General features: G+C 43.3%; 1 long non-coding RNA gene and 1 pseudogene across 2 annotated transcripts; both read left to right on the top strand.

Annotated features, from left to right (window-relative positions):
• The first annotated feature begins 33209 nt into the window (after nt 1-33209).
• Nucleotides 33210-70399, top strand: LOC118941202 (uncharacterized). Of its 2 annotated transcripts, XR_016488616.1 has the most exons (6): nt 33210-33347; nt 34097-34185; nt 68985-69059; nt 69225-69307; nt 69483-70175; nt 70268-70399. It is a non-coding gene; the product is annotated as an uncharacterized LOC118941202 (long non-coding RNA). The 2 variants fall into 2 exon arrangements; XR_016488617.1 differs by lacking the exon at nt 70268-70399 and having other exon boundaries at nt 69446-69569.
• LOC110496956 (large ribosomal subunit protein uL23 pseudogene) lies at nt 41940-42454 on the top strand (annotated as a pseudogene).
• Nucleotides 70400-72089: the final 1690 nt, after the last annotated feature.

The following is a 72089-nucleotide window of genomic DNA, read 5'->3' as shown; positions in this document are numbered from 1 at the left end:
AGGTCAGGAAGAGAAAGAGAATGAATCTAAGACCCTTGTAAATTTTAGTCATTTAGCAGTATAACATCTGAGTTGTCTCGATTCAAAATCTGAGATGTTTACAAATAGCATTACTGTTAAGTTATCCTCCAATCAGACATCAGATCTACAGACCTCTACATACAACATAACTAATTCTAAGAGGTGAGACAATGGGGGTTGGCAAGATAATGAGGCATTCCTAAAACAACACACAGGCATCCTCCGAAGAAGAGTCACTTTGGGGGCTGGGCAGCACTACATACTTTTTTAAGTAAAGGCTTTCCTGAGTCTGCACCTTGGATCTCCTAACCTCCCTGTGTGATAAAAGAGAGACAGATCTGTGGTCTGGGAGAGGGTGATAAGATCACCTGTAATCCTCCCACACTGCAGGCCAATCATGTCAAAACTGATCCACCTGAGAAATCACTCATTTATGACACAACTGTTATTATGTTTTTCAATTACAATTTTGCGTTATTTTACCAGATGGGATGAAAGTCAAGTCAAATAACCAATTTTACAAAATCGGATCAGGCATTGATCTTATTCAGTACTATATCATTAACTTATTTATGTTAGATATGAATCATGCTCACTCCATAATTTGGTTATAACGGTGTAGGCTGTCATTGCAAATAAGACTATGTTCTTAACTGACTTGCCTAGTTAAATAAAGGTTAATATATATATATATATATATATGTATATATATATATATATACATATATATATACATATACATATGCATAAGTCCGACAGACACAGATGTGTTCTGTATTCTGGTCTCATCATATTGTGCTGTGACAATAATTTCCTTTACCATCCTCCCCCCTCTTCCACATTCCGCTTCTACCTCCTCCTTCTGTTCTCCAATCTCAGATCTACAATCGTATCAGTTTCGCCTGGACTCTGCCATCATGGTGAATTTCCCAGATGATAGCCCAAGTGTACTCCTTAGCACTCCAATGAACAACCTAATTTCAGCGGGCCCAACAAATCCTCGCCCAGCGTGCCGTGGCTTGCCGTCGACCAAATTAATGAACAAACCATTCACTTGGTTTGCAATTTTAAACTCATCCAAGTGATTTAACAGACTACCATATTGGGCCCTGGAATCCTGCTACTGATTGGGAGGCCCCTCAATCCTACCTTGATCCTCCCTCGATCTTCGCTCCATCCTCCCTCGAATCCCCCTTTATCCTCCCTCGATCCTCCCTCGATCCTCTCTCCATCCTCCCTCCATCCTCCCTCGATCATCTCTCGATCCTCCTTCGATCGTTTCTCGATTCTCCCTCGATCTTCCCTCGATCCTCCTTCAATAATCTCTCCAAACCGCCGACATTGTTCCCTCCATCTGCAGACACTGGGATGGAGGATGAGAGGGAGGTGTGGGCTTTGAGATTGTGCCAATAAAGGTTGCCGACCTGGTTTTTCCTATTTTAGCTTTCATTAGAGCTTTGCCCTCAATTAACACTTCGATTATCTCAGAGTGGCTTTGCATTTTAACAATAGGCTGTGATGTCATCCAGTCGGAATACGAATATAAAATTATTATAAAAGTTACTGTTTTGCAAATGTATTTATTATTTTTTACCCCTTTTGGTGGTCCAATTGTTAGTAGTTACTGTCTTGTCTCATTGCTGCAACTCCCGTACGGACTCGGGAGAGGCAAAGGTCGAGAGCCATGCATCCTCCGAAACACAATCCAACCAAGCCTCATTGCTTCTTAACACAGCGCGCATCCAACCCCGAAGCGACCTGGTCAGCGTGCACTGCATCCGGCCCGCCACAGGAGTCACTAGTGCACGATGAGACAAGGATATCCCTGCCGGAAAAACCCTCCCTAACCCGGACGACGCTAGGGCATTATTGGTAGGAATTCGAACATGTCCACCTCTTTTGTTGAATCGGAGGGTGTATTTATTACAAAACCACACGACATCGCAAACTACTTTAATTAATATTTTCCAGGCAAATTGGACAAGTTGAGGAATGCTATGATTCCAACTGATGGCTCCATGCCATATACTAACTTATACAATATTGTATCATGAAGGAGAGGCAATGCATGTTTGAATTTCACCAAGTAAAAAGGGAAGAGGTAGAAAGGATGCTGTTTGGTGATGTAGCTAAAGTACAGGGCTTTATCGTTGAAGACAAGGTTACTCCTCTGACCTCAGCTCGACACTAGAGGCCCTTGTCTCTGATGCCAGCTCTACCTTTACTGTCCCGTCATCTCTCCTCTGCCAGTCATGCATGTCAAGCAGTTCGTCTGCCATATGAATGATTTATCTCACACCCTTCGGAAGAACTACATCTCTGGCAGTCCAGCGCCAGACCTCCTCTCTCTATCTTTCAAAAAGGCCCTGCATAAAAGATGAAGAGTATGAGAGATGTGTGCTGATTAAAACACATGACAGGAGTGTTACAGCTGGATGTCTCTATATCATGATTGAGTAGCCCCATCTCTACCAGAGGGGCTTTTCTGTCCATTCCCCTGACGTCACATTATGGGATGGTTAGTCACAAGGGTTTAGGTGTTAAGACGTTAGTCACAAGGGTTTAGGTGTTAAGACATTAGTCACAAGGCTTTAGGTGTTAAGACGTTATTCACAAGGGTTTAGGTATTAAGACGTTAGTCACAAGGGTTTAGGTGTTAAGACGTTAGTCACAAGGGTTTAGGTGTTAAGACGTTAGTCACAAGGCTTTAGGTGTTAAGACGTTATTCACAAGGGTTTAGGTGTTAAGACGTTAGTCACAAGGGTTTAGGTGTTAAGACGTTAGTCACAAGGGTTTAGGTGTTAAGACGTTAGTCACAAGGGTTTAGGTGTTAAGACGTTAGTCACAAGGGTTTAGGTGTTAAGACGTTAGTCACAAGACTTCCTGTCAGTGCTTTTACTAGGACTAACCCTGCTAATATTACCCCAGTCTCCTTGATTTCCCCCTCTGAGATGAGGTGACATCCAGGGCATGTTATTGACTACCACGAAAAGCCCTAGGAATCTCTCATAATTATCTATGTGTTCCTGTCAATGGTCTGATTCCTGTCAATGGTCTGATTCCTGTCAGGTTCCTGTCAATGGTCTGATTCCTGTCAGGTTCCTGTCAATGGTCTGATTCCTGTCAGGTTCCTGTTAATGGTCTGATTGAATCTAGGCCCTGGTGTTCCTGTCATGTGGATCACCAAATGGGGCTCTGCTTTCGGCTTCAGGACCGCTAATTCCAAAATGTATTTTATTTGTTATAAAGTGTCTCTTCTAAATGAAGAAGCACATATTAATTATATGTAATGAATAACATCATATTAATTGTTTTGTATTCAGACTGTGAGCTACTCAATCAAGCTGTTTTTCTACAGCAGATATTCCAGACAGCCATACTTCACCTGATTGTCTTCCATTCATTTGCAACCAGCCTCACTCCAGTCAGCCAGTCACACACACACACACACACACACACACACACACACACACACACACACACACACACACACACACACACACACACACACCCAGAGAGACTGATAAAATAGGACTAATGAGTCCCTTTGATTTCAATGGAAAAATATTGAATTCAGTCTCAAATGACATTCCACCCAGACAGATCAATGTCCCTTTAGTTGTGTGTGGTCAATATACAATCAAATGTATTTATTAAGGCCTTTTTACATCAGCCGATGTCACAAAGTGCTGTACAGAAACCCAGCCTAAAACCCCAAACAGCAAGCAATGCAGATGTAGAAGCACGTTGGCTAGGAAAAACACCCGAGAAAGGCCAGAACCTAGGAAGAAACCTAGAGAGGAACCAGGCTCTGAGGGGTGGCCAGTCCTCTTCTGGCTGTGCCGGGTGGAGATTATAACAGAACATGTCCAATATGTTCAAACGTTCATAGATGACCAGCATGGTCAAATAATAATAATCACAGTGGTTGGAGAGGGTGCAACAGGTCAGCACCTCAGGAGTAAATGTCAGTTGGCTTTTCATAGCTGATCATTCAGAATTAGAGACAACAGGTGCATTAGAGAGAGAGTCCAAAACAGCAGGTCCGAGACAAGGTAGCACGTCCGGTGAACAGGTCAGGGTTCCATAGCCGCAGGCAGAACAGCTGAAACTGGAGGAGCAGCACGACCAGGTGGACTGGGGTCAGCAAGGAGTCATCAGTCCAGATAGTCCTGAGGCATGTTCCTAGGGCTCAGATCTTCTGAGAGTAGAGAGAGAGAAAGAGAGAAGGAGAAAGAGAAAGAGAGAAAAATAGAGGGAGAGAATTAGAGGGAGCATACTTAAATTCACACAGGACACCGGATAAGACACGATAAATACTCCAGATATAACAGACTGACCCTAGCCCCCTGACACATAAACTATTGCAGCATAAATACTGGAGGCTGAGACAGGAGGGTTCGGGAGACACTGTGGCTCCGTCCGACAATACCTCTGGACAGGGCCAAACAGGCAGGATATCATCCCGCCCACTTTGCCAAAGCACAGACCCCACACCACTAGAGGGATATCTTCAACCACCAATCTACTACCCTGAGACAAGGCCGAATATAGCCCACGAAGATCTCTCCCACGGCATGAACCCAAGGGGGGGCTTCAACCCGAACAGGAAGATCACATCAGTGACTCAACCCACTCAAGTGACGCACCCCTCCTAGGGACGGCATGGAAGAGCACCAGTAGTAAGCCAGTGACTCAGCCCCCGTAATAGGGTTAGAGGCAGAGAATCCCAGTGGAGAGAGGGGAACCGGCCAGGCAGAGACAGCAAGGGCGGTTCGTTGCTCCAGGGCCTTTACGTTCACCTTCACACTCCTGGGCCAGACTATACTCAATCATAGGACCTACTGAAGAAATGAGTCTTCAATAAAGACTTAAAGGTCGAGACCGAGTCTGCATCTCTCACATGGATAGGCAGACCATTCCATAAAAATGGAAATTTTTTGGGACAGACATTTTCTGATTTTTACAACGTTACGAAGATGGAATAAAGCTGTCCTTGAAATATTCTTGATATGTTCGTCAAAAGAAAGATCAGGATCCCAGAGTAACACCGAGGTCCTTCACAGTTTTATTTGAGAGGACTGTACAACCATCAAGATTACTTGTCAGATTCAACAGAAGATCTCTTTGTTTCTTGGGATGTAGAACTAGCATCTCTGTTTAAAGTAAAACATTTGCCACCATCCACTTCCTTATGTCTGAAACACAGGCTTCCAGGGAGGGCAATATTGGGACATCACCATGTTTCATTGAAATGTACAGCTGTGCATCGTAGCAGTGAAAGCTGTGTATAGCAGTGAAAGTTAACATTATGTTTCCGATTGTAGAGTTTACTGATGGTTTTGATTCAGGGTTTATTTTGATCAAGAGCTGCTTGGTGTTTTTCAAATCACATCAACTGAGCTTCGACCATGGCTACACACAACACAACAACCAAACTCTAGAGCAGGCCTGGGCTACTCCGGTCCTCTGAGGACTGATTGGTGTCACACTTTTGCCCCAGTCCCAGCTAACACACCTGACTCCAATAATCAACTAATCAGAATGCAATTCAGTTTAAATCAGCTGTGTTTGCTAGGGATGGGGGAAAAGTGTGACACCAATCAGTCCCCCGAGGACCGGAGTTGTCCAGGCCTGCTCTAGAGGATACTCCTTCAACTGGGCTCGCAAACACTTTCTGTTTTCCTTTGTTTTAAAGGTTCAGTAGCTCTGTGGACTATTCTGAGAAATACAGCATGAATTTGGAAGGGACATACTCCCCAAAAAAGTTGCTTGCAAAGTTGGTTTCTTGAAGGAGGGGAGTCATGTTGAGAGTGAAACTTTCTTAAACTTGGCATTGCAAGAAAATGTAATTAAGATCACATTCATTTTTCATAGGTTTCGTCTAAATTAATCAAGCCCTTTAAAATCTAGACAAGGAAGAACACGGTTTTAAACCCTCCTTTTTAAGAACATAGTCCTGTGCCAGCTTGTTGGATGGTTATGGGCGCGCTTGTTTTATAAAACATTACGGGGTAGAAGCATTGCCAGCTTGCTGTTCTCAACCACTTCATCAACTCAACGATGGTCCACCCTGACCACTGTCGCTCTGCGTTTGATAAGTGGACTGGCAGGATTGGTCAAATGTCGAGTATGGTGAGTGGGGTAGATAGGATAGGGGAGAGGGGAGGGGATTGGAGAGGAGAGGAGGAGAGGAGAGGGGAGAGGAGAGGAGAGGGGAGGAGAGGAGAGGAGAGGAGAGGAGAGGAGAGGAGAGGAGAGGAGAGGAGAGGAGAGGAGAGGAGAGGAGAGGAGAGGAAAAGAGGGGAGAGGACACTGGAAGGGAGAGGACACTGGAAGGGAGAGTGATGTGCCTGGCAGGGGTACAGGAGAAGAGTGGGTCTGATCAGAAGCACTAGACTGAGTGATGATGAGAAGGATGGGGGGGAAACAGAGTACAGAGGGAGAGAGAGAAGGAGAAATCGGGAGGGAGCGTCATTCAGGCTGGTGTGGCACGGGTGATGGAGGGAGTTATGGAGGGAGAGACAGTGAGAGAAAGACGGAGAGAGCACTTCTCAGACTGGTGTGGCGTGGGTGATGGAGGGAGTGATGGAAAGAGAGGGAGAGGCGGATAGAGAGAGTGTGACAGACAGGGGGATAGATGGACAGAGGGAAACCATCTCTTCTCTCATGCTGGACTCGTGGCAAGGGCCATGCCAACACTGCTGACAGAGTGGTACATGCAAATGGGAGTAGAGAGCCTGTGCCAGGCTGTACTTACAGCATCCTTCCTCTCCCCGGCTAGCAGCAAGGCCAACTGGAGGTGACTTCTGATGGATGGGCCCAGGCACTGACTGAGGAAGAGCAGTGTGCATCAAAAAACAGCCAACAAGTGCCAATTCTTAGCTATAAATAATTTATAATACATTGTCTAACCTTTTCAAATATAAACGTCTTAAAAGTTTATCAAACAATGCTCACTCTATTGTCCAATATAAGGTCAGTTTTGCTTAGGATCTCCATCACTCCTGCTCCCTGGCATCAGCCGCAGTGTGTGTTAGTGTTAGTGTTAGTTTGTTAATGTGTTGATCATTGACAGGAAGTGACGAACAGAAACGCATGGTGTTTTAGTACACACAGAGACAGAAAGCCAGACACACACACACACACACAGACACACACACACACACACACACACACACACAGCTGGCTGCCTTTGAATACCGTTTGGTGGTATCAACTCAGAGACGGGCTGTGTAAAGCGCAGTGTCACAGTGTTTTGCTAATCAATTCATCCACTGATGTGATTAGAAGACTGATTATATCAACACCTGAACAGAGCTCTGGTCTAAATCCTCTTCCTCTTTCAGAATCCACTGACCAATAAGCTGCCTCATCATCACAGATATGCACGGTGTCCATATTAGGACAGCCTCAATCTCAGCAGGACTTTTAATAATATGGACACTGCAGATCTGGAATTGTGGTCTAATTTGAGCTGGACCTGGAGCTATGTTGAATAATGAATGTGTGAGGGAAGTGGAAAGCAGGATTACATATAACCTCTCTGTCTCCCCCTGTCTCTCTGTCTCCCCCTGTCTCTCTGTCTCCCCCTGTCTCTCTGTCTCCCCCTGTCTCTCTGTCTCCCCCTGTCTCTCTGTCTCCCCCTGTCTCTCTGTCTCCCCCTGTCTCTCTGTTTCCCTCTGTCTCTCTATCTCCCCCTGTCTCATTCTCTCTCTCTATCCCCTCATCTCCCCCTGTCTCTCTATCTCACCCCTGTCTCTCTGTCTCCCTCTGTCTCTCTATCTCCCTCTCTATTTCCCCATCTCCCCCTGTCTCCTTCTCCCTCTCTATCCCCTCATCTCCCCCCGTCTCTATGTCTCCCCCTGTCTCCTTCTCCCTCTCTATTTCCCCATCTCCCCCTGTCTCTATGCCTCCCCCTGTCTCCTTCTCCCTCTCTATTTCCCCATCTCCCCCCGTCTCTATGTCTCCCCCTGTCTCTCTATCTCCCCCTGTCTCCTTCTCCCTCTCTATTTCCCCATCTCCCCCCGTCTCTCTGTCTCTCTATCTCCCCCGTCTCTATGTCTCCCCCTGTCTCCTTCTCCCTCTCTATTTCCCCATCTCCCCTTGTCTCTATGTCTCCCCCTGTCTCCTTCTCCCTCTCTATTTCCCCATCTCCCCCCGTCTCTATGTCTCCCCCTGTCTCTCTATCTCCCCCCGTCTCTATGTCTCCCCCTGTCTCTCTATCTCCCCCCGTCTCTATGTCTCCCCCTATCTCCCCCCGTCTCTCTGTCTCCCCCTGTCTCTCTATCTCCCCCCGTCTCTATGTCTCCCCCTGTCTCCTTCTCCCTCAATATTTCCCCGTCTCCCCCTATCTCCCCCGTCTCTGTATCTCGCCCCGTCTCACTGTCTCCCCCTGTCTCTCTATCCCTGTGTCTCCCCTATCTCTGCCTGTGAGAGCCCTACAAACAGCCAATGGCATATGAAACACACACACACATACACACACACACACACACAGTACATGCACCATGTGACCAGCATGGATCTAAAGTGTAGCGCCTCTTTCTTTGGTAATCAATTATCAGTGTTCTATTAACATCCATCTTATTGATATTTTGTGTGACTTCGTGTGTCTCTTTTAGAAGTAACTTTGTCACTAGCCAACATCAGAAGAAATTAGCCAAAAAGCTAAAACAAATGATCCCGTCTTTCACAAAAATACTATTTTACACTGGACACACACAAGCATTCACGCACACAAATACACACTTAGGCATTCAGACACACACACGCACACACACACACACGCATGCACGCACACGCACGCACACACACACACACGCACGCACGCGCACGCACACACACACACACACACACACACACAGGACAAACACACACTGGACACACACACACACACACACACACACACACACACACTGGACAGTTGCACGTGCAGTCAGAAGACAAAGGGCAGAATTCCTTTGGAAATGATATTGCCAGACAATTCATCATCTGAAGTATTCTTAGTTTCCATGGATACGCTGCCTTCCCTCCGAAGAAGCTGTACTGCGACATAAGTGAACATTGTCACGTCTCTATTCCAGTTCTGGGAAGGAACAAAGAGAGAGAGAGAGAGAGAAAAGCAACGATAGAAAAGAAGAAAATAGGATAAAGGGAATCTTGGGAACGTTGTGAATGAGGCCCTTTATCTACTTCCCCAGTGCCAGATGAACCGGTGGATACCATTTGTATGTCTCTGTGTCCAGTATGCTAGTATGCCAGAGACATCCAGGTTGTTAATCTGATCCTGCAGGTTCTCTGGTGGGGAAAGCTGCCTGATGGCTTCCAACTTCTCTGGATCAGGCCTGACTCCTGATTGGTCAATGAGTTGTCCCAGAAAGTGTAGCTGTGTTTTAGTTCGGTTGACTCCACCTTCTGCACGACAGTCTTCAGTCACTGGTTATGCTCCTTCATGGTATTCGCATACTGTATACCAGAATATCATCTATAGAAACGTCAACTTCCTCTAGGGCATGCAATGTCTCTGTCATTTTCTCTGGAGGAATTATTGAGCGCTTGTTATTCCAAATAGCAGGCGACGGGAAACAGCATCGGCCAAAAGGTGTAATGAAGGTTGTCAGAATCCTGCTCTGTGAAGGAGCCAGAACCCGCTTGCCGTATCCAATGACGACAACAACAATAACTGGTGTAGCAGCTCTTTGTTAACCACAGCTGGTGCACAATCTCTAATGTTAAGGAAGTCTCATTTAACCAAGAGAGTTTTCATCTACATTTTTCGTAGCTGTCTATTTACCGCCACAAATCGATCCTGGCACTAAGACTGCACTCAATGAGCTGCATAGCGCCATAAAGCAAACAAGAAAATGCACACCCAGACGCGCCACTTCTCGTGGTCTGTGATTTTAATGCAGTGGAACTGAAATGTGTTCTACCTAATTTTTACCAGCATGTCATGTGTGTATGACTACTGCCCACACAGAACCGCATGCAAGGCTCTCCCTCGCCCTGACCACAACTCTATCCTCCTGATTCCTGCTTACAAGCAAAAACTCAAACAGAAGGTACCAGTGACCTGCTCAATACGGAAGTGATCTGATGAAAATGCTAAGCTACAGGACTGTTTCGTTAGCACAGACTGGATTATGTTCTGGGATTCATCTGATAACAGTGAGCAGATAACACATTAGTCACCGACTTCAGTAATAAGTGCATCGACGTGTCGTCCCCACAGTGACCGTACGTACATATCCCAACCAGAAACCATGGTTTCTCCTGCCCAAAGTGGGGCGGTCCCTCGTGGGGCAGGAGGTCGAAGGGGGGTGAATGTAGCGGACATGAGTCGGGAATGGTTGCTCATGGTCACTTGATGAGGTAGCCCTGCCTGCGAACTTCAAAACCATTCAAAACCAGAACAAAAGAGAATTTCCTCTTGGTCTAAGACGTTGGTTGCTCCCATGGGAGACCAGGGTTCATATCCAGCATGTTAGCCATCAAACAGGCAAAGTGTCAATACAGGACTAAGATCGAATCCTACTACGCCGGCTCTGACGCTCGTTGGATGTGACAGGGCTTGCAAACTATCATCGATTACAAAGGGAAAGGAAAAGGGAATCGACTACAGCTCAGTGTTCAACCCCCTAGTGCCCTCTAAGCTCATCACTAAGATCAGGACCCTGGGACTGAACACCTCCTTCTAAAACTGTATCCTGGACTTCCTGACTGGCCGCCCCTAGGTGGTGATTGTAGGCAACAACACATCCGCCACCCTGACCCTCAACACGGGGTCCCATCAGGGGTGCGTGCTTAGTCCCCTCCTGTACTCCCTGCTCACCCACGACTGTGGGGCCGCGCATGACTCCAGCACCATCATTAAGTTTGCTGATGACACGAAGGTGGTAGGCGGGATCCCTGACGACGATGAGACAGCGTTAGGAGAGGAGGTCAGTGTCCTGGCAATGTGGTAACAGGACAACAACCTCTCCCTCAGCGTCATCAAGACACAGGAGCTCATCGTGGACTACAGGAAATGGAGGGCCGAGCACGCCCCCATCCACATCGACGCGGCTGTTGTGGAGCGGGTCAAGAGCTTCAAGTTCCTCTGTGTCCACATCACTAAGGAATTATCATGGTCAAAACACGCCAACACAGTTGTGAAGAAGACACGATAACACCTCTTCCCCCTCAGGGGGCTGAAAAGATTTGGCATGGGTCCTCAGATCCTTTAAAGGTTCTACAGTTGCACCATTGAGAGCATCTTGACTGGCTGCATCACCGGTTGGTGTGGAAACTGCTTGGTATCCGACAGCAAGGCGATACAGAGGGTAATGCATACGGTCCAGGACATCACTGGGGTCGAACTCCCTGCCATCCAGAAACTCTATACCAGGTGGGATCAGAGGAAGGCCCTAAAATTTCCAGCCACCCAAGTCAAAGACTGTTCTATCTGCTACCACATGGCAAGCGGTACCAATGCACCAAGTCTGGAACCAATAGGACCCTGAACATCTTCTGCCCCCAAGCCATAAGACATTGCAACATTGCAACATTCTGGCCTGATCCAACAGGTCCCAGACGTGATCAATGGGTTTGAGATCCGGACTCTTCGCTGGCCATGGCCGAATACTGACATTCCTGTCTTCCAGGAAATCACGTTTAGAACGAGCAGTATGGCTGGTTGCATTGTCATGCCAGAGGGCAATTTCAGGATGAGCCTGCAGGAAGGGTACCACATGAGGGAGGAGGATGTCTTCCCTCTAACGCACAGCATTGAGATTGCCTGCAATGACAACAAGTTCAGTCCGATGATGCTGTGACACACCGTCCCAGACCATGACGGACCCTCCACCTCCAAATCGATCCCGCTCCAGAGTACAGGCCTCTGTGTAACGCTCATTCCTTCAACGATAAACGTGAATCCGACCATCACCCCTGGTGAGACAAAACCGCGACTCTTCAGTGAAGAGCACTTTTTGCTAATCCTGTCTGGTCCAGCGACGGTGGGTTTGTGCCCATAGGCGATGTTGTTGCCGGTGATGTCTGGTGAGGACCTGCCTTACAACAGGCCTACAAGTCCTCAGTCCAGCCTCTCTCAACTTATTGCAGACAGTCTGAGCACTGATGGAGGGATTGTGCATTCCTGGTGTAACCCGGGTAGTTGTTGTTGCCATCCTGTACCTGTCCTGCAGGTGTGATGTTCGGATGTACCGATCCTGTGCAGGTGTTGTTACACGGTGTCTGCCACTGCGAGGACGATCAGCTGTCAGTCCTGTCTCCCTGTAGTGCTGTCTTAGGCGTCTCACAGTACGAACATTGCAATTTATTGCCCTGGTCACATCTGCATGCCTCCTTGCAGCATACCTAAGGCATGTTCACGGAGATGAGCAGGGACCCTGGGCATCTTTCTTTTGGTGTTTTTCAGAGTCAGTAGAAAGGCCTCTTTAGTGTCCTAAGTTTTCATAACTGTGACCTTAATTGCCTACCGTCTGTAAGCTGTTAGTGTCATAAACAAGTTGAGTTCATAATCATTTACTTTATTTAGTAAATTCCTAATTATTATTATTATTATTTTGAGTCCAGTAAATCTGATATACTTGAATCGAAAATGTAACATTTTCCCAGACCTGTTTTAATTGTTTTTGTTACGGTGACTATTGAATATTAGCTAGCAATGTCATTTCTAATCTTTATTTTCAGCTCACTCATTGATTGACATGAGCTGTGCTCCCCAGAGCCCTGCTCTCTGGTTCCAAAGCAGCTGCAGCATCACCCATCTGTCTCTTTGACATAATTATGATACATACCAGGAGAATCTTGATGCTCTTTCCCATTTCCGTTCGATTAGGTTTTTGATTCTATCCAATCGAATCGACCCTCACACAGCAGTTTTATTTGGAATAAGAAAAAAGTTGTCGTATGTCTATACACACAGGTCAATCTGATCCTAACCTGGTATCTCACTACTCACAGGTCAATCTGATCCTAACCTGGTATCTCACTACACACAGGTCAATCTGATCCTAATCTGGTATCTCACTACTCACAGGTCAATCTGATCCTAACCTGGTATCTCACTACACACAGGTCAATCTGATCCTAACCTGGTATCTCACTACACACAGGTCAATCTGATCCTAACCTGGTATCTCACTACACACAGGTCAATCTGATCCTAACCTGGTATCTCACTACACACAGGTCAATCTGATCCTAACCTGGTATCTCAGTACACACAGGTCAATCTGATCCTAACTTGGTATCTCACTACACACAGGTCAATCTGATCCTAACTTGGTATCTCACTACTCACAGGTCAATCTGATCCTAACCTGGTATCTCACTACACACAGGTCAATCTGATCCTAACTTGGTATCTCACTACACACAGGTCAATCTGATCCTAATCTGGTATCTCAGTACACACAGGTCAATCTTATCCTAATCTGGTATCTCACTACTCACAGGTCAATCTGATCCTAACCTGGTATCTCACTACTCACAGGTCAATCTGATCCTAACCTGATATCTCACTACTCACAGGTCAATCTGATCCTAACCTGGTATCTCACTACACACAGGTCAATCTGATCCTAACCTGGTATCTCACTACACACAGGTCAATCTGATCCTAACCTGGTATCTCACTACTCACAGGTCAATCTGATCCTAACCTTGTATCTCACTATACACATGTCAATCTGATCCTAACCTGGTATCTCACTACACACAGGTCAATCTGATCCTAACCTGGTATCTCACTACACACAGGTCAATCTGATCCTAACCTGGTATCTCACTACACACAGGTCAATCAGATCCTAACCTGGTATCTCACTACACACAGGTCAATCTGATCCTAACTTGGTATCTCAGTACACACAGGTCAATCTGATCCTAATCTGGTATCTCACTACTCACAGGTCAATCTGATCCTAACCTGGTATCTCACTACACACAGGTCAATCTGATCCTAACCTGGTATCTCACTACACACAGGTCAATCTGATCCTAACCTAGTATCTCACTACTCACAGGTCAATCTGATCCTAACCTGGTATCTCACTATACACATGTCAATCTGATCCTAACCTGGTATCTCACTACACACAGGTCAATCTGATCCTAACCTGGTATCTCACTACACACAGGTCAATCTGATCCTAACCTGGTATCTCACTACAAACAGGTCAATCTGATCCTAACCTGGTATCTCACTACACACAGGTCAATCTGATCCTAACTTGGTATCTCAGTACACACAGGTCAATCTGATCCTAATCTGGTATCTCACTACTCACAGGTCAATCTGATCCTAACCTGGTATCTCACTACTCACAGGTCAATCTGATCCTAACCTGGTATCTCACTACACACAGGTCCATCTGATCCTAACCTGGTATCTCACTACACACAGGTCAATCTGATCCTAACCTGGTATCTCACTACACACAGGTCAATCTGATCCTAACCTGGTATCTCACTACACACAGGTCAATCTGATCCTAACCTGGTATCTCACTACACACAGGTCAATCTTATCCTAACCTGGTATCTCACTACACACAGGTCAATCTGATCCTAACTTGGTATCTCAGTACACACAGGTCAATCTGATCCTAATCTGGTATCTCACTACTCACAGGTCAATCTGATCCTAACCTGGTATCTCACTACTCACAGGTCAATCTGATCCTAACCTGGTATCTCACTACACACAGGTCCATCTGATCCTAACCTGGTATCTCACTACACACAGGTCAATCTGATCCTAACCTGGTATCTCACTACACACAGGTCAATCTGATCCTAACCTGGTATCTCACTACACACAGGTCAATCTGATCCTAACCTGGTATCTCACTACACACAGGTCAATCTTATCCTAACCTGGTATCTCACTACACACAGGTCAATCTGATCCTAACTTGGTATCTCAGTACACACAGGTCAATCTGATCCTAATCTGGTATCTCACTAGTCACAGGTCAATCTGATCCTAACCTGGTATCTCACTACTCACAGGTCAATCTGATCCTAACCTGGTATCTCACTACACACAGGTCCATCTGATCCTAACCTGGTATCTCACTACACACAGGTCAATCTGATCCTAACCTGGTATCTCACTACTCACAGGTCAATCTGATCCTAACCTGGTATCTCACTACACACAGGTCAATCTGATCCTAACCTGGTATCTCACTACACACAGGTCAATCTGATCCTAACCTGGTATCTCACTACACACAGGTCAATCTGATCCTAACCTGGCATTTCACTAATCAAAGTCATTCTGATGGATTCCTCATCCTGCTACTTACTAAGACTAAGACCAAACCTTCAAAATTCAGAGTTAACCTTAAACACTTTGAAAGTTGACTTTTGCAACGACTTCAAAATGTGACATTTGAGAAATATGGATGAACATCGAATTCTGACTTGAGACTGTGAGAGCTAGTTGGATCTGGTACTGTAGGGGTTGTCCCACCTTATCTGCTGTGTAGCCACTGGAGGTTTCTGTGTAAGAGTAATTGTAGTCGATTCTAAGCAGGCATCCTTCAAGGGACCTTTAGGGGATGTACTGTATACTTAGCAAGCACAGTCCTTGTTCATCGAGTGCAACATGTCTCAGATCTCTCTCTCTCTCTCTCTCTCTCTCTCTCTCTCTCTCTCTGTATGGACGACAGTGTTACTTCATGTCTCAAACTGGTACTTACAGTAGGGCCGTACGTGGGTAATTCCACACTTGCATGACTGACACGATTAAAGAAGAGTCTCCCTTATTAAAGGTTACTCCGCTGACTGAACATTCACTTTATATTACATGGTGTCAGAAGTGCGTTTCACATCCTACTAAGTAAGTAGACAATGGTGGAAGTTTAACCTACCACACAATTTTAGCTTTGATAAACCGACTGAATGGACAGATTGCAAACAACATTTCATGAGATTCAGAACCCGCTATCAGAAAGATGGCGATGTGCAGGTCAGTTCCCTCATGGGTAGATTTTCAAAATGGTCACTTTTGGAGTAGAGGACAAGAAAGCAGACTTTGATATTGTCATGTGGAAACATGGCGAATACCTAAATAGACCGTGCCTGTTTTAAAAAAAATCAAAGACGGCACCGGCCTCGGGAAAAGGTAGAGACATTTATCAGAACCCTTTGCGAGCTTTCAGAGCGCTGTGACTTTGGTGCGAAAAGCGATATTCAAGACCAAATTGTCGTGGCCATACTGGATAAAGAACTTAAACAGCAGTAAACTCACATTGGCAACTACTATACAGACAATCCGTCAGTCAGGGAAGGCTAGCATGCAAGTAAGCCGGCAGGGAGAAGCAGCATGCGCTATGTAGGAGATTGCACGGGATGGGGCACAAGAAGAATGCAAAATGGCACCAAAACGCAATGACAACCGATATTCAAGGGACACTGAGCGTGCAGATGGAAAACACAACCGGTGTGGGAAAATGCAACATAAAAAGCAGGATAGATGTCGAGCTTTAAAGTCTTCATTCGATAAGTGTCAGAAAACAGGACATTCGGAAAGAATGTCACACAACATCGGTGAGTGAAGTTACAGAAAATTACAACCAGAATTTTTTTTGGGGATCCATTAGCAATGTCAATGTAATTCCTCATTGGTACAACACCTGTGAAATATAAAACGGACACTGCAGACCCTATTGTAATGTGTGAAGAGACATTGGATAGGCTCGTTCCACAGTGAACATTGCAGCCGTCTATCATTTCTCTGTGCAGTCCCTTGGGCCAGTTGAATTGTTTAGCGCAATTTCAATCGACCACTACATACAAAGAAAAGCATTATTCCTTCCCAGTATATGTCAATCGGAGAACAGTTTGAACAACTCACTCAGCCGGTCAGCAGCAGCTGAGATGGGCCCGGTGAAACGCATCTATGAGGTCCATGACGCATTCAGAGAACACGGCTTGCACAACACAGAACCTGTGAAAATAGGACTACACCACAGCCATATTCTGAGCACACAGCACAGAGTCTCACTACCACGGATAGAGAAGGTGACAGAGGAGTTGTGAAGCACAGGAGGCTGCAGAGGGGAGGACAGCTCATAATAATGGCTGGAATGGAGTGAATGGAATGGCATCAACCACATGGAAAACATACGTGATATGTTCGATAACATTCCATTCCATTAATTCCGTTTCAGCCATTACTACTGTATCCATTACTACTGTATCCATTACTACTGTATGAGTCCATCCGACCCAATTAAGGCGCCACCGGCCACCTGTGCTATGAGGAAAAGGTGAAGTTCAACGTTGTGGAGAAAGTGACACAGCCTACGGATTGGTGTGCACCCATCGTGCCTGTCCTGAAGAAACATGGGGAAGTGTGTTGTATGTGTGAACAAGCTAAATGAAGCTGTGAAAAGAGAAGAGTTCAACCTACCCACCTTGGAAGAGATACACGCAAAGCCTAACGGAGCCACAGCAGACTCATCACATTAAATCATATCTAATGTAATTTTCACACGCTTCATAAACAACAGTTTTAGACTAACAGTGAAAAGCTGACTCACAGGCCATTCCCAACAATGCAGAGAGAAAGAATTTAACAAGATACTGACTGTTACTTTTGCTTTTGACCCCCCCCCCCTTTGTTCAGGGACACATTATTCAATTTCTGTTAGTCACATGTCTGTGGAACTTGTTCAGTTTATGTCTCAGTTGTTGAATCTTGTTATGATCATACAAATATTTACACATGTTAAATTTGCTGAAAATAAACGCAGTTGACAGTGAGAGGACATTTCTTTTATTGCTGAGTTTAGTCTCGCTATTGTTATTTTACTGCTGCTCTTAATTGCTTGTTACTGTTATCTCTTATTCTTCTCCGTATTTTTTGAAACTGCATTGTTGGTTAGGGGCTTGTAAGTAAGCATTTCACTGTAAGGTCTACTAGACCTGTTGTATTCGGCGCGTGTGACTCATACAATTTTATTTGATTTTGTTTGAACACAATGTTATCACCATCAAGAATAACTGAGAAGAGTTGCCTCCTCAGTGAACCAGAAACGTCTTGGATGCATGGTGTGTGTCCAGGTTTTTCTCCCTGCGTCCCAAATACACCCTATTACCTTTACAGTACAATGCTTTTGACTAGGTACCAGGACCCATAGTGCTCTGGTCTAAAGAAGTGGACTATATAGAGAATATGGTGCCATTTGGTACACAGTCTTTGTCTGTCGATGGTGTAGTCCCAGTTCTGCCCACCCCACCCTCCACCGCACCTGGCTGTCTTCTATGTGAACTAGAGGTCGACCGATTATGATTTTTCAACGCCGATACCAATACCGATTATTAGAGGACCAAAAAAGCCGATACCGATTAAACCAATTAAATCGATTTTTATTTATTTATTTGTAATAATGACAATTACAACAATACTGAATGAACACTTATTTTAACTTAATATAATACATCAATAAAATCAATTTAGTTTCAAATAAATAATGAAACATGTTCAATTCGGTTTCAATAATGCAAAAACAAAGTGTTGGAGAAGAAAGTAAAAGTGCAATATGTTCCATGTAAAAAAGCTAACGTTTGAGTTCCTTGCTTCCTTCTTAACTGACTTAAAAAATACAGATTTCCGATTGTTATGAAAACTTGAAATCGGCCCTAATTAATCGGCCATTCCGATTAATCAGTCGACCTCTAATGTGAACACTAAATAGTGGACCGAAGGCTTAGTCTGTTCTCCCTCAGGCATTGAAAGGTTTTTGACATGTGAACAGGTATTTCTGACATGTGACGTCCATGTATCTAGCTGCCCCCAAGGCAATCGGCAGGCGTAAGACCTCAGAGATGAAGAAAGTAATGACAAATCTCAAGGACAGGAACAGCAGATCAATGGCTCTAGGCCCCATTTAAACAAGACACGTCACTTCAAGCATATAAAACCTTTGACAGGCTATAAAGAGATTAGCAATGCAGTGTACCACAGGTCGGTTTCTGGAATGAGTGTTAATTGCCTGCTTGTACGTGTACCACTAACCATAAGGTGTACGTGTACCACTAACCACAAGGTGTACGTGTACCACTAACCACAAGGTGTACGTGTACCACTAACCACAAGGTGTACGTGTACCACTAACCACAAGGTGTTGTCACAATGGTGTCCATGTCTGCTCTCATGGTCTGTCAATTTGAGTTTTTCAATTTCCCTTGGAAGTAGACCTAGGCTGGGAATCTGATACCCGGTTAGATCCACTTTAAAGCACCACTATTGACATTTAAAGGTCATTTCTCATTTAGCGGACATCTGCAGCGTTTACCGTGAAAGCAATCTCCACAAATGTGGTAACATTGCATTTAAAAGTTGAGTTGTCTACAAGCGCGACCAGATTTAATCTGGGCTCTAATTTCTGAAGAACATGGATGATTCATTATTTAATGCATTACAACATGGATACTCTTAGTGTTAAAAGCTGTCCCGCTTTCTTTCCTTTTTACATCTCTGAAATGTGTATATAGGTTCAAAGTTCCCGGTTGGGAAAGCAACTAAACACTAACGACAACAACATGGCTCTTTGTGGGAAACAATTTCAGTAATGCAGGCACGCACACATACATACATACACACACACACACACACGCACACACACACGCACACACACACACACACACACGCACACACACACACACACACGCACGCACGCACGCACGCACGCACGCACACACACACACACATACACATACATACACACACACGCACACACACACGCACACACACACACACACACACACACACAGCACTGAAGAATTTCCTTCTCCATCTATAATTTCTTCTTAACAAGTGGCTTGTTTGACATTTGCAGAAACACGCAGAAAGCCAACGTCAAGCTGATTTGCATTTCATTACTTTCTAGGGCAGTAAAGTGTCCCAAAAAGTAGGGGGGAATTAGTTTACAGAGTCATAGTGGATTACTCTAAAGGAGACATTACATGAGTGGATAAGATGCTTACCCACAATCCTGTGGGAGGGTTTTATTTGGTAGAGAAAGGGCAAAACATGCACACATGGAGGGAGAGAGGCTCTGCTTAGAATTTCACTTCTACCCTTAGCTATGGTAGCCTTAGATATGGTAGCCCTAGATATGGTAGCCCTAGATATGGTAGCCCTAGATATGGTAGTCCTATATATGGTAGCCCTAGATATGGTAGCCTTAGATATGATACCTTAGATTATGGTAGCCTTAGGTATGATACCTTAAATATGATACCTTAGATTATGGTAGCCTTAGATATGATATCTTAGGTCTGGAGTGGCAGGTAGCCTAGTGGTTAGAGTGTTGGACTAGTAACCAAAAGGTTGCAAGATCAAATCTGTCATTCTGCCCCTGAACAAGGCAGTTAACACACTGTTCCTAGGCCTTCATTGAAATTAATAATTTCTTCTTAACTGACTTCCCTAGTTAAATAAAGGTAAAATAAAAAAAATATGATAGCCTTAGGTTTGGTAGCCTTAGATATGACAGCCTTAGATATATTCTTTGTTTCTTCCAGATATAGTGATGCGCTTCTCTCGCTCACTCTCTTAGTCCCCTGCCACCTGAGAACTCATCACCTCAGTCAGTGTCTTGAATACATATTATCTCCTTGTAAAACAAACAGGGTGTTTTGTAGGCTACCACTAGTGTTCATTAACATAACCTAGGAAAACTATTAGCATTACTATTATCAATGCAGGAAGTAAACTAATATGTGTTTGCATTTGAATGCAGAATTATCCAGTTGTTTTTTTTTTACTGCTCACTATCCCACTGTTAAATGGACACAGATTGACTGGACACAGTTTGTTGCTATGTTACTTCTGTTTCAGAAGTAGTCTAATCACCTTGTAATTAGAACCCCATCTTGATGTAGCATACCCATAGAGCACACGGTATAGGTTGCATCCCAAAATGGCACCCTATTCTCTACATACAGTAGTGTACTTCTTTTGACCAGAGCCTTATTGGTAGTAGTGCAGGAGACTTGATTGCATGTTAGATCAGCTCTACATCCTCCATGTTGGATTCTATATTAGTGTGTCACGTAGTGTATGCATTAGGTGTTGGTCAGTGAGTGACTCAGCTGACTAAGCAAACAAACAGGGATGTTCAATCCATTGTGATGATCATTGATGATACAAGTGTACCAATGGATGCTGATGAGAAGTTTCCCACACTGGTAATTACATATTTCAATTATTAAATGATTTTGGTCCGCCAGGCTAATTTTTAAACCTGTCCATTTATTATTGTCATTAGTTTTGAAGTATCCCTGTTGCTTCTCCTCTGATTCCTTCATTTGAATAATTAACAAAGCAGCTTCTAACAAGTGGGGATCATAATTAGTTTCCTTTTCTAACCAATTCGTTCCAGGTTGCTTGATGACATCTTATTCATCACCCAGTTCTACGACTGCACACGTACACGCTCACTCATACATATACACACACACAAACACACACACACACACACACACACACACACACACACACACACACACACACACACACGCGCGCGCGCACGCACACGCACACGCACACACTGCAGATGAACAAAAGGCTCGGAATAATGGGATTGAAACTGACTCCTTGTCTCAGAACCTTAATTACAATATTCATTATTGTTAATTAATGCACTTTGGTATCATAATTATACAATTTCAAGTACTGCTCTCATGCCAATACCTACCCCTTTACTCCGATGATAACCCATCGTTTTGACCTCAGAACATGAATGTTTCAGTGTTGATCTTTTCAAGTGTAGAAGCCCAGGGCTGAACATTTTACAATATCAAGTTACAGAAAGACGAAAACCCTTTTATTTTTCCAAAACATGATCTGCAATTGCAGTGTGAATTGACAATGTATATGTGTGTGGGAATGGAGTGGATCTGTGTGTGTGTGTGTGTGTGTGTGTGTGTGTGTGTGTGTGTGTGTGTGTGTGTGTGTGTGTGTGTGTGTGTGTGTGTGTGTGTGTGTGTGTGTGTGTGTGTGTGTGTGTACAAGTTTTACTATACTTGTGAGTACCAGAAACCAACTAAAATTCTAAGAAGTGAGGACATTTTGCCAGTCCTCACTTGCAAAAAAAGGCTATTTTAGGCTTAGGGGTTCGGTTAATGGTTTGGGTTAGAATTAGGGTTAGGAGTTAGTGGTTAGGTTTAGGGTTAGGGCTTTGGGTTAGGTTTAGGGAATATATGATTTTGAAAGGGGATCAATTGTTGGTCCACAAAAAAGTAAGACACAGCTGTGTGTGTGTGTGTGTGTGTGTGTGTGTGTGTGTGTGTGTGTGTGTGTGTGTGTGTGTGTGTGTGTGTGTGTGTGTGTGTGTGTGTGTGTGTGAGAGAGATAACGAGATAACGTGTGTGTGCATACGTGTGTGGGTGGATTCTTTATGTTTGTAAATGCCTATACTATATAGTACATACTGTATGTGGGATGTGGTAGTTCACTAGTCAACCCTGAAGGAATAAACACAAAGGGAGATCTTAGTTTCTTCATTAATAATAAAACAGCACATTACCCCGGTGACAGGAAGGCGTCGTAGAGAGAGAGATGGAGAGGTGGAATGGTGACGAGGAGACATTTCCCCGGTGACAGGAAGGCGTCGTAGAGAGAGAGATGGAGAGATGGAATGGTGACGAGGAGACCAGAAGAGAAGGAGTGGAGGGAGAGATGTGGGTGGAGAGGTGGAATGGTGACGAGGAGACATTTCCCCGGTGACAGGAAGGCGTCGTAGAGAGAGAGATGTGGGTGGAGAGGTGGAATGGTGACGAGGAGACATTTCCCCGGTGACAGGAAGGCGTCGTAGAGAGAGAGATGTGGGTGGAGAGGTGGAATGGTGACGAGGAGACATTTCCCCGGTGACAGGAAGGCGTCGTAGAGAGAGAGATGTGGGTGGAGAGGTGGAATGGTGACGAGGAGACATTTCCCCGGTGACAGGAAGGCGTCGTAGAGAGAGAGATGTGGGTGGAGAGGTGGAATGGTGACGAGGAGACCAGAAGAGAAGGAGTGGAGGGAGAGGAAGGGGGTATAGGGTGGGAGAAGGCGAGAGAGGGTTAAGGTTTGACATCCTCAAAGACTGTATTGATTCTACAGTAAAACGAGCTGATGAGCTCTCTATAGAGCCCCTGGGGCCAGAGTTAATATGTTTCTATGTTTGCTCATATTCGTGATAAGAGATATCACATAGAAGCCTTGTTTATACCTGGTTCTAACATGAGTCTGTTTTCATGATCTTGTCCAGATTCTGATTGTGCCAACATTTTGTCGACCGGTGTAGACTATCAAAAGACACAATGCGATCTGATTGTGATTAGACCTCCGGAGGTAGTCAAAGATGCTTCTAGGCCAAGGTTACAGTCGTCCCGCCTTCTGAAAAAAAATCACACACTATACCTTCATTAGAAACCAACCGCATACTGACATTGTGGTAGGATTGCCACAGTCCATCCGGAATAAGATCACACTTTTTGAAATAAAGGTATAAAGAGATATTGTCCCGAATGAGAAAAGAAGGGTTCACCCCTGTTCCCACGTTCATTGCCGGCGCAAAATAGCATATTTGAAAACATGGTACAGAAAGGCCAATGACTGTAATAGCACGAGAGGGAGAACCCAGTGCCCATTTACTCAGAGCTGGACGTGATATTGGGTGACCATCCGCCCAGCGTCCCATACATCCCCAATACATTTGGAGTTCAGTTTAAATTCTGTAATATCTAGTATATATCAGTCTATCAACCCTCGATGAGTGAAACGACTCTGTTACTGAATTATCACTTATCAGTGATTCGGAGGAAACCATTCCATGGGAATTCTCCCAGCTTGTTATTTATTTGTTATTTTCTGTATGCCAGATACAAATCAGACTACGGGGAATATAATGCAATCCGTTTGGATTTGATTCTATTCTATGAATCTTTTAGCATTTTCCAGTCAAATCGCTAGCAATAAAGTGCAGAATATGTCCAAACTGATGTATAAAGGTGCACAGCTTTCTTTAAGCATGAGCGAGGCCACTGTCCAATACAATGTACAGAACCAGTCAAAAGTTTGGACACACCTAGTCATTCAAGGGTTTGTCTTTATTTTTACTATTTTCTACATTGTAGAATAATAGTGAAGACATCAAAACTATGAAATAACACCTATGGAATCATGTAGTAACCAAGAAAGTGTTAAATAAATCAAAATAGATTTTATATTTGAGATTCTACAAGTAGCCACCCTTTGTCTTAATGCCAGCTCAACGTGTCCAGGTGTTAGAGGCTGGTGCTCTCTCATTAGCCATTTATTTATATTTTTATCATATTAATTCCAATTTGTATTATTAATGACGTGACAATGATTTGGAGAAACGAAACATGTATTATTCAAATGGTAGGATACATTTTAAGCTTCCCAAAATTTGAAACTCCCAAACTTGAAACTCACGCGCTGCCTAGGAATAGGCCTTTGAGACGGGGTGCCCATTTCTTTGTACTGCATAAATACAACGTGTGTGTGTGTGTGTGTGTGTGTGTGTGTGTGTGTGTGTGTGTGTGTGTGTGTGTGTGTGTGTGTGTGTGTGTGTGTGTGTGTGAGATAACGAGAGGGATGTTGTAACTAAGAACACTGAGAAAAGAGCTCACCTCGATCCAGCACCAGAGGGTGGAAACCACCACTTACTGTGTTGCTTGCTAGACTAGTGGGCTAGTACACTTAGAATTAGCAGAGGGCATGAGAATGCCATGTTGCTTCAATTATATTGTTCCCATTACCTTTTCACCAAGTTTCAAATTGTAAACTAATAACAAATCAAAGTGGAAAACTATTGTGAGCACTTCTCCAGATCATTTGATATCCAGAGAAGAGGGAGAGAAAGAGAGAGAAACCATATTTAAATGTTTTATAAAAAAAAACAACGTATGCAGTAGATCAGATTTACATTTGCAGATAGATTGTAGCTTCCATCAATGTAATTGTCTGCATCATTTCCAATCCCCCATATGTATATTTTTTTGTAAATATGTATATACATGTGTAAATATATATTTTCCTTATTTTCAATTTGTTTTTCTTTCTAAATGCTACCCTGACTCTACCACCCCTTCCCTAATTGAAGTAAACTAATAGACAACAACCCTTAGCTTTCTACCTCCAGCTTATAACTACGATATACATTTTACGGACACAATTTACTTAGAATAGTTATCTTTTGTTAGTTTTTTTGTCCCATCCTTCAGCTACCATCAACCCCTCTCATCACTGTCTGAACACCATCCAGTCCCATCCTTCAGCTCCACTCAACCCCTCCCTTCTATCTCTGAACACCATCCAGTCCCATCCTTCAGCTACCATCAACCACTCTCATCACTGTCTGAACACCATCCACTATTGATTCATATTTGCCATATATTTTTCAACTGTGCTGTTTAGCAAAAGTTCTGAACCTATAAACATTTTAGGGACACAGTATATTTTACATTAGTTATCTTGTTATTTTAATCCTTTTGAAAAACTAGATGATTACTTCTTGAATTACTTTTAAATTCAAAAAATACATTGACACTTTTCTGTTTTCTCAATGACATTAAATTCAGCATTTAAAAAAGGCACAAGTTTAAGTTTGTTCCACCTGAGCCATGTTATGAGGTTTTTTTGCTTCGACTGGTCCCTGGGGCCCTTGTTAAGGTCAATGACATCATTAATTTTACCCAGTGCCAATACATTTTTGCCAAAAACCTTGACACTCCCAAACTTGAAACTCTAGAGGAGGCTGGAACAAAGACAATAACCCCAAGCACACATCAAAATCCACATTTTTTTTAAAATTGGCCACAAAATCAATGTTTTGCAATGGCCATCTCAGTCTCCTGACTAGAAACCTATTGAAAACCTGTGGTTTGAATTGAAGAGGCCTGTCAATAAGAGCAGAAGGAGGATATCAATGATCTGGAAGGATTCTGAATGGAGGAACGGTCTAAGATCCCACCTGTGTTCTCCAACTCATCCACTTTTTTTTTAAAGGCTCAGTGCCGTTACTCTCGCAAGGTCAGGTGTTAAAGGTATTGAAAACAAGAGTGTCAATAATTTTATCCCTATCTTTTTGAATAGAAAATGTATTACTTGTTAAACAAAATCTCTTTCTCTGAGCAATTGTAGTAGTATAAAAATGATATAATTTCCCAATTTGTTTGAGGATATAATATAGCTAAGTATTTAAATTATTTATTTTATACAGTAATTTTGTCTCATCTTTATCAAGGATGCTAATAATTTCCAACACCCCTGAAGCCTATGTCTGCTTTTTGATTCTTCATACAGATTCCGACAGGAATAAACAGGCTTCTCTTTCTCAGCCTTGGCAAGACTTCTGTTTCTCTCTCCATCCCTCCCTCCCTCCCTCCCTCCATCCCCCCGCTACAGGCATGCCTTTGAAACTTGAAAAAAAAGCGGGAAAAAAATCCTCAATGCACTCTTCTCCATGAGAAGGTAAGCTACTGTCACGGTGCGAGTTGTGGGCGTATTCTGCCCAGGGGAGCTGTTCTGACCAAGACGCAGGGTTGCGAAAAGAAAGACTGCGTAAGATGCGACCAATAGTCTGATTGGCCCGTTCTGCTTGACCGTTAGACTGGGGGTGAAAGCCGGAAGAGAGACTGACGGAAGCCCCAATCAAACGGCAAAACTCCCTCCAAAATTGAGACGTGAATTGCGGACCTCTGTCCGAAACGACGTCTGACGGAAGGCCATGAATTCTGAAAACATTCTCGATGATGATTTGTGCCGTCTCTTTAGCAGAAGGAAGCTTAGCAAGGGGAATAAAATGAGCCGCCTTAGAGAACCTGTCGACAACCGTGAGAATAACAGTCTTCCCCGCTGACGAAGGCAGTCCGGTGACAAAATCTAAGGCGATGTGAGACCACGGTCGAGAGGGAATGGGAAGCGGCCTGAGACGGCCGGCAGGAGGGGAGTTACCGGACTTAGTCTGCGCGCAGACCGAACAAGCAGCCACGAAACGACGCGTGTCATGCTCCCGGGTGGGCCACCAAAAACGCTGGCGAATGGAAGCAAGCGTACCCCGAACGCCAGGGTGGCCGGCTAACTTGGCAGAGTGAGCCCACTGAAGAACGGCCAGAAGAGTAGGAACGGGAACGAAAAGAAGGTTCCTAGGACAAGCGCGCGGCGACGGAGTGTGAGTGAGTGCTTGCTTTACCTGCCTCTCAATTCCCCAGACAGTCAACCCGACAACACGCCCCTCAGGGAGAATCCCCTCGGGGTCAGTGGAGGCTACTGAAGAACTGAAGAGACGAGATAAAGCATCAGGCTTGGTGTTCTTAGAGCCCGGACGATAAGAAATCACGAACTCGAAACGAGCGAAAAACAGCGCCCAACGCGCCTGACGCGCATTAAGTCGTTTGGCAGAACGGATGTACTCAAGGTTCCTATGGTCAGTCCAAACGACAAAAGGAACGGTCGCCCCCTCCAACCACTGTCGCCATTCGCCTAGGGCTAAGCGGATGGCGAGCAGTTCGCGGTTTCCCACATCATAGTTACGTTCCGACGGCGACAGGCGATGAGAAAAATACGCGCATGGGTGGACCTTGTCGTCAGAGAGGGAGTGCTGAGAAAGAATGGCTCCCACGCCCACCTCTGACGCGTCAACCTCGACAACGAACTGTCTAGAGACGTCAGGTGTAACAAGGATAGGAGCGGATGTAAAACGATTCTTGAGGAGATCAAAAGCTCCCTGGGCGGAAACGGACCACTTAAAGCACGTCTTGACAGAAGTAAGGGCTGTGAGAGGAGCTGCCACCTGACCGAAATTACGGATGAAACGACGATAGAAGTTCGCGAAGCCGAGAAAGCGCTGCAGCTCGACGCGTGACTTAGGGACGGGCCAATCAATGACAGCTTGGACCTTAGCGGGATCCATCTTAATGCCTTCAGCGGAAATAACAGAACCGAGAAATGTGACGGAGGAGGCATGAAAAGTGCACTTCTCAGCCTTCACAAAAAGACAATTCTCTAAGAGGCGCTGGAGGACACGTCGAACGTGCTGAACATGAATCTGGAGTGACGGTGAAAAAATCAGGATATCGTCAAGGTAAACGAAAACAAAGATGTTCAGCATGTCTCTCAGGACATCATTGACTAATGCCTGAAAGACAGCTGGAGCGTTAGCGAGGCCGAAAGGAAGAACCCGGTATTCAAAGTGCCCTAACGGAGTGTTAAACGCCGTCTTCCACTCGTCCCCCTCCCTGATGCGCACGAGATGGTAAGCGTTACGAAGGTCCAACTTAGTTAGTTCCAGGAGAGGATAGAATTACTAGACCAATTAATAGAAGGATTATGACAAACTAGCCAGGGATGGCCCAAAACAACAGGTGTAAAAGGTGAACGAAAAATTAAAAAAGAAATGGTTTCGCTATGATTACCAGAGACAGTGAGGGTTAAAGGTAGCGTCTCACGCTGAATCCTGGGGAGAGGACTACCATCCAAAGCGAACAAGGCCGTGGGCTCCCTTAACTGTCTGAGAGGAATGTTATGTTCCCGAGCCCAGGTCTCGTCCATAAAACAGCCCTCCGCCCCAGAGTCTATTAAGGCACTGCAGGAAGCTGACGAACCGGTCCAGCGTAGATGGACCGACAAGGTAGTGCAGGATCTTGAAGGAGAGACAGGAGTAGTAGCGCTCACCAGTAGCCCTCCGCTTACTGATGAGCTCTTGGCTTTTACTGGACATGAAGTGACAAAATGACCAGCGGAACCGCAATAGAGACAGAGGCGGTTGGTGATTCTCCGTTCCCTCTCCTTAGTCGAGATGCGGATACCTCCCAGCTGCATAGGCTCAGCACCCGAGCCGGCAGAGGAAGATGGTAGTGATGCGGAGAGGGAGGCAACGGAGAACGTGAGCTCCTTTCCACGAGCTCGGTGACGAAGATCAACCTGTCGCTCTATGCGAATAGCGAGTTCAATCAAGGAATCCACGCTGGAAGGAACCTCCCGGGAGAGAATCTCATCCTTTACCTCCGCGCGGAGACCCTCCAGAAAACGAGCGAGCAAAGCCGGCTCGTTCCAGTCACTGGAGGCAGCAAGAGTGCGAAACTCAATAGAGTAGTCTGTTATGGATCGATTACCTTGACATAGGGAAGACAGGACCCTGGAAGCTTCCTCCCCAAAAACAGAACGATCAAAAACCCGTATCATCTCCTCCTTAAAGTCCTCATACTGGTTAGTACACTCAGCCCTTGCCTCCCAGATTGCCGTGCCCCACTCACGAGCCCGTCCAGTAAGGAGAGATATGACGTAGGCGATACGAGCTGTGCTCCTGGAGTAAGTGTTGGGCTGGAGAGAAAACACAATATCACACTGGGTGAGGAACGAGCGGCATTCAGTGGGCTTCCCAGAGTAACACGGCGGGTTATTGATTCTGGGCTCCGGAGATTCGAAAGCCCTGGAAGTGGCCGGTGGATCGAGGCGGAGATGGTGAACCTGTTCTGTGAGGTTGGAGACTTGGGCGGCCAGGGTCTCAACGGCATGTCGAGCAGCAGACACTTCCTGCTCGTGTCTGCCTAGCATCGCTCCCTGGATCTCGACGGCAGAGTGGAGAGGATCCGAAGTCGCTGGGTCCATTCTTGGTCGGATTCTTCTGTCACGGTGCGTGAATGAGGACCCAAAAGCGAATTAACGTAAACAGAACTTCTTTAATAACAAAACATAGGTAGGCTCAGATGGACCGGCAGATTCCGACAGGACAGGACAAGGTTGCAGCAAACATGACGATAGTCTGGTTCAGGCATGAAAAACACAAACAAGAATCCGACAAAGACAGGAACAAAAACAGAGAGAGATATAGAGGACTAATCAGAGGGAAAAAGGGAACAGGTGGGAAAAGGGGTGACGAGGTAGTTAGGAGACAAGGAACAGCTGGGGGAAAGAGGGGGAGAAAAGGTAACCTAATAACGACCAGCAGAGGGAGACAGGGTGAAGGGAAAGGACAGAAACAAGACACAACATGACAATACATGACAGCTAAGTTGAGGAGAGGAAGCGAAGACAAACTCAAGCCCTTTAAATGGTTCTTGAAAGCTCTGTAGGAAAACGTTTTGTTGTCGAGGGAAAGGTGCTTTCCCACATTAAAAAGTGGTTACGCCATTAACGGAGGTGAAGAAATATGATCAGGTTCAATACTGAAAAATCACTCAACATGTAAATATGTTCCTAAAAGATCATGCTTTGGCTACACGTGGTGTGATGTTTAAAAAACACAACATCTCGTCTTTTAGAATTGACCTACATATGAAGGCTCATTTAGAATTTTACATACAGCCGCAGAAAACATTTGGGAGCAGGAAGTTGTTGATTGGTGGAAGCAGATCAACCGTATCTCTTGGAAATGCTGTTTAACCAACTCAGATTTTACCCAGAGCTGGGGTCAATGCCAGTATTCCTACTCTTCCATATCCAATTCCTTTTCAAATTCAATATCCAACTCCCAACCCATATCCCACATTCCCTTTCACTCCACTCATGTATCAAACAGCAATTCCAATTGCTACGGGGAGGAAGAGGGAAAAAAGTCAATATTAAATCCATATATCACTTTTGCAAGAGCAGATGTAATTCCTGATGTTTGATGGTGATTGTTTTATACCTCTAATATTATTCTTTGAAGGTTACATTCTCTCTGAACACATTACATTATAATTGATACGGTTGGCTGAACATCAACCCACAATGCTGTTGAACAGTTGAAAAAAAAACATTTTCATATGTCGATTCTCTCCACTGTTTATAGATTTTTTAAAAACCTTTATTTAACCAGGTAAGACACATTGAGGTTAAATAAACTTTTTTGTAAGGGCGACCTGTCAAGAAGCCAAAACAGAGAAATTGCAGCCTGTACATAAAATCTATCAGAAAAATACAAAATACACACAAAATACAAAGTGTCGGCAGGGTAGCCTAGTGGTTAGAGTGTTGGACTAGTAACCGGAAGGTTGCAAGTTCAAATCCCTGAGCTGACAAGGTCAGAATCTGTCGTTCTGCCCCTGAACAGACAGTTAACCCACTAGGCCGTCATTGAAAATAAGAATTTGTTCTTAACTGACTTGCCTGGTTAAATAAAGGTAAAAAAAAAGTGCACCTATCACAGTGTTTTAGATCAGTGTCTTAAAATATCTTTTTAATATCTTTTGAAGCATGTTCCAGGGCATTATGGGAAAATCTTGTTTCCACATCTCAGTTCTAGCCTTAGGAACAGACAAGGACAGCAGCGACTGTGAACAAAGACTGTATTGACTGTATTGAGAATGTATTGAGACTGATCTGCAGTGTTGTAAAAAGTACCCAAATGTCATAGTTGATTAAAAGTAAAGAGACTTCAATAGAAAATGACTCAAGTAAAACTGAAAGTAACCAAGTAAAATACTAAGCTCCTACCGTCTTATAGGCAGACACTCAAACAAGATGTACCCACTGTGACTATTAAAACCTATCCTAACCAGAAACTGTGCATGGATGGCGGCATTTGCGCGCGAACCACCACATTTAACCATGGAAAGAGGTCTGGGAATATGGCTGATAATAAAGAGTGTATGTCAACGTCAACAAAACAAAGGAGATGATCGTTGACTTCAGGAAACAGCAGAGGGAGCACCCCCCTATCCACATCGGAGGGACAACATTGGAGAACGGTGGAAAGTTTTAAGTTCTTCAGCGTACACATCACAGACAAACTGAAATGGTCCACCCACACAGACAGCGTGGTGAAGAAGGCGCACCAGCACCTCTTGAACCTCAGCAGGCTGAAGAAATTAGTCTTGTCACCCAAAACCCTGACAAACTTTTACAGATGCACAATCGAGAGCATCCTGTCGGGCTGTATCATAGCTTGGTACAGCAACTGCACCGCCCCCAACCGCAAGGCTCTCCAGAGGGTGGTGCGGTGTGCACAACGCATCACCGGGGGAAAACTACCTGCCCTCCATGACACCTACAGTACTCAATGAAGGCCAAAAAGGACAACAACCACCCGAGCCACTGGTGCATCAAAGCTAGTGCATCAAGTGCATCAAAGGTGGGACTGAGAGACTGAAAAACAGCTTCTATCTCAAGACCATCAGACTGTTAAACAGCCATCACTAACTCAGAGAGACTGCTGCCTACATTGAGACCCAATCACTGGCTAATTTAATAAATGGATCACATGTCACTTTAAACAATGTCACTTTAAATAATGCCACTGTAATAAAGTTTACATTACTCATATCATATGTATATAATGTATTTTATACCATCTATTGCACCTTGCCTATGCCGCTCGGCCATCACTCATCCATATATTTATATATATTTATATATATATATTCATTCACCACTTTAGATTTGTGTGTATTAGGTAGTTGTTGGGAAATTGTTAGATTACTTGTTAGATATTACTGCACTTTCGGAACTAGAAGCACAAGCATTTAGCTACACGCGCATTAACATCTGCTAACCATGTGTATGTGACCAATAAAATGTGATTTGATTAGATTTACTTGAGTAAAAGTCTAAAAGTATTTGGTTTTAAAGAAACTTAAGTATCAAATATGCTTAAGTATCAACAGTAAAAGTATAAATCATTTCAAATTCCTTATATTAAGCAAACCAGACGGCATCATCTTTTTTCCTATTTTTGTCAGATCGCCAGGGGCTCCAACACATCATTTACAAACAAACACGACCCGTAATTCAGGGCAGGTGGGCCGGAGCCCCACATTTTTAACAAACAAATAAATTAAATATATATTTGTTTTGGGTGGGTCTTGTCTGTTTTGCTTGTTATTTTGGCATTAATACGTGTCACATATCAATTTGCAAACAATGTTTAAAAAAAGGTATAAATATTGTGGCAAAGAAGGGGGTCGAGTGATAAATGGCAGATATGTGAAAGCAGAAGTAATAAACGGTTTCTGCCTGATCACTAAAATGGCCACCCCTGTCAGAAAATTAAGATCACAAAATGGCCGACCGCCAAAACTACAAGTCCCAGAAGCAAGGGGAACCCTCAGAAGGTGGAGCCGATCCACAGATAAAGGGTCAAGAAAAACCAGGAAGAGGGAGAGAGAGTGCTGGAAGGATCTATGAACAATAGAGAAAGAGACAATAGAGATTGGCTGGATTTACCGTGTATGAGCTGGATTGTTTTGGACTTACCTGTTGGCGTTTGGACCTGGACCTACCGAGAACCCGATTCGTGTACCGAACCCTGTTATCCTTGACCTCGCCTACGGCCTGGGTGGACCAGGAGGGAGAAACAAACACACAGGTACTGTCCTGTTCGAAAGAACTCTCATTCTTGGGTGATTTGGTGACAGTTTACCACTTAATTTGTGACAAACGCTCCTAACCTTGAAGAGGTTTGTCACAATATATATCAGTGAGTTAATAAAGCCGAAAACAAACATGGTCTCTCTTTTGTGTTCTTGAGTAAGGCATCTCCAAAATGCAGGTGTCTCAGCCTAGCTCAGTGCTTTCTGTGGTGGTGGGGCGAGCCAGCAGAAAATAGGAGCATTGCGTGTTGACTGGATCAGTGTTCTGCCACTCATGGAAACACTACGTCATCGCCAAGTTGAAGTCCTTAATAAGGGTAGACATCCAAAATTTCAGCACTTTGGGTCCTGCCATAGAGTTATATTACAACTGCCCTTCCAAGAAGGCTCAAGGTCATTGGCCACAGATAAAATGATGTCAAATCACGTTATATGTACAGTAGCTTTGATTGGACTGATCATGCCAACGTTTTGCTTTCAAAGTCTTAGCTAGCAGTCATCATCATGAATCAAGTCGACAATCTACTGGCAAATCCTTTTTGATCCTTGTCATACGAAGAGAAACAATGAAGAGAAATTATAGATAAAACTTATCGGTGCTCTTTGCCATTTGACATAAAGACTACACAAGTCGAAAATCACATTCAACAATGAGTCGTTTGGAAGTAATCCGTGGCTAGCTGCAAGCACTACAAAGCAACCAGTCGCCTGCTTTTCAATGGAGTGGCTGTGTGTTGTTTTTCAGAGTTCCCACCATAAATCCAGAGAACGCCAGACTTTGATGACAAAGTTTGATGACACCTTCATGTTTAAGTGAGCACATCACAAGCCACGGTGAGTCCTAAAATGTAATGTACGCTGCTGCATAAATGAGGTAATATGCCAGGGAGATAATGTAGCTAAGAAATGAATACTAAGTGTATGTTGTGTAGTAAGCTGTTAGTAGCCCATGTGCCTCGCCCTAATAATTTGGTCTATTTTCACCTCTTAATTTCACCTAACGTGAATGTTCTGACTCGGTGGTGCTGCACATGTAGCCTGTAACCTGTTTTAGAGAAATGTCATCATCTAATATTGTAGAGGTGTTATTGTCTGCTTTATATACCCCCTTTATTTATCCTACAGTTCAGACTTGGAGTACAGGGAAAATACTGTAAGAGCAGCCCATCTTCTGCATTCTGTCTCTGTACATTTCAAAAAGTGCTAAACACATAGTTTTATTGACTACATCCGTCTTACTGTAGGTCGATCGTTAATGTCTTAATCGGAATTACGGAATGCCTCTTATCCGCTCATCTTTCCCTTATGCCATAGTTTGTACATCTCAATTGTCAGTAGAAACCACATTTGTTTAAGCAAGTCAGCCATATCAGCTATGTTTTAATGCAGTAAACGAGGCTAAATGAATTGTTTCGCTGCCAGACAAGGCACCGCTGATAGCCAGGTGCAGCGGTGGTACAGTAAGGATTCACTCCATTGAGCTGGATAGAAAGCTCTGCTGTTGGGACAGCTTTATGTAGGCCCAAACAGACTGTGGGTACCGCTTTTCGCCGTTATAGCGCAATTAATGTATTGTTTAGTGTTGTGTTGTGTAGTGTCTTTGCTGGCATGCATCTAAAACATTTTTGTGGTTGTTTGCCTCACCAAGATTTACATGCTGAAGTCTACTACTGCAAACAAAGCATGTGTTTAGTGTTCCCACCAGATCAGAGGCAGTAGGGATGACCAGGGATGTTCTCTGCTTAGTGAGCCCACCAGATCAGAGGCAGTAGGGATGACCAGGGATGTTCTCTGCTTAGTGAGCCCACCAGATCAGAGGCAGTAGGGATGACCAGGGATGTTCTCTGCTTAGTGAGCCCACCAGATCAGAGGCAGTAGGGATGACCAGGGATGTTCTCTGCTTAGTGAGCCCACCAGATCAGAGGCAGTAGGGATGACCAGGGATGTTCTCTGCTTAGTGAGCCCACCATATCAGAGGCAGTAGGGATGACCAGGAATGTTCTCTGCTTAGTGAGCCCACCAGATCAGAGGCATTAGGGATGACCAGGGATGTTCTCTGCTTAGTGAGCCCACCAGATCAGAGGCAGTAGGGATGACCAGGGATGTTCTCTGCTTAGTGAGCCCACCAGATCAGAGGCAGTAGGGATGACCAGGGATGTTCTCTGCTTAGTGAGCCCACCAGATCAGAGGCAGTAGGGATGACCAGGGATGTTCTCTGCTTAGTGAGCCCACCAGATCAGAGGCAGTAGGGATGACCAGGGATGTTCTCTGCTTAGTGAGCCCACCAGATCAGAGGCAGTAGGGATGACCAGGGATGTTCTCTGCTTAGTGAGCCCACCATATCAGAGGCAGTAGGGATGACCAGGAATGTTCTCTGCTTAGTGAGCCCACCAGATCAGAGGCATTAGGGATGACCAGGGATGTTCTCTGCTTAGTGAGCCCACCAGATCAGAGGCAGTAGGGATGACCAGGGATGTTCTCTGCTTAGTGAGCCCACCAGATCAGAGGCAGTAGGGATGACCAGGGATGTGTGTCAATTATACAATTGTATTGTCCAGCTAAACATTCAAAATGTAATGAGTACTTTTGGGTGTCAGGGAAAATGTATGGAGTAAAAAGTACATAATCGTCTTTAGGAATGTAGTGAAGTAAAAGTAAAAGTTGTACACCAAAAAACAACTCAACAACTTATTTTTACTTAAGTACTTTACACACCTGCTGTTCTGGTCAGTAAGGCACAGAGATACAAAGGGATTTGTCTAATCAATGCTTTGGACACAACAGTGTACCAGTGCTTTAGTCTCCTGGTGGAGAGAGAGGTCCATAGCATACCCACAGTGACGGGTCAGTGATCTACCATTTGTAATACATCCTAAAGCACCACGTGTCCAGAGTCTTTAAGGTACTTGCTGAGGCCTGCATATAGACAATATCACCATAATCAAGCACTGATAACTGACTAAAATTGAAAAGCAAGATTTGTTCCTAAAATAGAAACCCAAATCTCATTTCAACGTCAGTTTCTTGGTCAAGTTTGTATTTTCGGTTTATTATGGATCCCCATTAGCTCTTCTTGGGGTCCGTCAAAATGAAGGCAGTTATACAATTTTAAAAACAGTACAATCAATACAGAAGTCACAACACACTAAGTGTGTGCCCTCGGGCTCATACACCACTACCACATATCTACAATGCAGAAATCCATGTGTACGTGTGTGTATAGTGCGTATGTTATCATGTGTGTGTGTGTGTGTGTAATCATGTGTATAGTGCGTATGTTATCGTGTGTGTGTGTGTGTGTGTGTGTGTAATCATGTGTATTGTGCGTATGTTATCACGTGTGTATGCATTTGTCTGTGCCTATGTTTGTGTTACTTCACTGTCCCTGCTGTTCCATAAGGGTGTATTTTTACCTGCTTTTTAAATCTGATTCTACTGCTTGCATCAGTTACCTGATATGGAGTAGAGTTGCATGTAGTCATGGCTCTATGAAGTACTGTGCGCCTCCCATAGTCTGTTCTGGACTTGGGGACTGTGAAGAGACCTCTGGTGTTATGTCTTGTGGGGTTTGCATGGGTGTCCAAGCTGTATGCTAGTATTTTTAACAGACAGCTCAGTACCTTGAGCATGTCAACACCTCTTACAAAAACAAGTAACAATGAAGTCAATCTCTCTTCCACTTTGAGCCATGAGAGATTGACATGCATGTCATTAATGTTAGCTCGCCGTGTACTTTTAAGTGCCAGTCATACTGCCCTGTTCTGAGCCAACTGCAATATTCCCAAGTCCCTCATTGTGGCACCTGACCACACTACTGAACAGTAGTCCAGGTGTGACAAAACCAGGGCCTGTAGGACCTGCCTTTTTGATTGGGTTGTTAAGAAGGCAGAGCAGCGCTTTATTATGGACAGACTTCTGCCCATCTTAGCTACTGTTGTTTCAATATGTTTTGACCATGACAGTTTCCAGTCCAGCGTTACTCCAAGCAGTTTAGTCACCTCAACTTGCTCAATATCCACATTATTCATTATGAGACGTAGTTGAAGTTTAGGGTTTAAAGAATGATTTGTCCCAAATACAATGCTTTTAGTTTTAGAAATATTTAGTACTCATTTATTGCTTTCCACCCACTCTGAAACTAACAGAAGCTCTTTGTGTTGCAGTTATTTCAGTCACTGTAGTAGCTGATGTGTATAGAGTTTAGTCATCCGCATACATAGACACACTGGCCTTACTCAAAGCCAGTGGCATGTTGTTAGTAAAGATTGAAAAAAGCAAGGGTCCTAAACAGCTACCCTGGGGAATTCCTGCTTCTACCTGGATTATGTTTGAGAGGCTTCCTTTAAATAACACCCTATGTGTTCTGTTAGACAAGTAGCTCTTTATCCACATAACAGGGGGAGTAAAGCCATAACATACGTTTTTCCTGCAGCAGACTATGATCGATAACGTCAAAAGCTGCACTGAAGTCTAACAAGACAGCCCCCACAATAATTTTATCATCAATTTCTCTCAGCCAGTCATCAGTCATTTGTGGAAGTGCTGTGCTTGTTGAGTGTCCTTCCCTTAATTGAGCCCTGCTGTTGTCAATTTGTTTGTTTGTGGTCCAACATTTTTTTTTCTTCTCCAGAAGTTTACTAAGGGTTGGTACCAGACTGATTGGTCGGCTATTTGAGCCAGTAAAGGGGGCTTTACTATTCTTGGGTAGCAGAATAACTTTAGCTTCCCTCCAAGCCTGAGATCACACACTTTCTAGTAGGCTTAAATTGAAGATCATTGTACATTGTGTTTAAATTTCAGCTTTTCATCTTACCAGATCCCAAGATACTTATAGGAGGTGACCATATCAATTTTCTGGCCTTTTATAGTTAAAATCGGTTTACTTTCAGGAAGCGAAACCCCTACATTTTTTTCCCCTTACATTAAGCACAAGTTTCAATTCGAAAATATGACTTTTAATAACATCAAAAGTCAACTGTAAGATTTGCAGATTCAACAGTCTTCCCAATATCATTTAAATACAGTGCAGAAAGGATCAGACCTAAAATTGAGCCCTGGGGAACTCCATCAATCAATCAATCAATCAATCAATCAAATGTATTTATAAAGCTTTTTTTTTACATCAATAGATGTCAAAGCTCCATACAGAAACCCAACCTAAAACCCCAAACAGCAAGCAATGCAGATGTAGAAGCACGGTGGCTAGGAAAAACTCCCTAGAAAGGCAAGAACCTAGGAAGAAACCTAGAGAGGAAACAGATTCTGAGGGGTGGCCAGTCCTCTTCTGGCTGTGCAAGGTGGAGATAGAGTACATGGCCATTAAGGAAGTCGAGGGCAGAGCGATTGAATTGTTTTGGTCTATCCTGATGATTGAGTAAGAGTTAGGAGCGCAGATCAAGCCTTCAAAACACAGATTCCATACCCTCCTGTGCTACACACTGTGTTCTGTCAGAAAGGTAATTTTGGAACCAATCCAATGCATCAACACTTAAACCAACCTTTTTTATTCTATACAACAGCAGGGCATGGTAAAAAGTATCGAAGGCCTTTGATAAGTCAATTAAAAAGTGAAACACAGGGATTTTTCTTGTCCTGAGCATCTAGAATATCACGTTCAACCTTGGTCTTGGCTTGGCTCTAAAACCGGACTGGAATTGAAATAAAACTATGTTATTATAAAGAAAGTCTTTCAACTGAGTTCACCAGGTTTTTCAAAACTTTTGCCAGTGCAGACAGTTTAGATATGGGAGGATAGTTATCCAACAGGGACGGAGCTCCACCGTTATGTAAAGGCGTGAAATAAGCTGCTTTCCAGACTTTTTGGAATGGTATTACAAGCCAATTAAATATTTAATATATGAGTGAGAGGGGCAGCAATGATCTCAGAACCAATTTTTAAAAAATAAGGGTTCAATTCATCTGGGACAGCCACTTTCTTAATATCAACAGATTTGAGTGCCTTTACAACTTCTGAAAGTTAGATCTCGGTAAAATGAAATAGATGAACAATAGGCCGGCATGCAGCGGTTTCATTCACAGCCTCATGTGAGATGTTAGGAGGGAGTTCATTATCAAATAAATGCCCAGTTTTAGCAAAATGCTCATTAAACATGTCAAGCAGTTGATTATTGTCCGTCACATCCATTGAATTTGAGGGAAATTTCAGCAGAAGACCAGAGGAGTTCGTCTTAGCATTCATGGATTTCATATTTTTCCATAATTTCATCTGGTTATTGAGGTTGATCTTGGTAGATTCGTAATAGTACCTAGATTTGCATTTCCATATTAACAAGGTGCACTTATTTTTCAGTGCCCTGAACGGCAAGCAGTACCGGAGCGCCAAGTCTAGGTCCAAGAGGCTTCTAAACAGCTTCTACCCCCAAGCTATAAGACTCCTGAACATCTAATCAAAATGGCTACCCAGACTATTTGCATTGCCCCACCCTCTTTTATGCTGCTGCTACTCTCTGTTATCATCTATGCATGGTCACTTTAATAACTCTACCGACATGTACATATTACCTCAATTACCTCGACTAACCGGTTCCCCTGCACATTGATTCTGTACCGGTACCCCCTGTATATAGCCTCGCTATTGTAATTTTACAGCTGCTCTTTAATGATTTTTTATACTTTTATTTCAATTTTTTTAGGTATTTTTCTTAACTGCCTTGTTGGTTAAGGGCTTGCAAGAAAACATTTCACTGTCAGGTCTACTACACCTGTTGTATTCGGCGCATGTGACAAATACAACTCAGCCTGGGAATGACCCTTTCTGACTTTGGCCCATTGTGTATTTTGTATATGGATCAAATCAGATAATTCCCCTGTAAACCAGGGATTGTCTCTACATTTTACCCGGTACTTTTTGAGAGGGGCGTGTTTATCACCGATAGTATAAAACATGGGATGAAAATAGGAGAATGCCGCTTTGATGTCTGGATTAAGTGCACTCCTATGCCAGTTGCATGCATAAAGTTCATGCAGGAATGTTTGAATATGAACCAAGGGGGCACATTGTAATTTTTAGTGTCTCTAATGCAAGCAACTGCACAATGATCACATAAATCATTAGGGAAAATACCAACGCCCAAGTATTTATGCGGATTGTTAGTTAGAATAACATCAATAAGTGTTGACTTAGAGATGTCTTTTGGATTGAGTCGTGTGACTGTATTTATAATTTGAATAAAATGTAGTGTATTGCACAGTCCTCTTATGTCCTCAGAGACATAACCAGTCCCACATGAGGACCATTTCCTTTTCCCCACAACCATGCATCAGTTCAGCCTGAGAATCCATGGATTCTACTTTGCAAATGGAGGTCTACAACATCCTAAATTCACAGCTTTCGATAAATGCAGTTTTAATGCTAAAAACTAAAACTGGTTTTGGTTTTGTCTTTAATATGGATGGCTATACCTCCACCTTACTTCATTGGTCACATCGATAAACATTATTACCACCCAAGCCTATCGACTTATTTTAGAACAGATTTCTTAAGCCAGGTCTCGGACAGAACTAAGACATCTGGGTCAGCAGTGTGAACGCAGACTTTTATAATGTCCATTTTCCGCATCAGACTCCTCACATTAATTTGCATCAGTCCCAAGTCTGCTCTAGTTTTAAAATCATTTGGAGTCAGAAGTTCATCCATAGCCAATAGTATACTGAAAAAGTTATTTTTCTGTGTCTATACACTAAGTTCTTTCCCTTGCCTGTCTGGTGAAACAAGCATCGCTAGGAAAGGACCTGACAGGTGACAGTAATATAGGAAAGGAGACAAGGAAAAAGGAAGACACTCAAGGGGATTGGGACACAACTCTTGTGTCATCTCTGACAGGATTCCCCAGAAGTGAGACTGCATGGCCCTCTGTTTACCCTGAGTGACAGGAAGCCCTATAAGTGAGACTGCATGGCCCTCTGTTCACACTGAGTGACAAGAAACCCCAGAAGTCAGATTGCATGGCCCTCTGTTCACCCTGAGTGACAGGAAGCCCCAGAAGTCAGACTGCATGGCCCCCTGTTCACCCTGAGTGACAAGAAGCCCCAGAAGTCAGACTGCATGGCCCTCTGTTCACCCTGAGTGGAGAAAAGAACAAAGGCACATAGAAGCAGAGCTCTCTATTCTACCCCACTTTGATTTGATTTGATTAACCCTCAGATTGATTATAAACTTGGCAGCCCAATCATTGAAAATCTGGCAACCAACAACAAACAAATCTGAAACCAAAAACTCACTTTCATCCAGAGGCTTTTTCTCAGTGTTCTGACGGAATTCTGTCATGCCTTGTATGAATACCTGTATCCCAGTTCTATGGAACAACACATGTTGGATTAGCATCCTGCCTGTGCGGTGCATCCACATTGAAAGGAAGTTGTTCGTAATACCCCGTTGGAATACAACTTTCTTTATTAGGATCCCTCAAGTTAGCAATTAGAATCACATATGGTACATTAACAGGAGGCTTCAGAAACATGTGTTTGGTCTTAGATATTGGCTTCATCTGTAAACAACTGCTGTTCCTTACTAGAGGAGACCCATCCTGCATTACACCATCCAAACATGTTGTCTTCCTGCTTCCTTCTTCGCCTTCGGTGCCATGATGAGAAAGGCTGTCCCTGCCAAGACTGAGGCCAAGGTAAAGGCCCTGAAGGCCAAAAAGGCTGTTCTGAAGGGAGTCCACAGCCAGAGGAAGAAGAAGATAAGAACCTCCCCAACCTTCCGCCGCCCCAAAACCCTGCGCCTCCGCAGACAACCCAAGTACCCCCGGAAGAGTGCCCCTCGCAGAAATAAGTTGGACCACTATGCCATCATTAAGTTCCCTCTGACGACAGAGTCGGCAATGAAGATGATGGAGGACAACAACACCCTCGTCTTCATCGTAGACGTCAAAGCCAACAAGCACCAGATCAAACACGCCGTCAAGAAGCTCTACAACATTGATGTGGCCAAGGTCAACACACTCATCAGGCCTGACGGTGAGAAGAAGGCATAAGTGCGTCTGGCTCCAGATTACGATGCGTTGGATGTCGCCAACAAGATTGGCATAATCTAAATGGCTGCTGGGGAGATGTACAGAGGAATAAATGTTTATAAAAATGTTTTAATGTTGCTGCATGTCTTCCTGCATTACACCATCTACACATGATGTCTTCCTGCATGTCCTCCTGCATTACACCATCTACACATGTTGTCTTCCTGCATGTCTTCCTGCATTACACCATCTACACATGTTGTCTTCCTGCATGTCTTCCTGCATTACACCATCTACAGAGGTTGTCTTCCTACATGTCTTCCTGCATGGGCTCTCCCTGAAGAAATGTCCCAAATTAGGGATAATCAGATCCTGCGTTAGTGTGGTTTGATCTTCATTTCACCTCAATTAAAGAGTCATTTTGGGTCTTTGGTGCTGATAAGAGAATGAGAAAACACTGAGTTGTCTCATTTCCCTGTCGCGCTCTCTCTCTCTCTCTCTCTCTCTCTGTGTGTGCGTGTGTGTGTGTGCTGCAGTTCTGTACCAAAACATGGCTAGGTTTTATGGGTATTATGACTCATACTGTGCTACTCTATTGTCTTTCTGAAGTGTAAAGTATCTTTACTATTATTAGTCTACTAAGTATTTGTATATTCAATCGCCTCAGTAATGCCACTACCGAAGTCTTCATTCAATGTTAATATACGCCATCCATCAAACCCACGGCATATTAAATACCTTTGGACCATCAACGGGAGTAACAGCGCCCTCTTTCAAGGTTCAATCATATATGTCAAACTACATGATCCAGGAAGAAAGCACAACAGAACATAAGCCCGTGGCTTTTGACTTGAAAGAACACATTTTGATTGTGTGTGTGTGTGTGTGTGTGTGTGTACATGCACAATGAAATACTGCACTCCAAATGGTTGTCTACTGTATATAGGTCGTCAACACACACACACACACACACACACACACACACACACACACACACACACAGTCAAAGCCAGGCCTAATTGCCCAACATCAGCGCTCAACCTCACTAATGTTCTTGTGGCTGAATGGAAGCAAGTCCCCACATAATATACCAACATGCATGATTTTGGAATGAGATATTCGATGAGCAGGTGTCCACATATTTTTGGCCATATCAATGTCTTTCTATAGTGGAGGTTTCATAATAACTATGCTCTATGTCTGATGGAATGCACATACAAGCTGAACCCATTATATGAAACATTCTCATATCAAATCAGATCTCATATTTGATATTTACCACATCTTAGATTCCCAGGGAACACATTGTTATTGTGATCGCTGGAAGAAAAAAAAGACACGTTACAATTCCCTAGTTCCTCTTTGATGTATAATATTCCTCAGCTACATTGTTCAGCCGAGTTCCTTAACAATCAGATCAAAGGCAGACGACAGACAGACTTACAGCATAACCGATCCCACTCATCGCACGCACACACACACACGCACACACGCACGCACGCACGCACACACACACGCGCACACCACACGCGCGCACACACACACGCACGCACACGCGCGCACACCACACACACCCACACACGCACGCACACGCGCGCACACCACACACACCCACACACACACGCACACGCGCACACACACGCACACGCACGCACACGCGCGCACACCACACACACCCACACACACACGCGCACACCACACACACCCACACACACGCGCACACCACACACGCGCGCACACCACACACGCGCGCACACACACACACACACACACACACACACACACACACACACACACACACACACACACACACACATACACCCACACACACCCAGATGGCTCCTTGTCGCTCCTCTTCCCCCCCGCCTCCCCATTAAATATTAAGCCTTTTTACTGCAAACACAAGCAGGAGTAAAAAAAAACACAACTGGCACAAAAAAAATTACACTTTAAATGTCTACATTTGACCTTTCAACCCAAGAGCATGAACATGCAGCAGGCTACACAAGCACACGCTACAACATGTGTGTGACTAGGATAGGAGGAGATCCATGACCTCTATGTGATCTGACACAACAAGCTGCTAGTATTCCTGTTTTCATTGTACTAAGCACCCCCACTGTCTACCCTTTAATTACATTTTAAAAAATGTGTATCTGAACAGCTTTATCCAATTAAGGTCAAACAAGCTATTTTTTGAAGAGACCTGGCTCATTGTTAATCTACACTAATTAACGACCACATAATGAACAAGGGTAATGGTTGCAATACTGAGGTCCTAGATCTTGACCTCTGACCTCTATGTATTCTCGCCCTGTCCTGCTGGTCCTATTTCATTAAGGTCAACGCAGCCAAGTGAAAAACAGAAATAATTTGTTTGTTGAAATGTACCCTATTAGGGCTCTGGGGGGGGGTCATGAAATTTTGTCAGCCTGTGATGGTCATGTAAATAACTGCCAGTCTCACTTTAGTTGACCGTTAATTACGGTTTTCCACAATTGTTTACACACGTTTGCTGAATCTTTGGCCCATTTTCCCAAAACTCTAAACACAAAATGCAAAACTCTACAAATCTCTAGCAAAAGCAAACACTGCATTCAAAACTGTTTTCTCTTTTCAAAATGTTTTTTTTTTTGCATAAAAAAACTCTAAACACAAATAGACGAAAACACATGAAAAATGTAAGAAAGACATTAGGCTGCATCCTGCCTCCTATTTCGGTCTGGCCACAGCACCTCATCTACATCACAAGCGATGTTCTCCCTGGCTAAAGAGCACCTCATCTACATCACAAGCCATGTTCTCCCTGGCTAAACAGCACCTCATCTACATCACAAGCCATGTTCTCCCTGGCTAAACAGCACCTCATCTACATCACAAGCCATGTTCTCCCTGGCTAAAGAGCACCTCATCTACATCACAAGCCATGTTCTCCCTGGCTAAACAGCACCTCATCTACATCACAAGCCATGTTCTCCCTGGCTAAAGAGCACCTCATCTACATCACAAGCCATGTTCTCCCTGGCTAAACAGCAGGAAAATAATCTTCTGGAGTGACAGATCCAGCCGCCGAAAGCCCCCACATCAACGTCACCACATCCATCCTCCATTGCCTGGAGAAGAGGCATGTGTGCGAGGGGATGGCGGTCATACACCTTCCATCGCCATGCCAAAAAAACTATTCAATTGGGTTTAGGAATGGGGAATATGGTGGAAGGTATAGAACAATACATTGTGGGTGATCGATGAACCAGTTGCGGACCAGAGCAGCCCGGTAGAAACTCACATTGTCCCTGATGACAACACACCTGGTCTGCTCTGGTCCACCCCTCTGCTCAGCTGGAATGAGGATGCCATGTAGTGTGTCCAGGAATACGATGAGAAGGGCGGTGTTGTAGCGACCAAGGTTGGCATGGTGATGGAGGACGCCTTGCTGGCTGGTGATATTCCCTCCTCGCTGTCCAGGGACATTCACAATGGCATGGTGGCCAGTAATGGTCCGTCCCCGTCTTTTGGCTAGGTTGAAGGCAGCCTCAACAATGTTAATATAAACATGCTGAATTGCAGCAGCATCCAGCTCCATGACTCTCTGAAACAGACATGTGACATAGAACTAGAATACACTGGATTACAGTACTGTCATTTTTTATTTAACCAGGAAAGTCAGTTAAGAACAAATTCTTACTTTCAATGACAGCCTAGGAACAGTGGGTTAACTGCCTTGTTCAGGGGCAGAACAGCAGATTTTTTTTTATCTTGTCAGCTCGGGGATTCGATTTTGCAACCTTTCGGTTACGAGACCAATGCTCTAACCACTAGGCTACCTGCCACCCCAATGTGTCTATACAGTGCTGATATTCACTGTATAGTACTTACACATATTCATAGAGCTGTTATTTAACCGTCTCTGAGTTTCGCTCAAATGACAACCTGTAGACCTGTTTCATCCGGATTCGGTTATGCTGTAATACACGGTCCAGTGTAGACAAGCCCACCTGGTTAATGTTATTGAATATTGTGTTGTCTGGATTTCTCCTAGTCTAATGGTATTGTTTGCCACCACCATGTTCACAGTAGCTGTTTCCTGTTCTGGTGTGAACAGCCAGAGTCTTCCACCATGGCCTGACCGTCTCTGTTCTGGTGTGAACAGCCGGTGTATTCCATCATGGCCTGACCGTCTCTGTTCTGGTGTGAACAGCCGGAGACTTCCATCATGGCCTGACCGTCTATGTTCTGGTGTGAACAGCCGGAGACTTCCTCCATGGCCTGACCGTCTCTGTTCTGGTGTGAACAGCCGGTGTATTCCATCATGGCCTGACCATCTCTGTTCTGGTGTGAACAGCCGGAGACTTCCATCATGGCCTGACCGTCTATGTTCTGGTGTGAACAGCCGGTGTATTCCATCATGGCCTGACCGTCTCTGTTCTGGTGTGAACAGCCGGTGTATTCCTCCATGGCCTGACCGTCTATGTTCTGGTGTGAACAGCCGGTGTATTCCTCCATGGCCTGACCGTCTCTGTTCTGGTGTGAACAGCCGGTGTATTCCATCATGGCCTGACCGTCTCTGTTCTGGTGTGAACAGCCGGTGTCTTCTACCATGGCCTGACCGTCTCTGTTCTGGTGTGAACAGCCGGTGTCTTCCATCATGGCCTGACCGTTTCTGTTCTGGTGTGAACAGCCGGTGTATTCCTCCATGGCCTGACCGTCTCTGTTCTGGTGTGAACAGCCGGTGTATTCCTCCATGGCCTGACCGTCTCTGTTCTGGTGTGAACAGCCGGTGTCTTCCATCATGGCCTGACCGTCTCTGTTCTGGTGTGAACAGCCGGTGTATTCCTCCATGGCCTGACCGTCTCTGTTCTGGTGTGAACAGCCGGTGTATTCCTACATGGCCTGACCGTCTCTGTTCTGGTGTGAACAGCCGGTGTATTCCATCATGGCCTGACCGTCTCTGTTCTGGTGTGAACAGCCGGAGACTTCCATCATGGCCTGACCGTCTATGTTCTGGTGTGAACAGCCGGTGTATTCCATCATGGCCTGACCGTCTCTGTTCTGGTGTGAACAGCCGGTGTAGTCCTCCATGGCCTGACCGTCTATGTTCTGGTGTGAACAGCCGGTGTATTCCTCCATTGCCTGACCGTCTCTGTTCTGGTGTGAACAGCCGGTGTCTTCTACCATGGCCTGACTGTCTCTGTTCTGGTGTGAACAGCCGGTGTCTTCCATCATGGCCTGACCGTCTCTGTTCTGGTGTGAACAGCCGGTGTATTCCTCCATGGCCTGACCGTCTCTGTTCTGGTGTGAACAGCCGGTGTATTCCTCCATGGCCTGACCGTCTCTGTTCTGGTGTGAACAGCCGGTGTATTCCATCATGGCCTGACCGTCTCTGTTCTGGTGTGAACAGCCGGTGTATTCCATCATGGCCTGACCATCTCTGTTCTGGTGTGAACAGCCGGTGTCTTCCTCCATGGCCTGACCGTCTCTGTTCTGGTGTGAACAGCCGGTGTATTCCATCATGGCCTGACCGTCTCTGTTCTGGTGTGAACAGCCGGTGTATTCCATCATGGCCTGACCATCTCTGTTCTGGTGTGAACAGCCGGTGTCTTCTACCATGGCCTGACCGTCTCTCAGTTCTGGTGTGAACAGCCGGTGTCTTCCAACATGGCCTGGCCGTCTCTCAGTTCTGCAGAAGATCCACAAATATTAAATGATGGATTACAGTAAACTAAAAGCATCTACTTTCTTTCCATATGAAATGACATTACTGTAACATTGGCCAACAATCACTGAGTAACATAGGCCTACTGATATGTCGGACTACAGTATACTACAGTATACATACATAAAGAGCATAGTGTAGATGGTAGGTAACTTACCGGCTGTCATTTCTGAATGTACGGATGACAGATGCAACCTTGTAGCGGCTCAGGTTGGGCTGAACTCTCTGCCCAGCCTCCCTCATACTCAACCCATGGTTGAGCACATGGACAACCAATGTGGCCCTGATCTCATCTGAGACAACTGTCCTTCCTCATCCTCCTCTTCCTCTCACTCCTTCACCTCTAGCTCTTGCTTCACCATTGACTTCCATTTTCCTCCAAAACAGGAGAGCTGTGGCCTTTTATAAGGCAAAAGCTCTGATTTCTCAGTGAACAATTCAGCAACCAGTGTTTACACCTGTGAGGAGTGGGTGTTTCTAATTTGTGTATAGAGCTTGGCATTGTGATTGGCGGTGCTTTCCAAAGGGACTAAAGAGATTTTAATTTTGAAAGTTGTGACTAATGTAGAGAACTGTGTGTAGTGTTTTGAAAAAAGTGTAAAGCAGAAATTGTGATTACAATTTTGCAGACAGGATTTAGTACATGAGTTTCAGGTTTCGGTGATTATGTTTCAAGTTCCAATTTTAGTGTTTAAACAATTGGGAAAAACTGTAATATGAACACGTTTAGCATCCCCGGCCTTCCACGCATAGCCTACAAGCCACTGACACAGATCTGTGGAATAACCTCCATGTAATATAGCCTACAAGCCACTGACACAGATCTGTGGAATAACCTCCATGTAATATAGCCTACAAGCCACTTACACAGATCTGTGGAATAACCTCCATGTAATATAGCCTACAAGCCACTGATACGGATCTGTAGAATAACCTCCATGTAATATAGCCTACAAGCCACTGATACGGATCTGTGGAATAACCTCCATGTAATATAGCCTACAAGCCACTGATACGGATCTGTGGAATAACCTCCATGTAATATAGCCTACAAGCCACTGATACGGATCTGTGGAATAACCTCCATGTAATATAGCCTACAAGCCACTGATGCGGATCTGTGGAATAACCTCCATGTAATATAGCCTACAAGCCACTGATACGGATCTGTGGAATAACCTCCATGTAATATAGCCTACAAGCCACTGATACGGATCTGTGGAATAACCTCCATGTAATATAGCCTACAAGCCACTGATGCGGATCTGTGGAATAACCTCCATGTAATATAGCCTACAAGCCACTGATGCGGATCTGTGGAATAACCTCCATGTAATATAGCCTACAAGCCACTGATACGGATCTGTGGAATAACCTCCATGTAATATAGCCTACAAGCCACTGATACGGATCTGTGGAATAACCTCCATGTAATATAGCCTACAAGCCACTGATACGGATCTGTGGAATAACCTCCATGTAATATAGCCTACAAGCCACTGATACGGATCTGTGGAATAACCTCCATGTAATATAGCCTACAAGCCACTGATACGGATCTGTGGAATAACCTCCATGTAATATAGCCTACAAGCCACTGATGCGGATCTGTGGAATAACCTCCATGTAATATAGCCTACAAGCCACTGATACGGATCTGTGGAATAACCTCCATGTAATATAGCCTACAAGCCACTGATACGGATCTGTGGAATAACCTCCATGTAATATAGCTTACACAATCACAATTTATCCGTGATTTATTTTAGGCAGATCTAAAGAAAGATTGTGATATGAAGACAATGTAGCCTAATTCAGAACACAGCATATTCTGAGTCGTCCTTATGTTAGGCCCTGATCAGGCTATGCCATATGACTGTGGGCTACACTAGATCATTTAGCAGACAAGATGTGCTTATAATTATATATTAGATATTACATTATTTTATAGTAATAAAGAATACAATTGAACACAGCTGAATGAAATAGAAAGACCATTTTTTCCCAAATGATTTGAGGGAGTGAACACATGCTGCTATTCTGTGTTGAGTAGTTAACAAAGAGAACAGGTCCTCCTATATGCTTCATTTAGAGTTATTTATGTAACTTTAGTTGTGAAACAAATGTTGGGCTATATGATAATATTTCTGATACGTTCTAAGGCTGCCTGATACAACTAACGATGATTTGAAATAAAGTTGCATGAAAGGCATGAGTTCTGCTCTGTTTCTTGCGCAGGCTGAACACACTTCAGTCTCTCATTCACTATATGACAAGCACTTGATCATATCCTCACCCATTAGACTATTCTCAGTTTAATCTGGTCTTTATATATAGCCTACTAAATAATACGAATGGCCCACACACAAAAAAAAACATGTCATCCGTAGCTTGCACTCCAATAGTTTAAGGAGGTTACGTGCAGTTACGTTTTTAATATGCCTGGTAGGCTACACTGGTTTTAAAGCAGATTAATGTGCTTGATTTTAAGAATTTTGCAATAAATATAGCAGCACGAAAAAGCTGGGATACTCTTTTAACATCAGGGCTCAGTTTTGAGTCACGTGAAATTTTACTGCGGTCATGACTTGTGACTGTCGGTGTGGTGGTAATATGGTCACTGTAACATCCTCTATACCTTTTACATGAATGCAATTATTTACAGTATCATATAATTGATTTACATGTAGTGCACAGGAGGCTGCTAAGGGGAGGATGGCTCATAATAATAGCTGGAACGGCGCTAATGGAAAAGGCATCAAACACATGGAAACCATAGAAACAATATGCTTGATGCATTTGATACCCTTCCACCCATTCTGCTTAAGCTATTACCACACGACAGTCCTCCCCAATTAAGGTGCCACCAACCTCCAGTGATGTATTGGGTCTTATATGCAATATACTCCTAGTAAAGGTAGTGGGATTGTCATTAAGTTTCCCCCTCATGCTCTGTCTTAAACTGGCGTACTTACTTACTGACTTAACCCTGGTCAAGGCAGCAGAGAAACCACATAATAAAAAATAATTCGGAACTTGTGAGTAGAAGGTTCATCTCCCGCCTACCAAGTCACAAAGGGATTATTTTTCCCAAGGACACACAAACACAGAACCTTTGATTTTCTATTTTGCTTCATACTTTTTCAGAGCAGTGGTGTACAGTACAGGGTGGATTAGGTGAACACTTTAATAAGGGAACAGTAGGTGAAATCGTTTCACTTTAAGCTGCGTTGTATCAGGTTAATCCTTGTAAAAGCGTTCCCTTCTCAGAGGAAGTGTGTTTGGTTTGAGAATTTTTTTTGTTGTGTTTTGTTTTGTTGTGTTACTTTCATGTGAATACGCAACACAGAGCAAGAGTACAGATGATATTGTTATTTCATTTGCTTTGCCCATATGCTCACTGTGCTGGCCAAGACCAGTACAGAGGGAGTACTGGTATATTGAATTGAAAATCAGTCCAAATCTTTATCGGAAACAACTATAAATGAATTTCATTGGAGTGAAATCCATTGTGTTCATTTCAATTAAAGCTACAATATGTCACTTTTTAATTAAGCAACCTGACCAAATTCACATAAAAATAGGACTTATAGATCTGTCATTCATGTTAAATGCAAGTCTAAGAAATGGTAGATCAGTTCTATGTGAGCTATTTCTATGCTTCCTGTTCTTAAAATGTTATTTTTTGGTGTCTTTTACTTTCGGTTTTGTACTGTACCCCAGCTTCATATACAATATGTCTGGTTATGCAAAAGATATTTCACAGCGGTTTAGATGGAACAAGGATTTTCCACACTGATTGTTTTGTCACACAAACTGAAATTAGGCAAACAATTAGAATTTTACCAACCAGGAAGTGGAGGAGCGATTCCTGTAGATTGCACCTTTAAGAGAGACGAGTATAGTTTATGTTGTGTTAGCCCTTTGCAGCTGTGATAATCTCTCTCGTAATGGTTCGGCTTTTGTACTTTGCCCTGATTACCGTGACATGTACCCATTTCCTCATGAATTACTTTCACTGCTCAACTGGCTTTTGATCAAACCGATGTAAACAGCATCTAGCTTTCATCTAGTGTGCTGTAGCCATTTGCATGCTAATTCCTTATCGAGTTGATTTTCAAGTCAATCAGGACAGTCATAGCTGAGTATAAAGGCAGTGTAATAATTTGTTCCTGTTTTTTTTTTAGTTGTTGTTGTCTGTGAGGTCTCAATGTTGTTGTTGTTGTCTGTGAGGTCTCAATGTTGTTGTTGTTGTCTGTGAGGTCTCAATGTTGTTGTTGTTGTCTGTGAGGTCTCAATGTTGTTGTTGTTGTCTGTGAGGTCTCAATGTTGTTGTTGTTGTTGTCTGTGAGGTCTCAATGTTGTTGTTGTCTGTGAGGTCTCAATGTTGTTGTTGTTGTTGTCTGTGAGGTCTCAATGTTGTTGTTGTTGTCTGTGAGGTCTCAATGTTGTTGTTGTTGTCTGTGAGGTCTCAATGAGCTTCTTCCAAATGGACAAGCAGCTGCACAAGACACAACATGGATGAGCAAAGCAAGTTAGAGAAAGGCACTAACTTGATATTGTTTCCTTCACCAACATCAAATTACCTTGCAAATGAGGGGAGAATGTTGCTATTGTCTGTAATTATTGGAAATGACAGTGACTGCCAATGAGGAGCAAAAAAAAAACAATGTTGGTATGTAAGCACTTTTCATTTGTACGTTAGGACACACGCAACATTTTAAATCCAGCCATGGAGATTTAGTGGAAGACTTAGAGATGGAAGGATGCATTGGTGGATCAATACTCAACCAACACAAAGGGGAGGTGAAGGCCCAAGGACTATGGGGTATTAATGATCCATACATGTATTTAAATATACAACATAGCAAATTTCTATATGGCAAAAAGATATATAGCTAAATGTTATATCCAAAGGGATTCCATTTAACCCTGGCAGTGAAATGTGTCCCAGATGTATTCTGTTAATCCCCAAAATGATGGGTCAAATACACCTCAGAAATGATGGGTCAGTTACACCTCAGAAATGATGGGTCAGTTACACCTCAGAAATGATGGGTCAGTTACACCTCAGAAATGATGGGTCAGTTACACCTCAGAAATGATGGGTCAGTTACACCTCAGAAATGATGGGTCAGTTACACCCCGGAAATGATGGGTCAGTTACACCCCGGAAATGATGGGTCAGTTACACCCCGGAAATGATGGGTCAGTTACACCTCGGAAATGATGGGTCAGTTACACCTCGGAAATGATGGGTCAGTTACACCTCGGAAATGATGGGTCAGTTACACCCCGGAAATGATTGGTCAGTTACACCCCGGAAATGATTGGTCAGTTACACCCCGGAAATGATTGGTCAGTTACACCTCAGAAATGATGGGTCAGTTACACCTCGGAAATGATGGGTCAGTTACACCTCGGAAATGATGGGTCAGTTACACCTCGGAAATGATGGGTCAGTTACACCTCAGAAATGATGGGTCAGTTACACCTCAGAAATGATGGGTCAGTTACACCTCAGAAATGATGGGTCAGTTACACCCCGGAAATGATGGGTCAGTTACACCTCAGAAATGATGGGTCAGTTACACCTCAGAAATGATGGGTCAGTTACACCCCGGAAATGATGGGTCAGTTACACCCCGGAAATGATTGGTCAGTTACACCTCAGAAATTATGGGTCAGTTACACCCCGGAAATGATGGGTCAGTTACACCCCGGAAATGATTGGTCAGTTACACCGCGGAAATGATGGGTCAGTTACACCCCGGAAATGATGGGTCAGTTACACCCCGGAAAGGATTGGTCAGTTACACCCCGGAAATGATGGGTCAGTTACACCCCGGAAAGGATTGGTCAGTTACACCCCGGAAATGATGGGTCAGTTACACCCCGGAAATGATGGGTCAGTTACACCTCAGAAATGATGGGTCAGTTACACCTCAGAAATGATGGGTCAGTTACACCCCGGAAATGATGGGTCAGTTACGTCCCTTCTCTGTTTATGACTGCAATCCTCTCACAGCATGTGTAGCTGAAGTGAAGACGGGCAAACACTGTAGAATAATTTTTTCAAACGTTATTTTAGATAAAAGGAAACCTGTTCACAGTCACATCCAAAGGGTTATTTCTCAAAGCACATTTCTAAAGTCATCATTTTTTACATTTTTTGTTCCATTTAAGTCCATCAGAAACCCAGCAGGTATTCCTAACCTACTCATTCTTAAATATAGCTTTTCTTTTCATGTCATGATGTGCCATTTCGTAATGGAATATATATATATTATATATATATATATACACACACACATCTTCCTCTTATTGGCTCAACTTTATTAAATTTCAACTTCTTATGTAATATAAAATTCATGTTGTACAGCTAAATATTTGATAGGAGTGCGGGAAGTGACAAAGACTTGGAAAATAGGCTCTGTATAATTTAATTAAACCATGCTGCCAAATTGAATTAGGTTATGGTAATTTCTGCACTTTGCCCACTTCTTTTGCACTGTGAAAATCTCACCCATACTGTGTTGTAGATACAGGTGTCTATAAATAGTTCTAACATAGACCTAATTTTATCCGCAGCGTCCTGTAGACCCTACCCTCAAGGCTAATTCCTCTCTAGATGTCATGATTCACTGGCTGCTCTTTGGACGGAGTGTCCGTTTTCTACGTACGTATGGGAGAAAATGTCTTGAGTAGCTGAATATGGAGTAAAATGTAGAAAGCTGTTGAGAGATCTGGGCCCAAATCCACAAAGCGTCTCAGAGTGTCGAGAACAGAGATATTTTACTCTTACGGGAAAAAATAAAAGCTAAGCATGAAGCCTATTTAGCCATAAAAGTCCCACCTAGTCGACAGATATTTAGGAGACTTCATGAGCTGTGAGTTACCAGCAGGGCCCGTATCCACAAAGCAACTCATAGAAGGTCATAGGAATCCTTAAAATCTGTTTTAAGACAATAAAAACTCCCACCTCAGAACAGATTTTAGGAGGATGATAAGACACTGCCCAGACAAACTCTGAGCCAGGAGTAAAATGAACTCATAAAAGTTTATCTCAGCTGGTAATCAAGACAGTTTGAGGTACCACAAAGGAATGATGGAGATGATGATGCTCATTCAAATTGTTGCAAATTATGGGAAATAGCCAATCGCAATGAGGCATCGCCAGATGTGAACTCAAAAGCATGCTTCAGACAACCACAGTAAATGTGACTGTATATCAAATGTTGCAATGGTTACACTTTTGATATAATTTTCACCTTAAACCTCAACTACATCTGGCAATGAATAATGTGGATATTGAGCAAGTTGAGGTGACTAAACAGCTTGGTGTAACCCTGGATTGTAAATTGTCATGGTCAAAACATATTGATACAACAGTAGCTAAGATGGGGAGAAGTCTGTCCATAATAAAGCACTACTCACTAATCAACAAGGCAGGTCCTACAGGCCCTAGTTTTGTCACATCTGGACTACTGTTCAGTAGTGTGGTCATTTGCCACAATGAGGGACTTGGGGAAATTGTAGTTGGCTTAGAACAGGGCAGCACGGCTGGCCCTTTAAAGTACACCGAGAGCTAATGTTAATGACATGCATGCCAATCTCTCATGGCTCAAAGTGGAAGAGAGATTGACTTCATTGCTACTTGTTTTTGTAAGAAGTGTTGACAAGCTGAATGTACTGAGCTGTCTGTTTAAACTACTAGCACATAGCTCGGACACCCATGCATACCCACAAGACATGCCACAAGAGGTCTTTTCAGAGTCTTCTTCAGAGTCCCCAAGTCCAGAACAGACTATTGGAGGCGCACAGTACTACAGTACATAGAGCCATGACTACATGACTACATATTCCACATCAGGTACAAGTCGGAAGTTTACATACACTTAGGTTGGAGTCATTAAAACTAGTTTTTCAACCACTCCACCAATTTCTAGTTAACAAACTATAGTTTTGCAAGTCGGTTAGAACATCTACTTTGTGCATAACACAAGTAATTTATCCAACAATTGTTTACAGACAGATTATTTCACTTACAGTGCCTTGCGAAAGTATTCGGCCCCCTTGAACTTTGCGACCTTTTGCCACATTTCAGGCTTCAAACATAAAGATATAAAACTGTATTTTTTTGTGAAGAATCAACAACAAGTGGGACACAATCATGAAGTGGAACGACATTTATTGGATATTTCAAACTTTTTTAACAAATCAAAAACTGAAAAATTGGGCGTGCAAAATTATTCAGCCCCCTTAAGTTAATACTTTGTAGCGCCACCTTTTGCTGCGATTACAGCTGTAAGTCGCTTGGGGTATGTCTCTATCAGTTTTGCACATCGAGAGACTGAAATTTTTTTCCCATTCCTCCTTGCAAACAGCTCGAGCTCAGTGAGGTTGGATGGAGGGCATTTGTGAACAGCAGTTTTCAGTTCTTTCCACAGATTCTCGATTGGATTCAGGTCTGGACTTTGACTTGGCCATTCTAACACCTGGATATGTTTATTTTTGAACCATTCCATTGTAGATTTTGCTTTATGTTTTGGATCATTGTCTTGTTGGAAGACAAATCTCCGTCCCAGTCTCAGGTCTTTTGCAGACTCCATCAGGTTTTCTTCCAGAATGGTCCTGTATTTGGCTCCATCCATCTTCCCATCAATTTTAACCATCTTCCCTGTCTGCTGAAGAAAAGCAGGCCCAAACCATGATGCTGCCGCCACCATGTTTGACAGTGGGGATGGTGTGTTCAGCTGTGTTGCTTTTACGCCAAACATAACGTTTTGCATTGTTGCCAAAAAGTTCAATTTTGGTTTCATCTGACCAGAGCACCTTCTTCCACATGTTTGGTGTGTCTCCCAGGTGGCTTGTGGCAAACTTTAAACGACACTTTTTATGGATATCTTTAAGAAATGGCTTTCTTCTTGCCACTCTTCCATAAAGGCCAGATTTGTGCAATATACGACTGATTGTTGTCCTATGGACAGAGTCTCCCACCTCAGCTGTAGATCTCTGCAGTTCATCCAGAGTGATCATGGGCCTCTTGGCTGCATCTCTGATCAGTCTTCTCCTTGTATGAGCTGAAAGTTTAGAGGGACGGCCAGGTCTTGGTAGATTTGCAGTGGTCTGATACTCCTTCCATTTCAATATTATCGCTTGCACAGTGCTCCTTGGGATGTTTAAAGCTTGGGAAATCTTTTTGTATCCAAATCTGGCTTTAAACTTCTTCACAACAGTATCTCGGACCTGCCTGGTGTGTTCCTTGTTCTTCATGATGCTCTCTGCGCTTTTAACGGACCTCTGAGACTATCACAGTGCAGGTGCATTTATACGGAGACTTGATTACACACAGGTGGATTGTATTTATCATCATTAGTCATTTAGGTCAACATTGGATCATTCAGAGATCCTCACTGAACTTCTGGAGAGAGTTTGCTGCACTGAAAGTAAAGGGGCTGAATAATTTTGCACGCCCAATTTTTCAGTTTTTGATTTGTTAAAAAAGTTTGAAATATCCAATAAATGTCGTTCCACTTCATGATTGTGTCCCACTTGTTGTTGATTCTTCACAAAAAAATACAGTTTAATATCTTTATGTTTGAAGCCTGAAATGTGGCAAAAGGTCGCAAAGTTCAAGGGGTCGAATACTTTCGCAAGGCACTGTATAATCACAATTCCAGTGGGTCAGAAGTTTACATACACTAAGTTGACTGTGCCTTTAAAAGGCTTGGAAAATTCCAGAAAAAAATGTCATGGCTTTAGAAGCTTCTGATAGGCTAATTGACATCATTTGAGTTAATTGGAGATGTACCTGTGGATGCATTTCAATGCCTAACTTTAAACTCAGTGCTTCGGTGCTTGACATCATGGGAAAATCAAAAGAAATCAGCCAAGACCTCAGAAAAAAATGGTAGACGTCCACAAGTCTGGTTCACCCGTGGGAGCAATCAATCAATAGTACGCAAGTACAAACACCATGGGACCACGCAGCCGTCATACCGCTCAAGAAGGAGACTCTTATGTCTTCTAGAAATGAACGTACTTTGGTGTGAAAAGTGCAAATCAATCCCAGAACAGCAAAGGACCTTGTGAAGATGCTGGAGGAAACGGGTAGAAAAGTATCTCCATTTGAAGTCGGAAGTTTACATACACCTTGGCCAAATACATTTTAACACAGTTTCACAATTCCTGACATTTAATCCCAGTAAAAATTCCCTGTTGTAGGTCAGTTAGGATCACCATTTTATTTTAAGAATGTGAAATATCAATACTCAATTAATATTTGGCGTTCCACAAGCTTCCCACAATAAGTTGGGTGAAATTTGGCCCATTTCTCCTGACATAGCTGGTGTAACGGAGTCAGGTTTGTAGGCCTCCTTGTTGGCACATGCTTTTTCAAAAGCCGCTCAGCAAGGAAGAAGCCACTGCTCCAAAACCGCCATTAAAAAGCCAACTACGGTTTGCAACTGCACATGGGGACAAAGATCGTACTTTTTGATTTGATGAAACAAAAATATATCTGTTTGGCCATGATGACCATCGTTATGTTTGGAGGACAAAGGGGGAGGCTTGCAAGCCAAATTACACCATCCCAACCGTGAAGCATGGGGTGGCAGCATCATGTTGTGGGGGTGCTTTGCTGCAGGAGAGACTGGTGCACTTCACAAAATGGATGGCATCATGAGATGTGAAAATGATGCGGATAAATTGAAGCAACATCTCAAGACATCAGTCAGGAAGTTAAAGCTTGGTAGCAAATGGGTCTTCCAAATGGACAATGACCCCAAGCATACATCCAAAGTTGTAGCAAAATGGCTAAAGGACAACAAAGTCAGGGTATTTGAGTGGCCATCACAAAGCCCTGACCTCAATCCTATAGAAAATGTGTGGGTAGAACTGAAAAAGTGAGTGTGAGCTAGGAGGCCTACAAACCTGATTCAGTTACACCAGCTCTGTCCGGAGGAATTGACCAAAATTCACCCAACTTATTGTGGGAAGCTTGTGGAAGGCTACCCAAAATGTTTCACCCAAGTTAAACAATTTAACCTGTTTGGGGTAGGGGGAAGCATTTTCACATTTGGATAAATAGCGTGCCCAAACTGAACTGCCTCCTACTCTGTCCCAGATCTTTAATATATGCATATTATTAGTAGTATTGGATAGAAAACACTCTGAAGTTTCTAAAACTGTTTGAATCATGTCTGTGAGTAAAACAGAACTTATTTAGCAAGCGAAACCCAAAGGACATTATTTTTTTAAGTCACTTTCTTTTCAACATGTTTTCATGGGGAATCCAGAATTCGAATCGACTTTCCTGCAGTTCCTACCGCTTCCACCTGATGGCACCAGTTTGTAGAAATTGGTTGAGGTTTTTCCTTTGTGTAATGAAGAAGTACCATAGCTCAGAACGAGAGTCACTTCATGTGCACCTTTTGATAGAAGCTCGTAACCAGACATGTAGCGTCAGTTTGTTATGCTCCTGTATTGAACACAGATCATCCCGTCTTCAATTTGATCGATTATATAAGTTTAGAAATACCTACAGTTGTATTACAAAAGTAGTTTGAAATGTTTTGGCAAACTTTTGAGATATTTTGTAGCGACGTTGCATAAGTTGGAAGCGATGTTTTTCTGGATCAAAAGCGCCAAATAAATGGACATTTTGGATATATATCGACGGAATTAATCGAACAAAAGGACCATTTGTGATGTTTATGGGACATATAGGAGTGCCAAAAAAAGAAGCTCATCAAAGGTAAGGCATGATTTATATTTTATTTCTGCGTTTTGTGTCGCGCCTGCAGTGTTGAAATATGCTACTCTCATTGTTTACTGTTGTGCTATCATCAGATAATACCATCTTATGATTTCGCCGAAAAGCCTTTTTTAAATCTAACATGTTGGCTGGATTCACAACGAGTGTGGCTTTAATTTGCTATCTAGCATGTGTAATTTAATGAAAGTTAGATTTTATAGAAATGTATTTGAATTTGGCGAAATGCATTTTCTCTGGCTATTGGCCATGTGGGACGCAAGCGTCCCGCCTACCCCAGAGAGGCAATGCTACCAAATACTAATTGAGTGTATGTAAACTTCGGACACACTGGGAATGTGATAAAATAAACAAAAGCTGAAATAAATCATTCTCTACTATTATTCTGACATTTCACATTCTTAAAATAAAGTGGTGATCCTAACTGACCTTCAACAGGGAATTTGTACTGTAAGTGATGCAAGCAGTAGAATCAGATTGGAGAAAACAGATAAAAATACACCTTATGGAAAAAAGGAGACTGAACAGACACACACAAAGGTACAGGCAGATGTATATACGGACACATGGTGATATTGTTGTATGGTGTTATTAAACATTTTGTATTGTAGATATATAGTGGTGTAATAATGTTATATGATGTACTGTTTTATCTTTTGTTTTATATATAATGTAAGAGTTTTAATATGTTTGGACCCCAGGAATCAGCTACTCTTCCTGACACGATCAAATACCTGACACATTCACTACTCTTAAGTATTGCCTAATATGCTGGCATAATGCATAATTGCATAATTAATTGATTTAAAGTGGAAATTTGACAATATTACCGTTACATCAGCCCACTCGTCACTCCCGTTTAACTGCTCTGAATCACCTTGGCACAGTACAGTAGACATCAGGTCACATGGTGATAATGTTGCATACAATCTATGATTTTTATCAAACACACATCAAAAAACATAAATCCTAGATGCCTTCAATTGCCCAATGTATAGGCATGCACATTTTTTTTTACAATGTGATGTTGCACTCCAAAGGCATAACTTGAAATAACATGATGTAGGCCATTAAATAATCCACAAGAAAAGGGTTTATTTATTGGCTGGAACCCTTTTGGGTTTGGGTTCCAGGTAGAATCCTATCTTCTAATCCTTCTTGAATCATTCTATTCTATGTAGAACCCTATGTAGAAAGGGTTCTACATGGAACCAAAAAGGGTTCTTCAAAAGTTTATTCTATGGGGACAGCCAAATAACCCTTTAAGGATCTAGAAAGCACCTTTTTCTCGCACCTTTTTTCGCCTTATTCTGGAACTTCACAGTGGTCGCAGCGAGTTCGTTGCAATTGTGTTTCAATTTCCTGCAACATTCGCATGACGCTAGCGCATGCAAAAGTGGTACTTTCCGTTGAGAGCTTGATAGATTTACACTGACAGAACCGCACAAAATCTTAAAATCGATCAACATGACTGGCATTATATGTCTTGTACCAGGCCGTCACAATAATTGGATGAAGAGGAGGCAGTTTTTACAACAGCAATGTTTTGAACACCAACCTCTACGTCGATCTGAATGTCCCTGTGGAACTTCATACGACCTGCATCCACCTCCTAGAGACAGTCTTTGCTGTTCTGGCTCAAAGCGTTGAATCTAAAGAAACCACCACAATGTCCCTTTGTGTGCTCCTACCACTTCATAGACAAGAATCCTACAGTGGAGCATCCTTACCCAGAAAAATGGCTGGCTACGATGCTCCACTCGTGAAGAAGCGTCAGATGTTGATCAGGCAGTCATCAATGACAGGTAAACCAAACTCTTGAGCAGTTTGTCTGTTTTCTCTTGTTCTTGTAGCTAAGCAGTCTCGTAATAGCACAATTTATTTCCTCTACAACTCAATAAAACAAACGTCATTTCAAATATACTTAATTATTGTGATTATTCAATATTATTAGGAGCGTCCATGCAGTATGGGGTTTTGTTATTAATTGTCCATTGACTTGTTTAACAAGCTATACTGATTTCCTAACAGATGACACAAAAGGCTCAAGTGTTCAACAAATTGAAAATAGGGATTGGCAAACACAGATTGAAGGAATGGATATGCCTCCAGAGATGGATGCCCAAACCCAATCGGAAGACCCATCTCTAAGTGATCACAACTATAGCTCAGGTGATCATGTAAAGCCCACTACCTGTGAGACAGGGACACAGTGCCCAGCAGCACCTCTCTACAAATCTTCTACCCCTCTACAAAGGCTTTCAGTTAGACCTGCCAGACCAACTCCTGATGACACTGACTAAGCTGTAGCTCAACTTGCTGCAGCAGTACCTAGCAGAAAGGTTTTGGGTTTTCCAGAGTATTGTCAGTTGAGTGATTAGTTATTTGATTGACACGATGGAAGAGAATCTGAGGGAGTACATTCCATTGTTGCCAAGGGAGACCATCTGTGCTACAATGCCACAATGTTTTAAGGACCACTACCCAGGAATAACCTGCATTATCGACTGCTCAGAAAATGCTTTACAGAAGTGTAAGGGAGTGGGGGGGGGGGGGGGGGGGGGGTCATTCAGCCATTACTACACCCAGAACACTATCAAGTACCCGATGGTCATTGCACCTTGTGGTCTAGTGATGTTCATCTTCTCAGCATATGGAGGTAGATGTAGCGACAAATATATAACAACAGATTCTGGGTTCCTGGAGTACCTCTGTCCAGGTGTTGAGGTAATGGCTGATCGGGGATTCAAAATCCATGATCTGCTACATGAGAGGAAGGTCAAATGAACAATTCCAGGCTTCACAAAAAGAGGTTCACAGCTGTCAGAGGACACCACATGTACAAGACAGATAGCTAACAGGAGGGTTCATGTGGAACGCGTAATTCAAAGGCTCAAACGGGCTAGAATCATCTCACAGACAGTGCCAATCAACCTCTCATCTAAAATGGATGAAATACTTTGAATCTGGGCTGCCCTGTGTAACCTGCGTGGTGATATCATTCATGAAGATGCTGAATAAACTGACCAGTAAAATGCCATTCACAGAATTCGCCAAATTTCCCCAAATTAATTAAAGTTGTGTCAAAAGTTACATTAAATACATTTCAATTCATTATAACAACGACTTAATTATTCATTTTACATACTCATTAATAAAAAACAAAGGCATGAAAATAATGTCCACAATACTGTGACTGTTGATGCATTAAATCAGGCTTTTTAATTGAAAAAACTGTGTGTTAATTGTAACTGCAAACAGGGAATACATGACTACATACTTCTACAGAGCTGGATGTATTTGTCACTCAGCGACAGTCTGCCTGCCTGATGCTCCTCGATAATAAATTCCAGCATGTGTGTTGAGTAGAATGCCTTCAACCTCAGGACAGCCTCTGCACAGGACTGTGTATCATAGGGAACAGGGATGACAACTTGCTGGGACGCAGTCCTGTGTAAAACATACCAATTTGCACCTGCATGTTGTAGCCACGTGGCCCGTGCGGTTGCAGTTGGGCTGTACCCTCCACCACCTTCACATCACAGGCTTACCCATTGAAGACATCATCCAGAGAATTACAGCCCGTCCCCATGACAGGACACTTGATCTCCAACAGCTCCTTGGAGTTCAGCACTCCGTCAGGGCTTGCAGATAGCCATGGCTCTTTAACACTGACAACAGTGCCTCTGTGGTTCACAGAGTATCCACAGTCTTCCAGCCACTGGGAGGCCATCAGCTCATTATCTTTCCCGTAGTGTGTGCCTGCATTCCCTTGGAACGTGGGATACAGATACACTTATAGAGCAGACTCCCCACAGACAGATTCAGGTGTCTCGGGGCTCCTATTCAATTCCTCCTGTGAGTGGAATGCAGGAGTGGGAGGCAGGAGTGGACATTCTGGATGCTTTTCTGCATATTGGTGACTGGCCTTATGGTGTGTGAAGTCAATGCCGTTTAACCACTGTGGCTCAAGGTTCCTTCCGAGTCCCTGCATTCCATTGTCGCTGCTCATCTGCGCAGGCTATGCCAGATAGCACACTGGACACTGCATTCTGCACCTTTTGATAGAATGTTTGTAACAAAAAAAAGGACATTCAAAGAAAATCTCATTAACAATTGTGTGACTGAGGACTATGTGATAAACTTCGTCATAAACTTAACTTGCTATTGTTCCCAATGAGATGAGACCACTTATTTCTTACCATACTTTAGGCATTATCCCCCAAACACAAGGATATTTGACCAGACTTACTCACCCAGAAAAAAAGAACACTGAAGACACTAATAACTAATAACATTAAAGAAATACATACGATGCTGTCATGTATTTAAACATTTGTCTACGCTACTCTACCTGGACTCCATAAACCTACCTTGCTTCACCAACGTGAGATTTGACAGGATACTTACAGATTCCCCACATTAATAGAGCAGCTATGTTGATCCACAAACACATGTTAACATGTAATGAGTCACAACATTCTCAATTCAGCTTTCATCCAACAAAACGTTTGGTCTAACTGCTATGTTAAGCCTGACTATTTTATCATTCTGTGTCTAGATAAGGCAGCACTGCACACTTTCATCTATAAAAAGGAATGAAGGTGGCGCAGTGGTTAAGGGCGCTGTACTGCAGCGCCAGCAGAGACTCTGGGTTCGCGCCCAGGTTCTGTCGTAACCAGCCGCGCCCGGGAGGTCTGTGGGGCGACGCACAATTGGCCTAGGGTCATCCGTGTTAGGGAGAGTTTGGCCGGTAGGGATATCCTCCTGTGGTGGGCCGGGCGCAGTGCACGCTAACCAAGGTTGCCAGGTGCACAGTGTTTCCTCCAACACATTGGTGCAGCTGGCTTCTGGGTTGCATGTGCGCTGTGTTAAGAAATAGTGTGACTTGGTTGGGTTGTGTATCGGAGGATGCATGACCTTCAACCTTCGTCTCTCTTGAGCCCGTACGGGAGTTGTAGCGGTGAGACAAGATAGTAGCTACTAACAATTGGATACCACAAAAAAGGGGTAAAATTATTTAAAACATAAATAAGAAAATAGGCTAAAAACATCACTTACAATACAAAGTAATGCGAAGATTGATCATAGACATAATCTGAGAACTCTGTGTTAGCCTATGGATTACAGTAACTGTCACCACAACACACATGGGCTAAAATAAGTAATGTGCTAATTACTTATGTTAAGTTAGACATAGAAATGCAAATGACTTTTCTTCTTAGCCTACCTTCCACAACATTGAGGCTGCATGACTTTCCAAGACCAGCGATGCAAACGCATCCAGCCGTCTCTAAAGATCCATTGTTGTAAGAGCTGCTTGATTGGCTGGGCTGAACGTCGGCCTTCAAAAATACCAATCTTTTTCCCTCCTCCTGGTGAAGCCATTTATGTGTGTTCCCAAATGTGAGCCATGTTTTGTTTTTGTTTATTTGTTAAGATGTGTTAATGATGCGCGTTTTTTAATGATTAGCTAGCCACTGCTCTGAGGTAATTCACCAGCGTTGACAGAAGTTGTAAAATGGAAACGGAAACACAATCGCGTTCGAATGGAACTGGGTCAAGTAGGCGGGGCTACATAAAGCCAATAGGACTATCTAAACGTTATTTTAATAACTCCAAAGCAATTACATGTGGCACAGGTGTGGTGGGGTAATATTAATCACATATAGGGCTGTGGTGGTCACTACATTTTGTCAGCCGGTAATTGTCATGCAAAGGACTGCTGATCTCACAGTAACTAACATAAACATAAGCATCTCCAGACTTCCATGCATACAAGCTGCTGATGCATGCCTTTGAACATCTACACTTAAAAAATACATCTATTTAATATAGCCTACACCATCATAATAATATCCATGATTTATTTAGTTGTGATAGGTCTATAAACATGGGAATGTCTTGGAAATCAAAACATAAGAGTTGCATGATGCCACTCTATATTGATGATTTGGCAAAAAAAAAATAGCAAAAAAAGGCTCTGATCATTCTAGCAGAGAGAGTGCAACAATTGCTTTGCTGCTCTGCTTGTGCAAGTTAGATGGAATAAAAATGACAGAATTAAAAGTGAAATGAGAAAGGCTTCAATGACCAAAAGTCAACAGGTAGGCTGGTCTTTACGTTATAATTTGAATAGAGATGTTATTTGTAGGCTAACTGTAGGAAGGTGAGAAGTGCAGTGAAGTTATGGATAGCTTCAATTAGCCTATTTAGCTAGCTTCAATTAGCCTATTTGGCTAGCTTCAATTAGCCTATTTAGCTAGCTTCAATTAGCCTATTTAGCTAGCTTCTGTCGGTTTGATGCAGTCAAGACTGGTACTATGTAACCAGATGGGATGATAAATAACTACCAAGAAGTTAGTCTAGCGTGATATAACAGTGGTTGCGGTCTCTCCCTCCATGTCTGCTCAGGTGCTCCGAGCCTCCTGTGTCTCCTCACACATTTACACACCACATGGCTGCTCGGCTGCTCGCTCTGTGCCCCTCCCTCTCTCTCCCTTTCAGTAATGGCTCCGGTTTAATAAAGTAGCGAAAACAATTGGCTTTCCTGTTTGTTCTCTCTCTTGGATAGGACCGGTTGTTCTTTTAGGTACTGTCGGAAGGGGTTTTAAAAACGTATTTATGTATATTGGGTCTGGGGCTTTCCTGTGTCCATTTGGGAATGGGAGCTCTAACTCCCATCACCATTTGTCTTCATCAGTCATATTATTTAAATTCAATCATGAAGTGTTGAGAGTGATTAGAGAGACAATAGAGCGCTGAGTACCAGGCTAATAGCAAGGGCCGTCAGCAAATTTGGTATTAATTTGCCCAGTTTTGGATGGGATTACTGGGACTAACGGTCACATTGAATTTGACTGAGGCCATGACTCATGACTGCCGGTGTGGCGGTAATACGGTCACCACAACAGCCCTAATCTATAGGATATTCTACCTCACATGCGAACAGTAATGGCCATGCAATTAGCCTATTAAAATTATTATCTCACTCCATAAAGATAATATCCAAGAGACTATAGTTGAGTTACAGGAATAGACAATCAAGAAATTCTAAATACAAGTGTATTTAATTACTTAGTCAAATGACTGAAATCACATACAAGGTATGAAGTTACAAAGCATTACAAGGCATTATTCTAGGCATTATCAGAAAGGGAGAGAGAGAGAAGTCATAGTCTAACAGGCCATGCCCCTTGGTGTGGAGAGAAAGAAAGACAGTATAAACACTTCTGGTCAAAAGTTATAGAACACCTACTCATTCAAGGGTTTTTCTTTATTTGTACTATTTTATACATTGTAGAATAATAGTGAAGACATCAAAACTATGAAATAACACACATGGAATCGGGTAGGGTCCAAAAAAGTGTTAAACAAATCAAAATATATTTTACATTTGAGATTCTTCAAATACCCATCCTTTGCCTTGATGACAGCTTTGCACACTCTTGGCATTCTCTCAACCAGCTTCATGAGGTAGTCACCTGGAATGCATTTCAATTAACAGGTGTGCCTTCTTAAAAGTTAAAAGTTAATTTGTGGAATTTGTTTCCTTCTTAATGGGTTTGAGTTAATCAGTTGTGTTGTGACAGGGTAGGGAGGTATACAGAAGATAGCCCTATTTGGTAAAATACCAACTCCATATTAGGGTAAGAACAACTCAAATAAGCAAAGAGAAATGAAAGTCCATCATTACTTTAAGCCATGAAGGTCAGACAATCCAAAACATTTCAAGAACTTTGAAAGTTTCTTCAAGTGCAGTCGCAAAAACCATCAAGTGCTATGATGAAACTGGCTCTCATGAGGTCTGCCACAGGAATGGAAGACCCAGTGTTATCTCTGCTGCAGAGGATAAGTTCATTGGAGTTAGCAGCCTCTGAAATTGCAGCCCAAATAAATGCTTCACAGAGTTCAAGTAAAAGACACATCTCAACATCAACTGTTCAGAGGAGTGTGTGAATCAGGCCTTCATGGTCAAATTGCTGCAAAGAAACCACTACTAAAGGACACCAATAATAAGAAGAGACTTGCTTGGGCCAAGAAACACGATCAATGGACATTAGACTGGTGGAGATTTGTCCTTTGGTCTGGAGTCCAAATTTGAGATTTTTTGTTCTAACCGCTGTGTCTTTGTGAAACACGGTGTGAGTGAACAGATTATCTCTGCATGTGTATTTTCCACCGTAAAGCATGGAGGAGGAGGTGTTATGGTGTGGGGGTGCTTTCCTGGTGACACTGTCTGTGATTTATTTAGAATTCAAGGCACACTTAACCAGCATGGCTACCACAGCATTCTGCAGCAATACGCCATCCCATCTGGTTTGGGCTTAGTGGTACTATCATTTGTTTTTCCACACAACAATGACCCAACACACCTCCAGGCTGTGCAATGCATATTTTAACCAAGAAGGAGAGTGTTGGAGTGCTGAATCAGATGACTTGGCCTCCACAATCCCCCGACCTCAACCAAATTGAGACGGTTTGGGATGAGTCCGACCGCAGTGTGAAGGAAAAGCAGCCAACAAGTGCTCCGCATAAGTGGGAACTCCTTCAAGACTTTTGGAAAAGCATTCCAGGTGTAGCTGGTTGAGAGAATGCCAAGAGTGTCATCAAGGCAAAGGGTGGCTACTTTGAAGAATCTCAAATATAAAATATATTTTGGTTTGTTTAACACTTTCTTGGTTACTATATGATTCCTCATGTGTTATTTCATAATTTTGATGTCTTCACTATTATTCTACAATGTAAAAATAGTACAAATAAAGAAAAACCCTTGAATGAGTAGATGTTCTAAAATGTTTGACCGGTAGTGTATATATTAGTCCTGTCTGATCCAGCGACAGTGGGTTTGTGCCCATAGGCGACGTTGTTGCCGATGATGTCTGGTGAGGACCTGCCTTTACAACAGGCCTATTTAATTCATGTCTGACTACAACAGTGTACTAACTAGCAGCAACAAACTCAAACCAACCCAGGGCCATAGAAAAACATGTCACAGGTGTTTGTATAGTGTTAACGGTGTCACCGGTCTGAATCTAATCCAATGTGGAGCCAGTCAGTCTACATCTGTAAAGCAAAGAATTAGCTTCCAAACCAGAGTACATTATTTCTCGAGCTATGTTTATAATTCAGGAATGATGACAATCGTTCACCCTGTTTTTCATAGAAAAAGTGCACAGTTGGGTGCCAAACGGATCCCCTGGTCGTTAATGGATGGTGGGACCTACCAGAAGGAGCCAATGTGAGTATCACCTAGGACTTGTCCAGCGATGTGATTGCAATGGTTTAGCGACGTGCCAAAATCATTTAAGCCACTGTGCACCTGGTGTTTACACAGCAAGACCTCCGAATAAAATTGTGTCATGCGACGTATGTACCCTTGTGACACCTCCTCTGTTGTTGCCAGTCTCTCTCAACTCATACGAAAAGGACATGCCATAATGAGGCCTCTGATAGTGACCCGAGTTACTGATACATCAACAATGACAGGTAATGTGTGTTATGTGAAAATATGTTTTTAAAAATACCCAGCTTAATGAAGCAGAAGGCTAATTCCCCAGCCAAGCAGAGACATTTTGTTTGTGAAGTGCATTAGAAAAAATATTTTTCCTTTCTTTTGAACAAAAGGCAACTTTTGACTGTCTATTACATCACCCCGGAACAGGCCCTCCCAGTCTACACCACCTCATAAGATTGCCTGCTGCAGTTGTTCGAGAGACGGCCAGTTTACAGCCGAACACGCAGCATAGAGAAGACCAGCAAAGGGGCCCTCATCAGCATCATGCAGACATGCCCTTGCTGTGAGCATTCATATGAATGGAACAGTGAGCCACATGTTGGCAAGTATCCGGCCAGCAACCGTCACCTGTCAATGGCCACAGCTTTCACAGGCTCCTCATTTGTACAAATACAGAAGGTAACCCACTTCATTACTTCGATACATTTGTTAACCCAATTGTAAAACATCACTTCTGTAAACTGACTTTAATTGTTGCTTGTTTTGTACTTCTTAGATGCATATAATGTCCAGGGCATATACTGCCAGTATAATAAGCCCGTTAGAGCTGGCCTGAATGCTGTGTTCAGCGTTCCATTTAACTTCACATTGTATGATATCTGAAGTGAAATAGAGAGGTGAATGCAGTGATCAGGTTGGTTTCACCAGGCTACTCATACCCATTATTAATAATGGAATCAGTGCTCTGTGTGGGTGCGTGTGGGTGCGTGTGCCTGTGTGTGTTTGTGTGTGTGAATCTGCGCTGCTATGCCCATCACTGAGGCTCTGGCAAAGACCTCACCCCCAACCTCACATCTTGCCTGTTCACCAACAGTCGTCGATGCGGAGAACAAAAATTAGGTAGGTTTAGTTTGACTTGTGTCAGATATTATCTATCCTGAATGCCATTGTTAATAGAACAGTGACTATGTATGTCATGTATGTGCTCATAGAAACATGTGGAGTCAACACATGGAGACTTGCAAGATAATGTGATGAAGTCCAGACTGACAGATGGGCTTGATACTCATGCCTCTGAATGGAGAGAGACCTGGCACTCGGCATAAACATTTTATGAGACACAACTTTTACTTGTATTGTCTTTTTTTTAATGATTTGAATTGAATGGTATCAGTCGATATGGGGAGGGAGAAACACTGTGTATTCTGCACCAGGATCAGGGAACTTCTGTTGTATATGGGACAGCACACAGGAAGTTATGACCACTCTGACATGTTACCATTATAGCCCCATTACCACCACACAGGAAGTTATGACCACTCTGACATGTTACCATTATAGCCCCATTACCACCACACAGGAAGTTATGACCACTCTGACATGTTACCATTATATTACCACCACACAGGAAGTTATGACCACTCTGACATGTTACCATTGTAGCCCCATTACCACCACACAGGAAGTTAGGACTACTCTGACATGTTACCATTGTAGCTCCATTACCACCACACAGGAAGTTAGGACTACTCTGACATGTTACCATTGTAGCCCCATTACCACCACACAGGAAGTTATGACCACTCTGACATGTTTACCAAGGTAGCCCCATTACCACCACACAGGAAGTTATGACCACTCTGACATGTTACCATTGTAGCCCCATTACCACCACACAGGAAGTTATGACCACTCTGACATGTTACCATTATATTACCACCACACAGGAAGTTATGACCACTCTGACATGTTACCATTGTAGCTCCATTACCACCACACAGGAAGTTATGACCACTCTGACATGTTTACCAAGGTAGCCCCATTACCACCAGACAAAATGCCCTTTAAAATTAGGTTTTAGATTTCTATATGTTCAACCCATAAATAATCTAGAGGTACATACAACAGTAGCCTCTTGCGCTTTTGACAAAGATTTCTCCTGAGGCCTATTTAACATGATATGACTAAATACTTATAGCCCCTAGGCTAATTCATGTTTTTATTTTGATTTATTGAATTACCTACATTATATTATTTAAAGTTATCCCTTTGAAGTGTAATGTGACGTTGTTAAAAAAATATGCCTAAATTGGGCACTCCTGTAAGTTTTTGCAATTGAAGGCATTAGGGCTTATATTAACTTTGATTGTGTCAATTATGGGCTACAGAGTGGCGCAGTGGCCTAAGGCACTGCATCTCAGTACTAGAGATGTCACTACAGTCCTTGGTTCGATTCTAGGCTGTATCACAACTGGCAGTGATTGGGAGTCCCAAAGGGCGGTGTGCTGATGGCCCAGCGTTATTACGGTCCAGCGTTATTACGGTCCAGCGTTATTACGGTCCAGCGTTATTACGGTCCAGCGTTATTACAGTCCAGCGTTATTACGGTCCAGCGTTATTACGGTGCAGCGTTATTACGGTCCAGCGTTATTACAGTCCAGCGTTATTACAGTCCAGCGTTATTACGGTCCAGCGTTATTACGGTCCGGCGTTATTACAGTTAGGCGTTATTACAGTTAGGCGTTATTACGGTCCAGCGTTATTACGGTCCAGCGTTATTACAGTCCAGCGTTATTACAGTCCAGCGTTATTACGGTCCAGCGTTATTACGGTGCAGCGTTATTACGGTCCAGCGTTATTACGGTGCAGCGTTATTACAGTCCAGCGTTATTACAGTCCAGCGTTATTACAGTTAGGCGTTATTACGGTCCAGCGTTATTACGGTCCAGCGTTATTACAGTCCAGCGTTATTACAGTCCAGCGTTATTACGGTCCAGCATTATTACGGTGCAGCGTTATTACGGTGCAGCGTTA

The sequence above is a fragment of the Oncorhynchus mykiss genome, chromosome 18, assembly GCF_057628025.1.
Source record: "Oncorhynchus mykiss isolate SJ-2025 chromosome 18, ASM5762802v1, whole genome shotgun sequence".
Taxonomy (NCBI): domain Eukaryota; kingdom Metazoa; phylum Chordata; class Actinopteri; order Salmoniformes; family Salmonidae; genus Oncorhynchus; species Oncorhynchus mykiss.
This window is presented reverse-complemented; position numbering and strand designations above follow the sequence as displayed.